The 69896-nt window shown below is 37.0% G+C and overlaps 6 protein-coding genes and 3 long non-coding RNA genes across 20 annotated transcripts in view; 1 reads left to right on the forward strand and 8 right to left on the reverse strand.

Moving 5' to 3' along the window:
* Window positions 1-4908: 4908 nt before the first annotated feature.
* Window positions 4909-7697, reverse strand: LOC130735500 (uncharacterized). The gene is made up of 3 exons (XR_009018479.1): window positions 6837-7697; window positions 6597-6666; window positions 4909-5195 (listed from the first exon to the last, which is right to left on the reverse strand). It is a non-coding gene; the product is annotated as an uncharacterized LOC130735500 (long non-coding RNA).
* A 2924-nt stretch (window positions 7698-10621) lies between these two features.
* On the reverse strand, window positions 10622-13515 carry LOC130735501 (uncharacterized). 2 transcript variants are annotated; one of them, XR_009018480.1, is made up of 3 exons: window positions 12552-13515; window positions 12312-12381; window positions 10622-10910 (listed from the first exon to the last, which is right to left on the reverse strand). It is a non-coding gene; the product is annotated as an uncharacterized LOC130735501 (long non-coding RNA). The 2 variants fall into 2 exon arrangements; XR_009018481.1 differs by lacking the exon at window positions 10622-10910 and adding an exon at window positions 11030-11278.
* Window positions 13516-20240: 6725 nt separating this feature from the next.
* On the reverse strand, window positions 20241-22212 carry LOC130738561 (F-box/FBD/LRR-repeat protein At4g00160-like). The gene is made up of 4 exons (XM_057590581.1): window positions 22035-22212; window positions 21028-21722; window positions 20786-20947; window positions 20241-20704 (listed from the first exon to the last, which is right to left on the reverse strand). The coding sequence occupies exons 1-4, from the start codon at window positions 22198-22200 to the stop codon at window positions 20411-20413; spliced, it is 1317 nt and encodes a 438-aa protein (XP_057446564.1). The 5' UTR covers window positions 22201-22212; the 3' UTR covers window positions 20241-20410.
* A 228-nt stretch (window positions 22213-22440) lies between these two features.
* Window positions 22441-30589, forward strand: LOC130738562 (uncharacterized). Of its 2 annotated transcripts, XR_009019457.1 has the most exons (5): window positions 22441-22820; window positions 22989-23058; window positions 23940-29043; window positions 29212-29281; window positions 30163-30589. It is a non-coding gene; the product is annotated as an uncharacterized LOC130738562 (long non-coding RNA). The 2 variants fall into 2 exon arrangements; XR_009019456.1 differs by having other exon boundaries at window positions 22444-22820; window positions 23940-29281.
* A 1901-nt stretch (window positions 30590-32490) lies between these two features.
* On the reverse strand, window positions 32491-35891 carry LOC130738563 (F-box/FBD/LRR-repeat protein At5g22660-like). 4 transcript variants are annotated; one of them, XM_057590584.1, is made up of 5 exons: window positions 35082-35891; window positions 34817-34990; window positions 33347-33362; window positions 33201-33254; window positions 32491-33119 (listed from the first exon to the last, which is right to left on the reverse strand). In XM_057590584.1, the coding sequence occupies exons 1-4, from the start codon at window positions 35847-35849 to the stop codon at window positions 33205-33207; spliced, it is 1008 nt and encodes a 335-aa protein (XP_057446567.1). In that variant the 5' UTR covers window positions 35850-35891; the 3' UTR covers window positions 32491-33119; window positions 33201-33204. The 4 variants fall into 4 exon arrangements, with proteins under 4 accessions (XP_057446567.1, XP_057446566.1, XP_057446565.1 ...); XM_057590583.1 differs by lacking the exon at window positions 33347-33362 and having other exon boundaries at window positions 35082-35889; XM_057590582.1 differs by having other exon boundaries at window positions 33201-33362; window positions 35082-35886.
* A 3052-nt stretch (window positions 35892-38943) lies between these two features.
* On the reverse strand, window positions 38944-40911 carry LOC130738564 (F-box/FBD/LRR-repeat protein At4g00160-like). Of its 3 annotated transcripts, none has more exons than XM_057590588.1 (4): window positions 40857-40911; window positions 39816-40567; window positions 39567-39728; window positions 38944-39474 (listed from the first exon to the last, which is right to left on the reverse strand). In XM_057590588.1, exons 2-4 carry the CDS (start codon window positions 40542-40544, stop codon window positions 39178-39180), a joined length of 1188 nt encoding a protein of 395 aa, XP_057446571.1. In that variant the 5' UTR covers window positions 40545-40567; window positions 40857-40911; the 3' UTR covers window positions 38944-39177. The 3 variants fall into 3 exon arrangements, with proteins under 3 accessions (XP_057446571.1, XP_057446569.1, XP_057446570.1); XM_057590586.1 differs by having other exon boundaries at window positions 40831-40891; XM_057590587.1 differs by having other exon boundaries at window positions 40835-40878.
* A 2687-nt stretch (window positions 40912-43598) lies between these two features.
* On the reverse strand, window positions 43599-44836 carry LOC130736740 (F-box/FBD/LRR-repeat protein At2g26030-like). The gene is made up of 3 exons (XM_057588530.1): window positions 44114-44836; window positions 43857-44030; window positions 43599-43772 (listed from the first exon to the last, which is right to left on the reverse strand). Exons 1-3 carry the CDS (start codon window positions 44834-44836, stop codon window positions 43599-43601), a joined length of 1071 nt encoding a protein of 356 aa, XP_057444513.1.
* On the reverse strand, window positions 43892-50254 carry LOC130738565 (pentatricopeptide repeat-containing protein At5g40410, mitochondrial). 4 transcript variants are annotated; one of them, XM_057590589.1, is made up of 8 exons: window positions 48086-50254; window positions 47345-47585; window positions 47094-47224; window positions 46299-46387; window positions 46086-46188; window positions 45876-45995; window positions 45673-45733; window positions 43892-44030 (listed from the first exon to the last, which is right to left on the reverse strand). In XM_057590589.1, the coding sequence occupies exon 1, from the start codon at window positions 50008-50010 to the stop codon at window positions 48148-48150; it is 1863 nt and encodes a 620-aa protein (XP_057446572.1). In that variant the 5' UTR covers window positions 50011-50254; the 3' UTR covers window positions 43892-44030; window positions 45673-45733; window positions 45876-45995; window positions 46086-46188; window positions 46299-46387; window positions 47094-47224; window positions 47345-47585; window positions 48086-48147. The 4 variants fall into 4 exon arrangements, with proteins under 4 accessions (XP_057446572.1, XP_057446573.1, XP_057446575.1 ...); XM_057590590.1 differs by having other exon boundaries at window positions 47088-47224; XM_057590592.1 differs by lacking the exon at window positions 43892-44030 and adding an exon at window positions 44149-44265.
* Window positions 50255-67171: 16917 nt separating this feature from the next.
* LOC130738566 (uncharacterized) overlaps window positions 67172-69896 on the reverse strand; it is a 9138-nt gene continuing 6413 nt past the window's right edge. For both annotated transcript variants that reach the window (XM_057590594.1, XM_057590593.1), the window contains exons 12-13: window positions 67783-67884; window positions 67172-67677 (exon numbers count right to left, since the gene is read on the reverse strand). In XM_057590594.1, the coding sequence (XP_057446577.1) occupies window positions 67527-67677; window positions 67783-67884 (253 nt within the window). In that variant the 3' untranslated portion in view covers window positions 67172-67526. The remainder of the gene's footprint in view (window positions 67678-67782; window positions 67885-69896) is intronic.

Here is a 69896-nt window from a genome sequence, read left to right on the forward strand (position 1 = left end):
CGCCGTTCTGTCACAATATCGGTCAAAGAAATATGAAAGATGGCTCTAAAGGAAGCGAGACAAATGGAATTTTTTTAAGAATTAGGGGTATTTGTGTCTTCACAATGAAATAATTCAACTGCACCACCGTGGTTCATTTTTTAATTGAACCACGGAAGACTTCGTCGATTGGGCAGAATGATTTTAGGAATATTTTTGCAACCAGGCACAATATTACTTCTTCATAACCGTTTTGATCATTTATTTCAATTGTCCACCCTTTTTCAACAAAAAAACTACCCACTCATGATTTCAAAACCACCCATTATCTCAAAAAAAAAAATCATGCATAAAACCCGCCGATGCCATGAAGCAGAGTTTTTCATTAGCCTTAACTGATCATGAGGCCACGTTCCCACCACTTTATCTCTCATCTAAAACCCTCTTCTACTCTCCGAAAAGAGAACCGTCTTCTACAAGTATCGTCCATATTCATCTTCTTAGAGGTGAGTTCTTAAACCAGGTTCTTGAGTATTAGAGATGGTTGACGTGAAGTTCTTAGTTTTTTAAAATAAGAACTAGTTCTTATATAAATAAATTTGTTTTATGAGTTCTCGGTATAAAAAAACATTTTTTTCTCTCATTCAAATTGCTTGATTACAATGGCGGAACATAGAAGGGACAGGGAGGGGCCATGGCCCTCCCAATTTTTTTGAATTTTTTTTGTTGTATACATTGAGTGGTGTTGACAGGGGTGAGCACATAGTGGCAAAGTCTAGAAAAACAGAGCAACCTATTACAACTACTTTGTTTACTCTCATTTTTTGTTGTTGTATTTAATGGGAAGGATAGAAAGGTACGGGGAAGGTGTTGAAGAATTGGAATGAGAAATTAGTGATTAGCCATGAGACTTAACACAAAACGTCCTCCAACTATACATGTCGTTGCACTTGCGAAAATCGTCCCTAAACTTCAAAATTAGCAAAAAACGTCCTCCAACTATACATGTCGTTGCACTTTAGGGATGGCAATACGGGCTGGCCCGCCCCAACCCGCCCCGCCCCGCCTGTAGCCCGCCACAAACGGGGCGGGTTGGGTTGGCCCGCCAAAAAAAGTGGGCTCTAAATCGTAGCCCACCCCGCTAAAAGGCAGGCTGGTGGGCTAGCGGGCCAGCCCATGGGCCACAATGGATGGAAATAAAAATTATATATTTTTGATAAAAAATTTGAAATGATTGTAGCATTATGTTTTTTCTAAAAAATAGGAGGCATGACCAATTTCAACATTGTTACATTTGTGTTAACACAAAATTTTCATGAGTCTTCTTTTGCAATTACGTAAATGCACACATAAAAATGTGACAAAGAATGCAAAATTGCAAGCAAATGAATAATAAAAATCAATTTTACAAGCCAATTGTTATTTATTGAGTATTATATATTTGAAAGTTTTCTCACTGTATGCATTTTTGGGTATTTTTTCGATTTTTTTGAAATTCAGTCTTAGAAAACTGATTCTAATAAAAGGATGAATGGTGTAAGTAATAAAAATAAGAGCACGTATAACTTGATCGTAAGCACATGTACAAGCATTTAGTTGTTGATTGATTCCGCTCTTATTATATAAGAATCTATTTTACTTGATAAAAAAAATTGGAGTTGTTCCAATGTTTCTTGGTCTAAAAAAAATGGTTGTGTGTGCATATATGAGAGGCATAAAAAAATAGTGGTTTTTTTTGTGCTAAGGAGTGTAGCTATTTTTTGTCCCAGCAAAACAAAAAATTAGTAGCCCAAACCCCCCCAAAAGCAAAAAAATAAAAAAAATAAATGGAACCCGCGGGCCAGCCCGCTAAATTGCGGGCCAAAACGGGGCGGGCTGAAAGAATTTATGGGTTACATTTTCCAGCCCAGTGCGCCCCAAAACGGTGGCGGGGCGGGCTGGCCCAACGGGCTGAGCCCATATTGCCATCCCTATTGCACTTTTGGTCTGCCGTTTGTCTTCCGTGAGAAAACTAACGTGAGAAGCTGATGTGGCTCCCTCACGCGTGTCTCACGTGACTTTTTTCAGAGAGCTTGATGACTGGATACGTCACATGCTTCTCACGTGACTCTAAAATGGGGTAATCAGGTCTAATTAGGGTTTGCAATTTCATAATCGTTGGAACCTTTTAGAGTCACGTGAGAAGCATGTGACTTGTCTAGTCAGTCTTCAAGCTCTCTGAAGAAAGTCACGTGAGACACGCGTGAGGGAGCCACATCAGCTTCTCACTTTAATTTTCTCACGGAAGGCAAACAGCAGACCAAAAGTGCAACTGCATGTATAGTTGGAGGACGTTTTTTGCTAATTTTAAAGTTTGGGGACGATTTTTGCAGAAAGAAAGCCTAAGCATTCTATCACTAGCTTGTTGATACGTATAATATATACCTACAAATTAAGCCATGTTACCAAGATTTAGTGTACTTTTGAAGTTCTAATAACTCTTTTGAAATAATCAGAAAAGAAATGGAACATGTTTGGATTCAAAGAGACTATCTATCCCTAAGTATTTTTTTCTTCTAAATTTCATTTAGTTTATGAAAATCTTATATTTGATTTTTTCTACTTTGGCCACCCCAATTATTTAAGTCTAGTTCCGCCACTGCTTGGTTACTTCCTGAGTTTTGTTTTATTACTTTATGAAAATGAAAAAAATAAATAATGTCGTGTAGTGATATCAAATGAATAGTGCTAAGAACTTATAGTTTGAGCGAAATATGCAAAAGTTGCTTAATAGTATCTTAAGCATATGTAGCAGTACGAGCCCACATAAATAGTGCTTAAGAACTAGTATTAGAGATGTTCTTAGTGTTTCAATGACAGTTAGTGGTAAAGAGGAGTGAAATTCTGGTAACCGTAGGACATATGTTCTACCAAATGTCTAAGACATCGTGTACAACATATCACAAACAAAAACGTGCAGTTCAGGAAATTAATCAGTAAAACAATAAAGATTAACACAAGAGATTAGTAAACTAGTTCAGTGCAATATCACCTACATCTTGAGGGTTTTCACCCGATAAAGCAAATCCACTATTAGTATATTGGTACAATGGTTTTACAAAAGTAAACCTTGCTTAATACCCACGTCACCTAATAATACCTAGTGTTTTGTACTTAGTCCTCATCTTAAGTATGAGAGCCCCTCTCACTTTCTCTCACAATCACTGCCCTAGTGATTGATCCCTTACAATAACAAAGTCAGATCTCACGATCAAACACGAACAACCAAACAAATCTCAGCCAAAGGGTAACCAATGGAACAGCCAAGAGAGTTACAAAAATACAGTGTGAACTCACAAATATAAAACCTTAATCTCTCAATAAAAAAGACACCTAACAACTAGGCTTAGGTCTTCTAATATAGCAGTTCTTCAGGCCTTGTATTCGATGAGCTTGAACGAACAAAGAGTCCATAGTAAATTAGGAAGTTAATCTTTTAAAACCAGCAACAAATCTTAACGTGTAAGATTTGAATAAAAGATAAAACTTCCACACATTAAACGCAATCAAATCATTTGTAGCCGATTTGATCACACTTGATATATTCTCTGATTAGCACACATAAGCTTCTTCAACAACCTTAGCTTGTTGACCACACAAAAAATCCAAATCTTCTAAAATAAATCAATTAACATACAACAGGCCGATAGGCACAAATGTTACATTCAAGATGCAAGAACATCTAGTCCTACATCATGTCACAAAAAACATACCTTAGTTAAAATGTAGACAATTATGACCAAAAGATAACAACAAGGAGAAAAGAGAAAGGAAAAGAAGTGATACATATGGAGAGAGAAAAACTTGATTTTAAAATTAAATAAAATTTGAGTAAGCAAAATTATTATAAACTCATAACTAAATATTTTTAAACAAAAGAAATATGGGACAATTTTGTGTAAATAATCAGTGTTGGATCGGATGGTTTTATCTAAAAAAGCGTTTTCTAAAAAAGTAGTGTGAGTATTTTTTTTTTAATCAGTGAGTATCCTTGCGAATCCCTTTATATATTGTACCTCTTTGTGTAATTGGGTATAAGTACTCAAGTGTGCTTGTTGAATACATTTCGGCTTGTAATTTGTAAATCCAAAATGAGTTTATTGAAACATTAAAGAGTGATTCTCAATTTTTTTTAAAGCAAAAGATATTATTGAAATAGAAAGCTATATGAGAACGAGAAGGGGAACACCAGTTCAATACATGCAAATCTCAAAATAAGCCAAACAAACTCCCTCTACAATGACTATACTTAAGAAATTACCTCATTAAAACCTTATTAAAAATAACTCATCAAAATAAAAACCTAATGGAGGAAAAAAATGCATAATTCTAAAGCAAGCCAAAAAACAACGCCACAAAATAAACCACCTATCCAGAAAACAAAAATTACATCCTCACAACCCAAAAACAACACTAGCTGAGGTACCATTTGACTTCAACATGCCAACCAATCCTTCATTACCCAAGCCAGTCACAAAATCCACCGCCAAACGCCACCAATTCAAAGAAGAATTACCTCAATCTTTCTAAAAAAAACTAAATAAAGAAAAATTTTAAGTGAATCAAGTTGAAGACGCACCCAAATAAATTACATCTGAAACCATAAATGTTTAATAAAACGAGTACTTAACAATGAAACATAGAATTAATCATGCATCTCAGGCCTTAGGCTCTGTAGTTTTTCTGGTTTTTCTTTCTTTGAAGCTTTTGTTACCAAAACAAAAAGAATCAAAGAATCAATAATTTTATAATTATTGGCTGCTGGAGAAGGGGTTCAAGGCATTAGTAGAGGAGTGGTGGGCATCCCCAATGGTGGAGGGATGGTCCGGCTATAGGCTCCAAATGAAATTGAAAGAATTGCGCGGAAAAATCAGGGAATGGAATGCGAAAAGGGGCGTGTGGGGTTCAGAGAAAATCAAAATTCTGGAAGGTGAACTTCATGAGGTTGTGACCAGAATGGAGAGGGATGGAGTCTCCGATGACTTGCGTAAGAATAGGCTTCAGATCCTTAATCATCTGTGGAAAGAATATAGATTGGAAGAAAGGATGTGGCTTCAAAAGGCGAGGGTGAATGGCTAAAAGATGGTGATCGAAACTCTCATTATTTTCTCAAGGTGTCACGACCCAAAATCCTAAGCCGTGACCGGCGCACAGACTATCACCTTAGCCTGGCAAGCCTGTTTAACCAAAACCCACTTTCCAAAATGATTTCCCAAAGTTATACATGTTTACCAGAATTTGTAAAAAAAAAATACAAAATAATATTTCCTGTAATATCAATATCTCCAAAATAATAAAACCTATCAATTGATATTTATCATAACTAGAATTCCAAGAATACATAAATTCCAAATTCAGCACTAAAGTGCAATTTCTTAAATTTAAAAATAAATAACAACTATATCCCCCAAGACTCCCCTATAGCTGCAGAATAACAAAGACCAACAAAGATACCAATATGACCACCTGCCAAATGAGGCCTATAAACGAAATGGGTTGAATGATCTGAACCTGACAACAATCTGCTACTCAGTTGCCTGAAAATCTGTGGAGGGAAAATAATGAATGGGGTAAGTCACAAAGACTTAGTGAGCAGTCAACAACCCCCATGAACAGGAAGGGGAAACAAACTAGGCACGAGTTTTTCGCTCTCAGCTCAGTATAAACAATTTATATCATCAATAATACCAGTTTAAATCATTTCAACAATGAACTTGACAAAAATCATAAAGTTCATAAATAACCATTTCAAATAAATACAGTTAAAATCATGTCCAGATATGAAAAACATAAAACCAAAAATATAATTAATAGGGTTACACATGTAGAACCATGAGGCGGCTCCATCTCGTTGATAGCCCTTTCCTCCTAAGGGATGGCCTCTCCGATAGGGGCGGCTCCATCTAACGGATAGCCCTTTCCTTTCTTAAGTCACATCGTGTCATCGGGGGAAGCTACATCTCGTTGATAGCCCTTTCCTCTTAAGGATTATCTTACCCAAGAGGCGGCTCCATCTAACGGATAGCCCTCTCCACCCGGAATCATGTCATATCTCATCAATCTCATCGGGGGAAGCTACATCTCGTTGATAGCCCTTTCCGTGCACTGGCGGCTCCATCTAACGGATAGCCCTCTCCTCCCGAAATTAAACTAGCTAGGTGCACCTAGGCTGTTACCTCCGCTAACGGCTACGGGGTTCTATCAAGGATCCCCAAAACCATTTTCTCAAATCATATCAAGTCTCATCAACAGTCTCAAAATCAGCTTTCCAATACTCATCAAAGCTTTTCAAAATAACATTCTCAACATCAACTTTTCAATGCTCATAAAAGCTTTTCAAGTTCACAATCTCAATTTCATATAATTTCAAAATTAAACCAATGTCATTCTCTTCTCATATCAACTCATAAAACATACTCAAAATCAGCTTCATAAAATCAGCTTTCAGAGTTCAAGAATGATAGTCAAACATATAAAAAACATGTTTCCCCAATTTAGATAAATAGGCAATATGATAAAGTAATTAAATCAGTTATAAGACTGTTAAAAATATGTCATAGCAGTTGAAAACCACTCACAGTTACGAAGAACCAACACGATTGCTCTCTACAACGGCGCGACAACCAAACGAACCACTAACCGGCAGATCTGAACACCAAAAATCAACTTCAAACCTTCAGCAACAATTATCTTATGTCGTACTACCCATGAGCAACTATGAAATCCCCAATTATGTACCCAAACCCCTAAAAAAAATCCTACTCAAGTCTAACATATACTATGATATCATTCTTTAAATCTATAAGTGATAGATATACCTCAATGAAATAGGAAGAACAATTCTGTAGGAGTGGATACTCTTCTCCTTCCTTAGAGCACAAACCCTAACCCTCAAAATTATCCCAAAAGCACTTCCACTTGGATGCCAAAATATTCCTTCATGGGTGTCTATTGGAATCGGAAATTTGGTGTGGAACTTGTAGTGAAAAAGAACAAAAGATGAACAAGAATTTGTGGGAGATAATCAATTGCTTGCTCTCTGACGCAGAGCAAAAACGAGAGAGAACATAAGGTTTAGATAGAAAAGTAGTGGGTAGATGGGGTAGTATTACGTGGTTTTGTTTTAAGAATTAGGGAATTGTTTTTTTTTTCATTAGGAATAGGGTGGGGTTACGGTGGGTTTTTTAAAGGTTAGATTTTTGTTTTTCTTGTTTTTTTTTTTCTAATCTTCTATTCTCTGTCTTTTTTTTTGTCCCCACTTTTATTTTAAAACGGATCATTTCAATCTTCCCCCCTTAAAGAAAATTCGTCCTCGAATTTTGAGCTAACACTGGGTTTCAAATAAGAGTGGATACTTCTCGTGCATAGTCTGGTTCCTAAGTCATCTCTTCACTAGATGGTCCTCGCTAAAGTACCTACATTAAAGAAATCTTGAACTTAACTTCCCTTCCTTACCAAACTATACACTCACTTCATTAGAGAAACGCGTAAGAACACATGATCGCAATCGACAAACTTGAAGGGTGTCGCCTCCTACCAACATCAGACTCTTGCCTACTCTAAATTGTAACCAAATGATTTGGAACCATCTTAATCTTTCTCTATTGTATCTTGTACAAGTTCTGAGAGTCTACAAACTTGTCTTCTTCAACATCAAACCAACCTATTGGTAATCTGCATCTCCTACCATACATGACCTCAAATTCTACAATCTTATTGCTGGACTGGTAGCTGCTATTATAAGCGAACTTCATCAAAGACAAATTATGCTCTCCAATTCCTTCGGAATTCTAAAACATACGCACGAAACATATTTTCCAAGATCTGAATAGGCCTTTTAAATTAACCATCAATTTAAAGATACAAAGTTGTACTCAAATTTTAATGTGGCCCAACAACAACTTTGAAAGTCTTCTAAAAACAATGCATTCCATTAATCTCCTTGATCTAAATTATAGACACGCTCACTCTATGCAAACAAACTATCTCATCTAGGCTAAATCTTAGGATACCATGTTGTAGTATAAGTACTATTTATAGGCAAAAGTGTACATACTCAGTCAATTGATCCATAATTACCGATACAAAATCATAACGTATTAATTTCCTAAGCAAACCTCTCACCAAGTTCATAACTACACCTTCTCACTTTCCCTATGGTATCTTAATGGATTGAAGCAACATTATTTGCTTTTATGCTCATCTGTCACCTGTCGACATGCTAAACCTTTAGAAACAATTTTTTTTTTGTCCTCCTTCATCCTTTCCCATAAATAAAATTTCTTCAAATCTTAATGCATTTTATTAGAACCTGGATGTATGATCTAAAAATAATGATAAACATCCTCTAATATTTTCCTCCACAAACTATTTGTATTAGGCACACACAGCCGACATTAAAGTCATAAATATCATCAGAGTCTACTGGAAAACGTGGAACCTTTTTACCTTAAAAATCCTCTACCAACTTCACCACCTATGAATCTTGACCTTGATCATGTTTCTCATCATTAACCCAATCACCAACCAAATTAAAATGAATCTGCATAAAAGTCGACAGTCCTTTGGGATGGACAATCCCAAACATAACTCTTCTATTAGCAAGCTTATAGTGTTCTTCTTTATCCTCAGAATGAATAAGAATACCTCCAATAAACACAATCACAAAGTGCTAAAAGAATGACTTAAAGATGCGGTTCATTGAATTCTTAAAACAGCATTGACATCACTAAGTCTAAATGCATGACTAACAACCCATTACAGTCATAACATGTTTTGTAAGTGGTCTTCAAAATTCTCTCTTTCTTAATATTCCATTTATGGTACCTAGATCACTAAGTCTTTTTTTTAAACCATCATATTCTCCATTTGCTTGTAGTCTACACATAACTACACAGTCTTGACTCTCTTCTTCACAATAAATCTGGTTTAGAAACTAACTATATGGAGAACTCTATCCCCTTATTGGAAGGTACACCAGAAAATTCTCTAGGAAATACATTCTGCAAAATACACACTACAAAAATCTCTTCTAGTTTCAATTTTGCTAACTGAGTATCTCTTACCAAGATCAATTGTCATCTACAACTCTTCCGTAGTAACTTGTTAACTTTCAATGCTGAAACTGGATTGTGAGGTGTCCAACTTCACTCTCCCGGAAATGAGAAAAACAACTCTCGCGGTACTTTAAATCTCACTACCCTATTTATGACAGTCCAAAGTATCATTGACAAAAGATTATCCAATCTATATCCAAAGATCACATTAAAATCAATTATGTCTTAAGCTGTAACGACTATCAACAACTCTCAATCGATCTCCAATGGATACCTTAAAAATAATGGTTCACAAAATCAACTATCAAATACTCTCCAAGAGGTTCAGCAATGACCAACATCTTATTCATGAAAGAAGATAATTCACTAAGCTGACAACAATGATAAAAGAGTATATATCTTTAGCGCTAAGGAAAACATAATCATCTCAATATCATATAGGGAGTATACTTATTGCCACTTCATTGGTTGCCTAAACATCTTGATGGGTCAAAATAAAGACTCGAGCTCAACTCTCCTTACATGTCGTTAACATCGACTACTGTTTCATTTACCATTATTTTTAGATACTGCACTACCTCGGCGAAAAGAACTCATAGCTTGTCTACAAGTGTTGTAGGGAGTCAAAGAAAATGCTAAAGACGCTTCTACTAACGCTTATCCACGACTAGAGGAAGTTGCACCACAACCCCAAGAAAATCCTCCATAATATGACTTGTTTGACTGCGCTAATGTCACACCCTACTATCTCCAAAGAAAGCTACATGATGATCTTTTGACAAACAAAACAAGGTGTAGATCTCATGCAAAAATGCATTTGAGGAAAAATGGATCGTAAGGGCCCTTTAAATCTAGTCTATGACTCTACATAAAGCTTTAAGATTATCTACTAGAATTACTCTAGAGAGTACTTGAGAAATTATTATCAATTTTCTTCAGCAGCTCAAACTTATATGCAAAGTCATCTCTAACAATTTAGAAAAAAAACGATTTATGAGTTTCTAGGAAAATTTATTCACGTTATCAAAGCCGATCCAATCGCTCACATACCATAAAGTCATTAGATCAATCATGTGTTACAATCCTCCAACTGAATGACGTTAACTTTGCCACCCTTATGCATGAGCATCCAAGTGCTCTCCATATACTCTCAAAAGCATCAATAAACCTCTATGATCCACCCTTGACTAGTACTAGAAAAGCATGATAATTAAGTTTAACGTGAACAATCAATGTGACATCAACCTCTCCAATGACACTCACTTGTTGTTGCTCCCTTTTTCTAACACTTGGTTGACGCTCCCAATAACAACTCCAACACATAGATTCACATCATGTTGTAATCCCTTCAAGCCAATTGCAAGCTCTATCATTAATAAATTTCATTGTCTCGATATAAGCACCTTAACATTTCCTACGTCAACAAACAACCAACGTCTATCGCCTTTGGCTTGCACTACACTATCGAACGCTACTGACCCCAAATGTCTTACGGAGGGTTCTAACAAGCTAATCGTCTTATAATAGAAATCCTAATTTAGGTGGCATCCTAACTGAACAAAGAATATTCATCAAACATAACACATGACTCGGAACTCAGTGAATGAGGAACAAACTCAAATCACACTTTGGAAACAACTTTAGGACTCTCATGAGGCGTTAATAGCATCTTTGAAGTAAGTTGTGCCGCGGTTCACAATTTACTAGCAAGATTCCATTACAACCTCATGTCTGCAGCTAATAGGACCTACAACCAAAGCTCTGATACCAACTTTGTCACGACCCAAAATCCTAAGCCGTGACCGGCGCACAGACTATCACCTTAGCCTGGCAAGCCTGTTTAACCAAAACCCACTTTCCAAAATGATTTCCCAAAGTTATACATGTTTACCAGAATTTGTAAAAAAAAAATACAAAATAATATTTCCTGTAATATCAATATCTCCAAAATAATAAAACCTATCAATTGATGTTTATCATAACTAGAATTCCAAGAATACATAAATTCCAAATTCAGCACTAAAGTGCAATTTCTTAAATTTAAAAATAAATAACAACTATATCCCCCAAGACTCCCCTATAGCTGCAGAATAACAAAGACCAACAAAGATACCAATATGACCACCTGCCAAATGAGGCCTATAAACGAAATGGGCCGAATGATCTGAACCTGACAACAATCTGCTACTCAGTTGCCTGAAAATCTGTGGAGGGAAAATAATGAATGGGGTAAGTCACAAAGACTTAGTGAGCAGTCAACAACCCCCATGAACAGGAAGGGGAAACAAACTAGGCACGAGTTTTTCGCTCTCAGCTCAGTATAAACAATTTATATCATCAATAATACCAGTTTAAATCATTTCAACAATGAACTTGACAAAAATCATAAAGTTCATAAATAACCATTTCAAATAAATACAGTTAAAATCATGTCCAGATATGAAAAACATAAAACCAAAAATATAATTAATAGGGTTACACATGTAGAACCATGAGGCGGCTCCATCTCGTTGATAGCCCTTTCCTCCTAAGGGATGGCCTCTCCGATAGGGGCGGCTCCATCTAACGGATAACCCTTTCCTTTCTTAAGTCACATCGTGTCATCGGGGGAAGCTACATCTCGTTGATAGCCCTTTCCTCTTAAGGATTATCTTACCCAAGAGGCGGCTCCATCTAACGGATAGCCCTCTCCACCCGGAATCATGTCATATCTCATCAATCTCATCGGGGGAAGCTACATCTCGTTGATAGCCCTTTCTGTGCACTGGCGGCTCCATCTAACGGATAGCCCTCTCCTCCCGAAATTAAACTAGCTAGGTGCACCTAGGTCGTTACCTCCGCTAACGGCTACGGGGTTCTATCAAGGATCCCCAAAACCATTTTCTCAAATCATATCAAGTCTCATCAACAGTCTCAAAATCAGCTTTCCAATACTCATCAAAGCTTTTCAAAATAACATTCTCAACATCAACTTTTCAATGCTCATAAAAGCTTTTCAAGTTCACAATCTCAATTTCATATAATTTCAAAATTAAACCAATGTCATTCTCTTCTCATATCAACTCATAAAACATACTCAAAATCAGCTTCATAAAATCAGCTTTCAGAGTTCAAGAATGATAGTCAAACATATAAAAAGCATGTTTCCCCAATTTAGATAAGTAGGCAATATGATAAAGTAATTAAATCAGTTATAAGACTGTTAAAAATATGTCATAGCAGTTGAAAACCACTCACAGTTACGAAGAACCAACACGATTGCTCTCTACAACGGCGCGACAACCAAACGAACCACTAACCGGCAGATCTGAACACCAAAAATCAACTTCAAACCTTCAGCAACAATTATCTTATGTCGTAATACCCATGAGCAACTATGAAATCCCCAATTATGTACCCAAACCCCTAAAAAAAATCCTACTCAAGTCTAACATATACTATGATATCATTCTTTAAATCTATAAGTGATAGATATACCTCAATGAAATAGGAAGAACAATTCTGTAGGAGTGGATACTCTTCTCCTTCCTTAGAGCACAAACCCTAACCCTCAAAATTATCCCAAAAGCACTTCCACTTGGATGCCAAAATATTCCTTCATGGGTGTCTATTGGAATCGGAAATTTGGTGTGGAACTTGTAGTGAAAAAGAACAAAAGATGAACAAGAATTTGTGGGAGATAATCAATTGCTTGCTCTCTGACGCAGAGCAAAAACGAGAGAGAACATAAGGTTTAGATAGAAAAGTAGTGGGTAGATGGGGTAGTATTACGTGGTTTTGTTTTAAGAATTAGGGAATTGTTTTTTTTTCATTAGGAATAGGGTGGGGTTACGGTGGGTTTTTTAAAGGTTAGATTTTTGTTTTTCTTGTTTTTTTTTTAATCTTCTATTCTCTGTCTTTTTTTTTGTCCCTACTTTTATTTTAAAACGGATCATTTCACAAGGTGTCTAAAGTAAGAGAGTCCCGGGGAAACTTGAGATGTCTGAATGCTGATGGCGAAGTCCTAACAGCTCCCAATGCTATTAAAATTGCTGTTTTTAACCATTTTCAAGCCTTTTTCAGAGGAGGGAGGAATGGGAAAGCCAAACTTCGATGTGGTAATATGGGGAGAGTTAGTTCAGTAGCAAAGATAAGGCTGGAAGAACCATTTACTGAGGCGGAAATCTGGGCTACCGTTCAAGCTTGCGATGGAAATAGAGCTCCGGGACCCGACGACTTTAATCTTTCCTTCTTCAAGGAATTTTGGGGGGTGATTAAAGATGATATTTTGAAGATCTTCAAATAATTTCATGACCATGGGAAACTTGTAAAAGGCCTAAATGCAGCTTTTATAGCGCTGATCCCCAAATCACCCAATCCATCTTCCATTTCAGATTACCGCCCTATTAGCCTAATCGGAAGCATATACAAATTTATCTCGAAGGTGCTGGCTTCTCGACTTCAAGGTGTCATGCCCTCCCTAATCTCAGATAATCAGTTTGCTTTCACTAAAGGTAGACAAATTGCGGATTGCATTCTAGTTGCAAATGAGGTGGTTGATGATATGAAAAAACACCGTGAGGGAGGGATATTACTAAAACTGGATTTCGCCAAAGCTTATGACAATATTGATTGGGTTTTCTTACTAGAGCTATTGGGGGAAATGGGATTTGGTAGAAGGTGGGTTCAATGGATGGAGGTATGTGTCTCCACAGCCTCTCTTGCTGTCCTAGTTAATGGGTCTCCAACCGACTTCTTCAAAATTGAAAAAGGGCTTCGGAAAGGGGATCCATTATCCCCCCTCCTCTTTGATATTTGTGTAAACGGTTTCTCTTGCATGTTGAATAAACTGCTATGTTTACCTAGTCCTTGCGGATATCAGATTGGGAATGACTTTCTCCTAAATCATCTGCAGTTTGCGGATGATACTCTAATCTTTTGTTGTAATGACCCTATGCACATTAAAAACATTGGAGCAATTTTGGAGATCTTTCTTGCTATCTCAGGACTCAAGGTTAATTATGAGAAATCATTATTGATCGGGTGTAATGTGGATGATATCTCAACGAACCGATTAGCTGATTTATTGGATGTTAGTGTTGGCACACTACCTATTGACTATTTAGGGGCAGCTTTGGGTGATAACCCAAGGAAGAAGAGCTTTTGGAGGCCTGTTATAGAAAAAATGAGGAGTAAACTGGGATTGTGGAGCTCTAAATGGCTATCTCTTAGCGGGAGACTAGTTATGCTAAAAGCAGTGATGAGCGCTGTTCCCATCTATCATATGGCAGTTTTCCTTGCCCCGGTTGGGGTGATTGGGGAGATGGAAAAGCTGATGCGATCATTTTTGTGGGGGAGAAAGGAGGGTGGCCGACGTATAGCATGGATAGCGTGGGCCCAGGTCTGTAAAGGTCTGCAATTGGGTGGGCTTGGACTCGGTTTCTTGGGTTGGAAGAATAAAGCAATGCTAATTAAATGGTTCTGGAGGCTTGGGACCGAAAGAAACGCTCTTTGGAGGCGGGTTCTGTGTGCAAAGTACAATTGTGATCCAAACCGGCTGCTCCTTCATGATATTTTAGTCCCTTCTTCTCATCTCTCTATTTATGCACAAGACATATTCAAGGTGCTAAAGGAGGATATTGTGATTGCTAAGGTTTTCAAGGAAGAATGTGTTTGTTGTTTGGGACATGGCCAAAACATCAGGTTCTGGTTAGACCCATGGCTCGAAATGGTACCCATCTACGCCAGGTATCCTCGATTGTTTGCTTTAGCGATTGATAAAAATGTGACAATAAATTCCATCGGGACATTCTCTAACGATTCTTGGACATGGTCTTTGAATCTGCGTCAGAGTTTATTTGATTGGGAACTAGACCTACAGAGGCAGCTTGTTGGTGCTCTAAATTCAGTAGTCCCGTGTGCTCAGGCCCTGATTCAATTATCTGGGTTGGTGACCCCTCGGGCCGCTTCTCGGTCAAACTTTTCTGTGATGCAGTGGAACTCAGAATTTTTGGTGAGCCTTCGTGGCTGGTTCCGAAACATATCCGCAAATTGGTACCTCCTAAGGTAGTGCTCTTCTTTTGGCAGCTATTGGATAATAAAATTGCAGTCAAGGAGAGTTTAATTCGCAGAGGGATCATAATTGAGAATGGGGGAATTTGTGAAATTTGTGGAGTAGAAGGGGAATCTGAAGCCCATTTGATGCTACGCTGCCAGGTTTCATGGAGACTTAATTTGATGTGCTATTCTTGTGAGGGAAGATACTTTCTGGTGTGCCCCTTCCTCTCTCAAGGATCTTATGTTAGAATGACCATCTTTACGGGTGAAAACAGATCCGGTTTTATGGGAGATCATCCCCTATGCTTTATGCTGGTCCATTTGGCGGAATGATGTGGTTTTTAACCAAAAGGAGCTCTTGCTCGAAGCGGTGTGGGACATTCACATCATGAGGGTGATGTGGTGGGTGAAAGCTTGGTGGAGGGAATGCCCTTTTTCTTCCCTTGACTTCACCCAACATTTTGAGAAGGTCCGGATCAAATCCATTGCTTCGAAGGTCAGGGTTGTTGATTGGTTCCCTCCTCCACATGGTGCTCTAAAATTCAATGTTGATGGATCTTCTCGAGGTAATCCGGGTGTTAGTGGAGCTGGTGGTGTGCTCCGAAACTCAACTGGTGCAACGCTTGGTTTTTTCTCTTTACCGCTTGGCATTACTTGAGCATATATTGCGGAGGTAAAGGCTATACTTAATGCTCTATTGTTCTGCAAGAATAACTCTGTGAGCCAGTTTGTAGTGGAAAGTGACTCTTCCCTCGCGGTTGGGTGGGTGGTGAACAAGGCTAATCGGCCTTGGAAGCTTCTATTTGATCTCAACCAGATTGATCTGCTAATGGTAGAGGTTGGCTGTGTAGAAATTTCTCATATTTTCAGGGAAGCAAATGTTGAAGCGGACAAGCTTGTTAAATCAGGGTGTGATCGATCTTCCCCTTTATCTGAATTCATACTTGGGGGTGGTAATTCTTGTTGACTATATTCCCCTCTCTGGCCTCCAATTTTTGCTGCTGAATTTGGGGTTTCTTGGCTGGCCTGTGTGACTGTTGGTGTGCTGTTTCAGATCACCTTCTTTGGCGTCTTTCTGTCATGCTCGGCGGCTGTTAGTATCTGGTTTTGATTTATCATGTGTTTATGTTCTGTTTCTATGTTCTTCTATTGGGGCCGCTATGTTGCCTCATACTCTTTGTTCTTCTGTTTTGTTTCCTGTTCTGTTTTTGTATCTGTTTCCTGTTCTGTTTTCCTCACTAATAAAATCTTTTGTTTTCCAAAAAAAAAACAATCATGAACAATTCAATGACATTGGATTTCCAACGAAAACAAAAAAAACTACAATACTAAATCAATCCCGTAGAGTTTGTAATTAACTAAAAAGGTTCCAATCTAAGAACAACACCCGGAAATATATCATCTGAATTTTGGATATGCGGGTTCAATGACAAAATAAACCGATCGCTACATCTTTCAGCAATGCTGTACAAAGTCTCGTGTTCTTCCACGACGTAGAATTCATGATCACAAGGTTTATTAATATTCTCTACATCCTCTTGATTAATAATTGGAGCAGAATCCTCCATGTAGGCTATAAGTAGCACCGCCAGCATCAACACTAAGCAACATGACTCTAGTTCCAGTCTAACAACCCTAGCTTTCATGGTTGATATTGCTGAGAAAAAAAGAAATCACAAAGTCAATACAAAAGCGATAACAATATTGTAAGGAGTAAGTATCAATGTTTGGTAATATCAAATACTTACCTTGAATCCTTGAATTGAAGTTTTAAGAGTTTGTAGTTTAATGGCGCCACACGAACTCAAATATAGGATTAATCTTTCCAGCACAAGATTCACCACCAGCAATCGCTTCTTATATAAAGAATTCTATCTCCTTAATTAATGTAACTCTCTTCTTTATGCACTTTAGACTGCGCTTTTATTTGTGAACATATAATTTTTTTTCGGTAAATTACATGATTTCTTATCTAATTTGAGAATGTAGTTTGTTTTGCCCTCCTACATATTTTTCGCTATTTAAGATTTTTGGATTATCTTTTCAAAATCTTTTTAAGATATTTGGATTAGATAATTTTTATCTACGTAGTTATTTATTTATTATACAGTTTTTTTAATGATGATTGGTGTACACCTACATAGTGCAGAACACTCTATCTTTTTCTTCAAATTATATCACAACATATGTCACATTTATTACTTATCTCTCATCTCTTCTTATTTCTCTCTAGTAGTCTATACCTCTTTAAGTGTTTACCAATCTTTACTCCAATTATTTAGTTAATACTCCCTCCGTCCCTAATTATAAGCTAAAGTTGTAAAAATCACATTTATTAAGAAAGCCTTAATTGATGCATTGGTTTTCAAAAAAAATGTACAACTTTCTATGTTTACCCCTATTTATGATAACACTTTTTCATCATTGTACTACTAATGGTGGTGCTCCACTACCAATAAATGCAAGGGTGAATATGGAAAGAAATATTAACTTTTGCAAGGTTAGCTTATATTTAGTGACACAAAAAAAGTCTCAATGTTAGCTTATAATTAGGGACGGAGGGAGTATAACGATTTTGGTAATCCCAAAAAAGATATCATATATGTAAAAAAAAAAAGATACTATCATAATTGTTTTTTCGATGTATCTATCGATCAAAAATTTGTTATCTTATTTTTTTAAAGGATTATCGTTATCAAGCATTTGTTTTATTTAAAAATTGAAAATAAATATTAAAATAATTAAGTTGAAAATTAAACTTCAATTTAGCATGAAGAGAAAGAGAGGTTTTTTTCTTGACCCAAAAATAAATTTATCATAAACACGTGAACCTGCTGGGTAAAAAACAGTTAAACACCATTTTCAATTTTTCTTTTTAATTTCCTAAACAGTGATTTGGGGGATCAATGTTAATCATCGCTAATGACGATTTTAGCTTGAAGACAGAAAGAGGGTTTTCTTTCTTCTTCTTTCCATCGTTAGTGTTTCAATGAAGTCGGTAGTAAAGAGAAGAAGAGAGAAAGGGAAAGAAGTGATAAATACTTGATTTTCAAAATTAAATAAAATTTGAGTCAGCAAAATTATTATAAACCCATAAGTCCATAACCAAACTATCTTTAAACAAAAGAAGCGAGGGACAATTTCGTATAAATAAACAGGTGTTGGGTGCTATTATACTCATTTTAAAAATGTAACAAAAAAATACCCCTTTTAAAAAAGAAGTGAGAGTATTCTAAAAATCCATTTATATAATTATATATCAAGGCAAATGCATCTTTGCAACTGCAAAAAGATTCTTTATCCTTCAAGTTCCAACACTAACTAACTTTTCATAAAATTCACTTCTCCTGCACTAAAAGAAAGGAACACTTATACCTCCCCATTCACAACGCTTCTCATCATTGTTTTGCCATAGCCAGGATGAGTGAAGTGTTATTACAAGGAAAACAAAACAAGTCATAATCCAAAAGGCTTCAGGGAAACAAAGTAGGCCCTCACATCTTTAAATGCAATACTGATGGAAGTCAAGTAATAACTAGCAAGTACATTTAAAATGAGTATTATGGAATCCTAGAACACTATAGTAAAAGCCTTAAGCCCTTAACCTGCTAATTTCCAGAGTCCATTAGCAAAAGCTCTTCCACATTAAAAATCAACAGAAACGGTGTATTTTGCATTGGTATGCATGTAAACATTTCACCTATGCATGACTGGCGCATGCACTGAGAGTAAGGAGCAATGCACCTAATGAATAATAATGAGATGCATACAAAATGAAATTCAAGGCAAAAAGTCTCAGCAACCATAGAAATGAGAAATTGGAGAAGAAAAGAAGACTCATTGAATTTTGTATTCAAATTTTGTTCTCAGCAATGCACATTGTCCACGAACATACTACAATGGCTAACAGAAATACTTGCTAACTAATTGACAGCTAAACACAATCAACTAGCTACTTATGAGTGACATGCTAAGCATGTGCCAATTTTAATTAACTTCTAACCAACACCTGCCATATATAGACTAGTGATCAAGCAGCTATGAAAATGTGCTTCAGTATTGCTTCCTTTGTAAGTTTGATAAAAGTGCGTATATGTGGCTTACTACTAACTGCAACAATATCCCCTAACTACTAAATCCTAGCAATATCACATTGCATAAATTCAAACAAAAGAGTACAGTCACATATATCTCATGTAATTGGCATGTAATAACAGAGAAATGAGCACTTGGACTCTGGCACAAGCTCAACAGTCAAGAATTTACAGAACTTACAAAACCTGCTTCAAATAATAGAAAAAAGATGAAATGCAAAAATTCATCATTTACAAAATCTTAATTAGTTATGCCAGTAAGAAAAATTACTCTGATATAAAAGCACCAAAATCATTGTCCAACTAATTTAAATATCAGATTTGCTTAACCAAATTTCACACTTTGTAAGAGTTGGACAAAGGTCAAACAGAACTTGGCAGAAAAATGGGAGGAGCGAGACATTTGCCTCTCCCACCAAAGCCTTCCAGCATTCTAAGTACTAAAATTAGGTGAAAAGAAACTTACCTAGCCTAAATCTTATGAACCAAGCAAGTTGATATCCTACTAAAACTCAAATAAATAATAGAAGGAAAAAACTGCTTCAAGACACACTAAGAGTTAAATAAGGACTTTTTTCCATACAATTCAAGTGAAGACTAAAACCATTTTTATTTCCCAAAAATCTGCAATAGCTGCACAACTAGTACTCCTTCACTCTGCACAATTGTTTGTTCATTGAATATAAGCTTATGATTGATAATCTAATAGGATTCAGCCGTGCTATAAAACTTCTTCATAATGCTAATCATAGATTCCAGTGATCCACATACGGGATAATATTAATACAATCTATAACCCATTCTTATATAAAAGATAAAATCATCTTAGGTGAAAATTTAATTCTGACAAAATTCTGCTAAGACATTGATACACAACATTAAAACAAAAACTCATACCTATCCAAAGACAAAAGAGAGTTCTCTTTTAACAAACAACTAAATGTTATATTTTTACGGGTGCTGCTCCGCTCCTGCTCATTTGAGAGAGTAATACACCTACCTACCATGGAGGTTTGCGTAAGATGAGAAGCTAACATACAATTGTCTCACACTTGAGCACTATATCTCAATTTTAAAATTAACCATCAGTAAAGAACAAGTTCCACTAATTTGAAAATTAAGACAAGATCCATATCCTTGTAGCTAGCTACTAGTTAAAAGGAAGGAATGAAAAAACTACTTGCAGCGAACATATCGAGTTTGTTATCAGTTAAAGGAAAGTTTACAAGTTGCAGAACTCCTCATGCAACAGGATAGTTTTTTTAACATCTCAACCTTTCCCCCTTGATTTATGAAAATCCCACTGGATATTGTCATCCTCTTCAAAAATCTTCCGTTCCTCATTATATACTTTGCAAATTGAAACTCACCTTTGGTTCCTCTAAAATTATTAAGGCAGCATTTTTTAAGGTGTAACAAAATGCATTTAGGAACAGATGGTGGGTACTGCCACTTTGCTGGTTTTTCAAGTAGATCAGGCTCATTGAAAGGTATACTTGGCTGTCAACAACAAAAACAAAATAAATAAATGAAATGAAGAAGTGACAAGAAATAGAAATCATTCTAAGTCTGTAACCAAACCTGGTTAATGATAAGAACTTGAAGCTTGGGGCAACACTTGAGCAATTCCACAACCTCAGACCAATCAGTATTATAAGTTCTATATTCAAGTTCAACATGGGTCAAATTGTGAAACATGGGGAAAACGTACGGGCCAGGGCCATTACCAAGTCTGCGCGCAATCTGCATGAGTTACAATTACAAGAAATCAAATATCTCATTTCAGTTAGGAATGAAAAATAATGATTCATAAATCAAATTACCCCATCTATGCGCAAAAACTTGACATTGTTAACCAATCCCAGCAACTTTGGTAATGTTTTAAACTCTGTATCAGCGACATCTTGATGAAAATATAAACGTTTTGCTTTAAAATCCTCAAGAATTGGACATCCAGAAAGAAGCTCGGCGAGACATGCACGTTTTGAGAACCTCAAATCTTTTAGATGGAGGAGTTTAAGGAAAGGTAAATCAACAGAGGAAATAGGTTCCAACTTGGTGCAATGCAACTTGAGAACTACGAGAGTTTTGCAAGTGAAGATGGAAGACAAGTTAGGGGGTTGTTGAACATAGAGGTAACGGAGGGGGAGCCAGAGATCAAGGTGTTGAACTCTGTGTTGCACAACAACATTAACCCATTCACTGACAGTGGCAGGATCACAAACATAGGAGGAACAATTGAGGCGAACTTTTTCGATAGGGAGGTGCATATCGCGGGAGACGATGAATGCATACACCGACTGAACAAAACGAGCATAAGCCTTTTTGCTTCCATTAAAGTCGGAATCATCGAAGTCGAGAGTAGAAACTGAACGCCATAGAGGCATCCATCGCTTGGAGAGAATGCTTGTGGCAACAACTTGCTTGGTTGGGAGAAAAGAGAGTATGTGGCATATGAGTTCCTCCGGTAAGGTGCTAACCAAATCGCCCATCCTTCCTAGATAATCCGAATTCCCGGCTGCAAGTTTATAAATAACTGAAGTGAATGTTACTAAAAACAAATCCGTGGAAACTCACCCACTTCTATCAAAAAGCAAATCGCATGAACTCAGTAAGATAAAGAAAAGATCATATAGCCAACGCATTAAGAAAGAAAGATGTAGAACCATATTAAAGGATTAAACAGAAAGCAATCAACGAAAGGAAACAAAAAGCACGTTAGATGAACCTTGGCGGAAGAAAAGACATTGATTAGAATACAAACTTGAAAGGGGAACAGGGCATTTAAGCTGTGGATGATGCATATGCTCAAAGTAAAGGAGGTGAATACCTTGGCCACGATGAAGCACAAAGCCGGAACCAGAGAAGAGAAGCGCTAGGTCACAGCAACGAGACTTAGGGACGATTGGCGAGTGCGATAGTGTGATACGATGAAAACAAAAACACAAAAAGAAAGGGCGGTGTAAATGCAAATTTTGGGTTAAATAATTCATCATCCAATCACATTTGAAATAAGTGAGTTGAAATTTTAATATTTTATTTATTAATTTAGTTTCAACTCACTTATCTCCAATTTGATTCGATAATGAGTTATTTAACTCAAACTTTCTCATTGGTCATTTAGACAACTCCAAAGATAAATATGTGTCCAAAAAGATAAAGGGTCGTGTAAATGACTGAAACATCCCGTTAATAAATAATAATAATAAAAAAAAAACAAAAAAAAAGAAAAGTATATATATATATATAATATGTATATATATATATATATAATAAGCCAAACAAAAAGAAACCGTAACCCACTACCAGTACCATTCCTAATTATACTATGGAACCCTATGTTATTCTCTCACTCTCTCGTCTTTTCCTTTCTCTGTCTCGTTCACTTTCTTTTCCCTTCGTCAGCGATTCTTTCTTCTTTTCTTTCTTCATCATTTTCTTCTCTAGTCACCAAATACCACCACAGGATTACACAATCATGAGAATACACAAGCATGAAGGGAAATTTCTGAATTTAAGTTGAAGGGTTCTTGGCATAATTTTGGATTTAGGATTTATGCTATGAGGAAGGAGAAGAGCACCAACTCTCACATAATTGCTTATTTGGTTTATTGAGGTATTCCTACAACTCATAAATTTAGAGAATGATATGGTAAGGTACATTAGGCTTAAGTAGTAATATTTTTAGGGTTTTGATTACATAATTGAGAATTTCGTAGTTGCTCATGGATAGTATGACATTAGATAATTATTGCTGAAGGTTGAAGTTGATTTTGGTGTTCAGATTTGACGGCTAGTGGTTCATTCAATCGACATGGAGTGGTTGAGAGCAGTTCGGTTGATTCGTCATAGTTGTGAGTGGTTTTCAATTACTGTGGCATAATTTAATTACTCTATATGCTAGTTTTATTTATTTAAATATGTTACCTATCCGTTTGAAAATTTGGGGAAACATGCTTTTACAGTTCTTGAATTATCTGAAATTGGTTTTATGAAGTCGATTTGAGTCTGCTTATGTACTGACGTGAGCAATAATTTATATTGCTTTGATTTTGGAAATTATGTGAAACTGAGATTGTGAACTTGGAAAGTTGATTTTGAGACTTTTGATGAGACTTGAGCTGGTTTGAGAAAACGGTTTTGGGGATCCTTGATAGAACCTCGTAGCCGTTAACGGAGGTAACGGCCTAGGTGCACCTAGCTAGATTGATTCCGGGAGGAGAGGGCTATCCGTTAGATGGAGCCGCCAGTGCACGGAGAGGGCTATCAACGAGATGTAGCTTCCCCCGATCATATGATACGATGTGACATGTGATATGAGAGAGGAAAGGGCTATCCGTTAGATGGAGCCGCCCCTATCGGATAGGCCATCCCTTAGGAGGAGAGGGCTATCAACGAGATGGAGCCGCCTCATGGTTCTACATGTGTGACCCTATGATATTAAATTTATGGTTTTATGTTTTCATAGGTGGACATGATTTTAACTGTATTCATTTAAAGCATTACTTATAAACTTTATGATTTTTGTCAAGTTCGTTGTTGGAATGATTTGAACTGATTTTATTCATGATACAAATTCTTTACTCTGAGTTGAGATTATTGATGATGTAAATTCTTTATGCTTAGTTGAGAGCGAAAAACTCGTGCCTATTATGTTTCTCCTTCCTGTTCATGGTGGTTGTTAAATCCTCACTAAATCTTTGTGACTTACCCCATTCCTTATTTTCATCCACAGATTTTCAGGCAACTGAGTAGCGGATTGTTGTCAGATTCAGATCTTTCAGTTTTCTTATTGGTAGGCCTCCTTTGGTTGGTGGCTCGATTGATGTCTTCATTTGATTGTAGTTATCTGCAGCTATAGGGAGTCTTAGGTGGATTGATTCTGAATTGTTATTTATTATTTTATTTAAGAAATTTTGGTTATGATGAAAACATTTGGCAGGTTTATTGTTTTGGAAATGTTGATAATATAAAGGAGGTTTGTTGAATTATTTTAAAATATAGAGCAACATGTATAATTTTTGGAAAACACTTTGGAAAATGATTTTGTGAGAAACAGGCTTGCCAGACTAGGGTGTTAGTCTGTGCGCCGGTCACGGCTTAGGATTTTGGGTCGTGACAAAGTTGGTATCAGAGCTTTGGCTGTAGGTCCTAATAGCTGCAGACATGAGGAAGAGATGGAATCTTTCTAGTAAATTGTGAACCGCGGCACAACTTACTTCAAAGATGCTATTAACGCCTCATGAGTGTTCTAAAGTTGTTTCTATATTGTGATTTGAGTTCGTTCCTCATTCACTGAATTCCGAGTCATGTGTTATGTTTGACGAATATTCTTTGTTCAGTGAGGATGTCACCTTAATTAGGATTTTCATTATAAGATGAGTTAACTTACTAGGATCCTCTTAAAGCAGGTCGTGGTCGGCATTGTGGTTTAGGCGAAGGACCATTTCCTGTAGCCGCTGGTTGTTTGCTGTTGTAGCCAATATTAACGTGCTTATATTGAGGTTATGGGGGGCTTGTCCTCTCCTTGTAACAAAAAAAAAATATTCAAGTTATGAAATTTAGGGATGTTAGAGCTTATAGTTGGTACGAAGGAATTATAAAATGATTTGAAATAACGTGTTGGAGTGGTTGGTGGACAGCAACAAGGGAACCCACATAAGAAAATTTATGAGAGTCAGTTAGAGGTTAGACAGAGGAAAGTAACAACAAGTAGGTGCCACTAGACAGATTGAGGTCACAGTGATTGGTTTTGTGTAGCTAATTAATTCTCCTACTTTACACATGCAAGTAAGGATCCACAAAGGAATATTGGTTCTTTAGAGAGATTGTGGACATAACTTTGATGCGCATACATTAATGCAGTAGAGTTAATATAGTTCTATCTTTTGATTGTGGTATATGATTAGATTGATGACTTTATGCGTATGAGAGCACTGAGATCACCTCTGATAGCATAAGATGAATTTTCCTAGAAATTCAAGAATCGTTTCGTAATAGAGAGAGCTAGAGAGCTTAGCAATTGATTTGAGCTGCTAGGGCAGACTGAGAACAGTGACTCTAGAGAGTGGTTCTAGTGGATACTTATCATGATTTGTTCAAATTCGTAGAGTAGATTTTAGGGGTCTTTACAATCCATTTTTATTCTTGGAAGCATTTTGCGCAAGATCTACACGTTGTCCTACTTGTGTGAAGTTTCATCCCGTAGCTTGCGTTGGAGATGATTAGGTGTGCTGTTAGTGCGATTGGACATGTCATATTACGAGGAATTTCCTTGTGGTTGTGGTGCAACCTTTCTCTAGTAAGGGATAAGTGTTATTAAGAGTATCTTTAGCATCTTGCCTGCCCCTACAACACTTGTTAGACAAGCTATGAGTTCTTTTGGGTGAAGCCGAGGTTTATCTAAAAATAATGGTAAATGAAAGGGTAGTCGAGGTCAATGACATGATAGGTGAGTCGAGCACAAGTATTTTCTTTGACTCATCACGATGCTTAGGCAACCAATGCAGTGACAGCAAATATACTCTTTATATGATATTGAGATGATTATGTTTTGCTTAAGGCTATAGGTATATACTTTTTATCATTGTCGTCAACTCAGTGAATTATCTTCTTTCCTGAATAAGACGTTGGTCGCTGCTGCACCTCTTGGGGAGCATTTGATAATTGAGTTTGTGCACCATTCTTTTTAAGGTATCCATTGGAGATTGAGAGTTGTGGTTAGTCATTATAGCATAAGACATGATTGATTTTAATGTGATCTTGGGAGATAGATTGGTTAATCTTTTGTCAATGATACTTTGGACTGTCATAGCAAGTAATGAGATTTACATTATTTGAAGAGTCATCTTACACATTTTTGGGAGAGTGAAGTCAAACATCATATATCATTTGGAGCTAGAAAATTCCTAAGAAAGGGTTGGAAATAATACTTGACCTTGGTAAATGATACTCTAACAGCTGAAATGAAATTAGAAGATATTCTTATAGTATGTGCATTTTGAAGGTATTTCGTGGAAGATTTCCTCATTAGCCCCTCGACAGGGGATAGAGCTTTCCCTAAACTTGGTCCCTAGCACCAGTTTGATTTGTTAAGATGAGAGGTGAAATTATGTAGTTATGTGTTGACTAGAGGCAGTTGGACAATATGATGGTATAAAAAACAACTTAGTAATGTAGGTACTATAAATGGAATATTAAGAAAGAAAGAATTTTGAAGACCACTTACAGAACATGTTATTTATGACTGTAATGGGTAGATAGTCATGCTTTTGGATTTAGGGATGCCACTACTATTTTTTATGAATTTAAAGGACTGCATCTTTAATCATCCAAGGATCATTTTGTGGTTGTTCTTGTTGATTTGGGATACTACTAAGACAAAGAAGAACACTATAAGGTTGTTGATTGTAGAGTTATGTATAGGCTGCCCATTCCAGCTCACTGTTGAATTTTTGCAATTCTTTCTATAGTGGACAATGTGGTTGATGACATTAAACATGATCAAGGTCAAGATTTGTATGTGGTGAGGATGGTAGAGGATTTTTTAAAGTGAAAGGTTCCACATTTTTCAATAGACTCTGATGATATTTTATGACTTGAATGGTGATGTGTGTGCCTGATGTAGATAGTTTGTGGGGAAAATATTAGAGGATGCTCATAATTATTCTTACATGATTCACCTAGGATACTTGAGAAAATTTTATTGGTGGGAAGAGATGAAGAAAAAAAAATGTTGTAGAATTTGTTCCTAAATGTTTAGTATGTTAGAGATGAAAGATAAGCACTAAAAGTCAGCAGAGTTACATCGATATATTGAGATACAAATGACAGTTGAAAGATATTGTTACGAACCTCTTGACAAGGCTACCTTGAACCTCCAAAGAGTATGATTCAATATGAGTTATTATATATAGGTTGACTAAGCATGCACACTTCTTGCCTATGAAGACTTATTACAGTAGAGTATGCTAAGCCTTACTTTGAGGAGATTATCTCTCTGCATAGTGTACCTGCCCCTATTATTTTAGAGTGAGGGGCTCATTTTACTGCACAGTTTTGGAAGTCTTTCCAGATTGTTTTAGAGACTCATCTGAATCGAAGTACAACTTTCTACTCTTAAATTGATGGCTAACTTAAGAGAATTATTCAGATCTTGGAGAATATGTTTCATGCTTATGTTTTAGGCTTTAGAGGGAGTTGAGAGCAGACTTTGTTTTTAATGAAGTTCGCTTATAATAGCAAGTTGTCGATCTAGATTTTAGATAGCACAATTTGAGGCTATGTATAGTAAGAGTCTAAGAGATGTAGATCACCAATAAGTTGATTTGAAGTTGAGAAGCTAAGTTGTAGACTCAAAACCTATCCAAGATGCAACAAAGAAAGTTGAACTAGTTTAAATCGTTGGTTACAGGTCAAGGTAAACAAAAGTTTTATGCTGATAGGAGGTGACACCTTTTAGAGTTTGTTGTTGGAGATCATGCATTCTCACACCTATATTCACTGAAATGAGTACCATGGTTTGGTAAGAAAGGGAAGTTAAGTTCAAGATTTGTTTAATGTAGGTACTTTGGAAGTCTTCCTTGAATTGCTTTGGGGACTCGCTTGAATTTAAATACTGTTTTTCAATCCTCAAACTAATCCATTATGAAAACATTGTTGAGACCTTGGAGGATATGTTGAGTTTGTGTGTTAGATCATGATGGGAGTTTTGTGAACAGTATCTTTCCTTGGTGGAATTCTCTTATATTAACAATTGTTAGCCTAGAAACCAAATGTTTACCATTGAGGCATTGTGTGGTAAGTGATGTGGATCGCTAATAGGTTGGTTTAAAGTCGGAGAAGCTAAACTTATAGTCTTAGACCTTATCCAAAATGCAATAGATAAAGTTAAGTTGGGTTGAGATTGTTTGGTTACAGCTCAAAGTAGGCAAAAATCTTATGTTGGTAGAAGATGACACCCCTTAGAGGTTGCAGTTGGTGACTATGTCCTCTTACGAGTTTTACCAATGAAACGAGTGTCACAGTTGGTTCAAAAGGGAAAACTAACACCAAAACTCATTGGATTGTTTGAGATTTTTGAGAGGGTTGGCGCTATAGCTTATCGTTCTGCAATTCATGCAGTTTTGCATGTTTTTATGCTTCTGAGACATTCATGATTCTCCTACATTATTTGTCATGAGGATATACAATTAGACGAGCATGTATCTTATATGGAGCAACCAGTAGCCTTGGTTGAAATAAGGGTGACAAATATGCGTTCTAAGAATATGGGTTTAGTGGAAGTTATTTGGCGATAACTATCGGGTGAAGAGAAGTCTTGGGAATATGTGAGAAGTATCTTCCGTTATTGGAAACAAAGGTTACCTAAAACTTTAAAATTCGAGGACGAATTTTTCTAGGGGGAAGATTGAAACATCCCGTTAATAAATAATAATAATAAAAAAAAAACAAAAAAAAAGAAAAGTATATATATATATAATATGTATATATATATAATAAGCCAAACAAAAAGAAACCGTAACCCACTACCAGTACAATTCCTAATTATACTATGGAACCCTATGTTATTCTCTCACTCTCGTCTTTTCCTTTCTCTGTCTCGTTCACTTTCTTTTCCCTTCGTCAGCGATTCTTTCTTCTTTTCTTTCTTCATCATTTTCTTCTCTAGTCACCAAATACCACCACAGGATTACACAATCATGAGAATACACAAGCATGAAGGGAAATTTCTGAATTTAAGTTGAAGGGTTCTTGGCATAATTTTGGATTTAGGATTTATGCTATGAGGAAGGAGAAGAGCACCAACTCTCACATAATTGCTTATTTGGTTTATTGAGGTATTCCTACAACTCATAAATTTAGAGAATGATATGGTAAGGTACATTAGGCTTAAGTAGTAATATTTTTAGGGTTTTGATTACATAATTGAGAATTTCGTAGTTGCTCACGGATAGTATGACATTAGATAATTATTGCTGAAGGTTGAAGTTGATTTTGGTGTTCAGATTTGACGGCTAGTGGTTCGTTCAATCGACATGGAGTGGTTGAGAGCAGTTCGGTTGATTCGTCATAGTTGTGAGTGGTTTTCAATTACTGTGGCATAATTTAATTACTCTATATGCTAGTTTTATTTATTTAAATATGTTACCTATCCGTTTGAAAATTTGGGGAAACATGCTTTTACAGTTCTTGAATTATCTGAAATTGGTTTTATGAAGTCGATTTGAGTCTGCTTATGTACTGACGTGAGCAATAATTTATATTGCTTTGATTTTGGAAATTATGTGAAACTGAGATTGTGAACTTGGAAAGTTGATTTTGAGACTTTTGATGAGACTTGAGCTGGTTTGAGAAAACGGTTTTGGGGATCCTTGATAGAACCCCGTAGCCGTTAACGGAGGTAACGGCCTAGGTGCACCTAGCTAGATTGATTCCGGGAGGAGAGGGCTATCCGTTAGATGGAGCCGCCAGTGCACGGAGAGGGCTATCAACGAGATGTAGCTTCCCCCGATCATATGATACGATGTGACATGTGATATGAGAGAGGAAAGGGCTATCCGTTAGATGGAGCCGCCCCTATCGGATAGGCCATCCCTTAGGAGGAGAGGGCTATCAACGAGATGGAGCCGCCTCATGGTTCTACATGTGTGACCCTATGATATTAAATTTATGGTTTTATGTTTTCATAGGTGGACATGATTTTAACTGTATTCATTTAAAGCATTACTTATAAACTTTATGATTTTTGTCAAGTTCGTTGTTGGAATGATTTGAACTGATTTTATTCATGATACAAATTCTTTACACTGAGTTGAGATTATTGATGATGTAAATTCTTTATACTTAGTTGAGAGCGAAAAACTCGTGCCTATTATGTTTCTCCTTCCTGTTCATGGTGGTTGTTAAATCCTCACTAAGTCTTTGTGACTTACCCCATTCCTTATTTTCATCCACAGATTTTCAGGCAACTGAGTAGCGGATTGTTGTCAGATTCAGATCTTTCAGTTTTCTTATTGGTAGGCCTCCTTTGGTTGGTGGCTCGATTGATGTCTTCATTTGATTGTAGTTATCTGCAGCTATAGGGAGTCTTAGGTGGATTGATTCTGAATTGTTATTTATTATTTTATTTAAGAAATTTTGGTTATGATGAAAACATTGGGCAGGTTTATTGTTTTGGAAATGTTGATAATATAAAGGAGGTTTGTTGAATTATTTTAAAATATAGAGCAACATGTATAATTTTTGGAAAACACTTTGGAAAATGATTTTGTGAGAAACAGGCTTGCCAGACTAGGGTGTTAGTCTGTGCGCCGGTCACGGCTTAGGATTTTGGGTCGTGAAAATTAACTGGTTTTGTTTTTTGATAGGCATTTTTAACTCAAATTTCAGTTTTTGATTTTTTCAGTTTCTAATTTTTTTAATTAGAAATTAAATATGTGGAAATTAAAATGACATGGATAAAGCCACGTCAGCTCTCGCCGGAGCTCTCCTCTCCGGCGAGGACTAATACCAAAATGCGTGCAACTGCAGGGAGGTATCGGCTAGTTTTTTCCGGGGAGGGACTAAAATCAAAAGTCACTACAAACACAAGGACCAATTTGACCATTAACCCATAAATATGTGTTCATTTAGACAACTGCATGCCACACGGCGTTTTAATCTTTTTGGTTTCCATTTTACATGAAGACATTGAAAATGCTCTTTTTTTATTTGCTTAAATATATTTTTAATCTTTATATTGAATAATGCGATTTTTTTTACCAACATGGAAAAAAATCATATACATATACCACAATGGGGTCAAAACACCTCATTGTGGTAAATATGGTTTTTCCCCTTTGGTATTTTTTCCACATTTTTTAAAAAAAGTGAATAATGCTTTTGTAAACGTGAGAATAGATATCAAATATTGAATGTCAATGTAAAAAAGTTTAGAATTAAGCTCATAAACCGTGTGTGTACATGTATATAAGGAGTTTAATAAATACGCATTTTCAGTATAAAATTTACACCAACATCCGATATGTTTTAGAATTTTATCCATACCATCAAATTATTTATAAATCATTGGCTTAATTACATTTTTTGTCCTCGTCTATCTATGACCCTTGTGTGGTTTTTCTCCAATGCTTAAAATGAGCAATTCTGGTCTTAATTTTTAGTTTATGACAATTGGGTCCTTCTGTCAAGTTGCCATCCAATTCACCTTTGTACCGCCAAGATGCTACATCCAGTTCTCGAAGTGGAATGGGTATTGTACTATTGTCCGCTAAATTCAAGAATCAATTACAGACACACAAGAGATCCCTTTTGAATAAATCAGAAGTAAGCACATCACTTACTTTCACAATCACTCATCATACCCTATAATGAATCTAAGAAGTAAACCCGCTCAAGAATGGATTCTAACTCCTGAACCATAAATTTAGAATCCTAGGATAAACGCACAAGAGAACTCAATATGTAGTCATTATATCAACATTGCCATCCTTCACAACCAGTTGAAACTCATTGCAGGTAAGAATCGGAATTATATATAGTTGAACATGAATCATATTTGTGCTAGGAAGTGGTTGCGTGATAACTCAGTCATATTTGTGATGCTGACTAAACCACCCAAATCTAATTAAAGCCTTGTCCAAAAAGACACTTCATCCTTCACCCTCCAACACTAACTAGCAATTCATCAAATTCACTTCTACTGCAGCCAAAGAGTTGTAACAAGGAAAGTAGGTCTGTGCATCCTCATTAAAGTAATAACTAGCAAGCACATTTGAAATGAGTATTATAGAAGCGTAGAATGCTATGTAAAAGCTTTAACCTGCTTATTTCCAGAGTCCTCCGGTAAAAACTCTGCCACATTACAAATCAACAGAATAAGTGCATTACCAGTACTGACAAAATATGGAGAATGAATTCTTCCCAAGGGTTTTCCCATCCCAAGGGATTTCTCTTAATTTCAAACTATCAATGATATAGAATGATCCCCAATAATCACCCCATCCCTTATTTATAAGCCCGCTTACTACTAACTAACAGTAACAAGCTAACAATATCCCCTAACTAATATAAAAGCCCCTAATTAATTTTCCCTTCAATTAAAATCCTAGCAAAATCACATAGCATAAATTTAAACAAGAGTACAGTCACACATATCTCATGTAGTTGACATGCAATAACAGAGAAATGTAACATGGTTGCATGCACCAGAACTGCTGCACAAGCTCAAGAGTCAAGAATACCCAAAAATAAAATCCATTTGAAGAAGAAGAAAAATCCAAAGATGACAAGAAAGAGAAACATCCTTCATCAAACTATTTCATTGATCTTCAGCTTGTTCTGTTACTCACTTCTGAATTCCCTTCATAAAGGTACCAAATAATCTAAACGATTTCACTACACCTAATACTCGTCTTAAATCAGAAGAAACTATAACTGCACAACCATAACTCTTTCCCTCTGGAATTGACTGTTCAATACCGAAGCACCATAAGAGCTGGTTGCACAAGTGTCGTGCTTCATAAGCTATTAATATTCTGCCTTGCTGTGAAACTTCTGCTTCATAATGCTAATTATAGATTCCAGTGATCCACATACTGCCTAGTGCCTAATGGCACAAATCATTTAAAGGAAAGTTTACAAGTGTTCGAGCGCCTCGTGCATGAGGATAATTTTGTTAAGATCTCAACCTTTTGTGGTTGCTTTATGCGAATGCCACAGCATATTGTCATACTCTTTAGAAATCTTCCATTCCGCATAATATATCTTGCAAATCGAACCTCACCTTTTGTGCCTCTAAAATCATTTAGATAGCAACTTTTAAGGTGTGATAGAATGCATTTAGGAACAGATGGTGGATACTGCCAATCTGCTGTTTCTTCAGATAGATCAAACTCTTCATCAAAAAACTTCGCTGTTAAAAATGAACACAAAATAAATAAATGAAATGAAGAATTGAGAAAAAATAGAAATCACTTTAAGCCTCGAATGAAACCTGGTTAATGACAAGAACTTGAAGCATGGGGCAATGCTGGAGCAATTCCACCACCTGAGACCAATTAACATTATAACTTATATAGACAAGCTCAAGATGGGTTAAATTGTGAAACATGGGGAAAACGTAGGGTCTTGTGCCGTTACCAAGACTATAACGAATCTGCATGAGTTACAATAACAAGATATCAATATCTCATTTCAGTTAGGAATGAAAAATAATGATTCATAAATCAAATTACCCCATCTATGCGCAAAAACTTGACATTGTTAACCACTCCCAGCAAAAAATTGTCAGTTCTCGCAGAAATATCTGCTCTGAGTAACTTTGGTAAGGTTTTAAACTCTCTATCAGCGACATCTTGATGAAAAGATAAATTTGTTGCTTTAAAGTCCTCAAGAATTGGACATCCAGAAAGAAGCACGACGAGACATGCACGTTTGAGAACCTCAAATCTTGTAGATGGAGGTGTTTAAGGAAAGGTAAATCAACAGAGGAAATAGGTTCCAACTCGGTGCCCCGCAAGTTGAGAACCACGAGAGTTGTGCAAGTGAAGATGGAAGACAAGTTGGTGAGTGATTCGCGAAGCAAGTGTATGCCGAGGCAGATATCGAGGTGGTGAACTCTGCGTTTGACAGCAGAGTTAACCCATATGCTGACATTGATAGGATCATAAAAATGAGTAGAGATACATCTGAGGCGGAATTTTTTGATGGATTGGTGGATTTCTCGTGAAAACATAACTCTGTACACTGACTCAACAAAGGGGGCATAAACCTCTTTCTCTTTGCGTACGGTAAGATATTTGGCATCGTCGAAGTGGAGAGTGGTGACTGAACGCCACAGTGGTTTCCACTTCTTCGAGAGAACGCTTGTTGCAACGGATTGCTTTGTCGGGAGAAAAGAGAGGATGTGGCAGAGAAGTTCCTCCGGTAAAATGCTAATCCTATCGTCTTCCATCGGAGATGAATGCAGAAGCTTACTGTTCCTGCTTTCCATTGAAATGCAACTTCAGCTTCTTCAACCGTGAAACTCGCTCGTATTTTCCTTAGCTATTCAAGTGAAAGACAGGCTAACACCATTTTTATTTCCTAAACAAATACAATAGCTACACAACCATTACTTCTTCCCTCTATACACTAGGTTGTTCAGTGACCAAGCAGGATAAAAGTTTGTTGAACAGCTGTCAACTATGTGTTTGATAAGCAGTTATGATTAAGCCTTGCTATAAAACTTCTGCTTCATAATGCAAATTATCGATTTCAGTGATTTACCTACAGCATAATCATAGTGACAGCATTTCATTGTCGGATAGCAGCTCTGCTGCCAACCCCAAAAATACTTATAGTGCATATCGGGATGACTGCTATACTGAACTTTTTACACAATTTAAACAAAGTGTAGATGTTTTACACAAAACATACAAAATAGAACCAACAAAACAAAGAAAAAGAGGAATAACAAGAACTAGAAGAGAATAGTTATTGTGTCTAGCTAGTAACTAGTTAAAAGGAAGAAATGAAGAAACTACTTGCAGCTACCAAGTCTAGTTTGTTTACATTCAAAGGAAAGTTTACAAGTTTCAGACTTCCTTGTGCATAAATACTTGAGCAAACCTGGTTTATGACGAGAACTTGAAGCTGGGGGCAATTCTTGAGCAACTCCAGTGCCTGAAGCCAATCCTTACACATTGTACAGGAGAAGGAGAGTTCAATATGGGTTAAATTGTGAAGTAAGGGGAAAACTGATAAGTTTGTGCCTTTGAAATTATGCAGGTTTCTATCATCAATCTGCATGAGTTACAATAGCATTAACCTGATATCAAACATTCAATTTTCCTTAAGAATGAAATGAAAAACAATGATGGATAAATCACACTACCCCATTAATGTGCAGAAATTGCACATTTTTAACAGCTTTAAGCAAAAAAGCATATTGCCCAGAAACATTGGCTCTGACCAACTTGGGTAATGTAAAATACTCTCTCTCGGTCAAATCATTATCGACCTCTCCATCCATAACTATACAATCTTCTTTGAAATCCTCAAGAACTGGGCATCCAGAAAGGACTTTTGTGAGACATTGACGATTGTCAAAAAGCAAATCTTGCAGATGCAGGGTTTTAAGGAAGGGAAAATCAACAGAGGTAAAATGCTTGAATCTTATCGCCTCCAGCTTGAGAACCACAAGATTTGTGAAAGTGAATATAAGAGGCGACATAATGTGTTTTGTTGGTTGTATCCAGGGAAAGGGGAGGGCGATATCAATGTGCTCAATTTGGAGGTGCTGAAGTAGGAGTTGCAAGGAAGATTTCATACAGGCATTGACATTGGTGAAGTCATCATAGGGGTTAGAGAATCTGAGGCGGAATTTCTGAAGAGGTTGGTGGTGGTCACAGGAGCTGATATATGCATTGAAAGACTCAACGAAGCGAGCATGGTTGTCTTCGCTTATATTGTCGTCATCAATGTCCAAAGTGGGGAGTGAACGCCACAGTGATTTCCACTTCTTCGCGAGAACGCTGGTGGCGACGGCGTTCTTTGTTGGGAGAAAAGAGAGTATGCGGCAGAGAAGTTCCTCTGGTAAACTGCTAATCCTATCGTCGTCCATAGTAGATGAATGCAGAAGCTTACAGTCCCTGCTTTCCATTGAAATACTTCGGATTTTTAAGTTCCAAAATATTTTGGAAATTAAATTTCTGAAATTGTTTTAAGTGTGATGACATTTCTAATGAATGGGGTGTCAAATCGAATCCATGTTCATTCTTACACGATAATAATATGAATTAGGGGTGACAATATGAGTTGGGGTGGGGGATAATGAACTCATTAGCTCGTATAACCTGCACCGTTTTAACTCGTGAGTTGACGGGTTGCCGGTGGATTGGGTTGTGTTGGCCCATCGAGTTGCTTAATTTTATTTTAGAGTAAAGTACACTCACCTCCCTTAAGGTTTGTTAGAATTACACTCCACCCCATTCTTATCTAAAATCTACATCCCACCCCATTTTATATAGAGACAAATTTAGTGACGAAAAATAGTCTTCATTAATAATTAGTTATTATTTAAATTGTTAATCAATAATTTCAAAAAAAAATTCAATATAATCCAATAAATTTAAAAATAAAAACATCACAATCCTCCTCATTCTTTCAATCGCGTTTTTCATCCGTAAATTCACAATGCAAATTATGCAATAGCACATCTGCCCGATTTACAAACCATATCTCAAACACATGCTTGTGTTTTCATATTTGGTAATAATTCAATTTTAATCAAAATAATATCTTTATACCTCCAATTTTCAAAATTGGGTTGTAGGCCAAAAAAGTAACACAAATGGGTGAAGAAAATAGAGAAACAAAATTATGAAAATATGAAGTGGATCTGAGGTTATTAGAGCCCAACGAGGCGGTGGAGCATCGTTTTTAACAAAATCCAACAATATCTTAGACCAACAGAGCGTTCGCTCACAACTTAAAGGGGTGAAATTCACAAGAAGTAGTTGAACAAGTGGCTTTAGGGATGTGTGATTCACGTTCTGGGGTTCAGGTCGCAACAAAACTTTGAGGCATGGTGGTGCCATGGGGTTTCACATTGTGGGACAGTGGAGCCGTGTTAAAGGGAGTAAAGGCTTGGTGGTGGCCGTTTGTGGTGAGAAATATGATTTGGAGATCGATGAGACGTGGACTTAACAGATAGAGTGGATGGTTTTTTTAAATTTAATTCAGTAAAATTATTTTCATAAATTAATGTATGATAGTGTATATGCATTAAATTTATTTAAATTTTTACTAATTAGTAATTAGTTTTTAGTAGTGACGAATTTGTTTTCGTCACTAAATTTTGCCTTTATAAAAAATGGGGTGGAGTGTATATTTTTAAAAAGAATGGGGTGGAGTGTCATTCTTGCAAATCTTGAGGGGGGTGAGTGTATTTTACTCTTTATTTTAAAGAAAACCTACGTAGGTCGGATGCAAGGTGAGTATTGAGTTGGAATTTTTTTCCATTTGTGTTGATCTAGGCATGATAAAGATATCTTTTCTTTCTGGTGGAGGTGAGACCGGTCCACATGCCCGCAAGACGCCGAGGGTGAATGTAGAGCGACTCTTAACCACCGCGTCGGAATTTAAAAACAAAAAAGGAAGATTGAATCAAGCGGCGAACGGTTCAATCTTCCGGTAAAGCGAACAAGAGGCGTACTCTTTTTCGTTCCTTAGCGGAAGTTTTTAATGAAACATCCGATTTTGGTAACTTGTTCCGCTTATGCAAGAGTTAATATATATATATATATATATATATATATATATATATATATATATATATATATATATATATATATATATATATATATATATATATGCAACTTTTATTTGCAGCTACTCAAATGCATCAATATATTTATGCTAATGTGATTAACTACGATTACATGATGTGATTATCTGCAATCTTATGACTTAATTGCATCAAAATTTCTGCAATATAAATAGCAATGCTTTGCTCATCAAGAACAGGTCCATTTCTCTTTAGCATTTTATCTTCCTTTCTTCATATAGGGGTTCCAATTTCCATAGCAGGTATACAATTCTTATAGATGATGTAACTCATTAATATTGCAATAATATCAAAGACAAATGACAATCACACGGGTGGTTAACTAAACACCTTTTTCTCAATTTCTTATCTTATATGGATCAGCTATACAACAATTGCTCAGGTTGTTGCATTCACTTCTCATCAGAATCTTATCCTACGCATGCTCTAAATAGGTCAAATGCTCACAACTTCGTTTTATATAATTATAGACAGTGTTATTACAACTGCTATGACTGATCTTTTGACGAGTGATTTTAGAAAAAGTTCCATCTATCAAACACCAGTAATGTTTTTATAATGAAAGAGATCTCTTCTTAATCTTGAAATGACTATCAAGGAAGAAAATAGGCATGTTCATTTTACAAAATGCACAGGTCAGTACTTAACATGACACATCAACCCTCTGATTTACAAAATGCTTCATGTTAAGAGTCAATTATATAGTGTACCCTAGAAATTCCAACACTGCAGTGTTTCTGAATACAAACCTAGAAAGCAAAAAAGTGAGGAAAATCCGTTTTTATCCATGACAGAATCACAAGTTCAATAAGAGTCAAAGAAAGGTCAATGCGACAATAAGATGTGCATTAAGTATGCTGTTGAAGGAGAAAGCTTGATACCTAACCCAATGCTGCAAATACAGAGAATTACCACTCCAGATAATCATCTTCATGTTTTCTTTCGTTCTCTTACTTATTACTAATTGACCAAAGATGAGGGTAAAATATCTTCCTTAAACCAACTCAGTAAAAGAACAACATTCAAACATATTAATGATCAATAAAATATCAAAATTGCTATAAGATCTCAAAGACCATCACTGACTTGGCCTTAATCCCATTACTTCCATTTTGAATTTTTAACTCAAACCACACGAATGAATCATGAAAAAGCTCCATTTTTTTAACATCATGTGGCATTGGCGAATTGAATTAATTGTTCCCCTTTGAGCCCTTAGTCATTGTTTAAAAGATGATACTAACTGAGACAGAGCACTGCAAGTCATTATGTTATAAAGTTTTGCAGGAACATTCAACAAAATGTAGTCCACCAAAGTCTAAACCCTTAGGCCTTAGCACAAATTCCTGATCCACCACAAATTTCATATATCTGATTGCAAATTAGAGGATAATATCAACTACTGATAGAAGTAAAAAAAATGTAACAGGCTTTATAAACATGATACATTCATAGAAATATATTGTGAGAGATTAGAAGAGTAAATCTTGACCATTTATCAAACCATTAATGGTGAAGATTAAAATATAAAGTCACATGATCTAACCATTGGACAAGATCCATATCCTTGTAGCTAGCTACTAATTAAAAATTTAAGTGAAAAAATGAAAAACTACTTGCAGCTAACATATCTAGTTTGTTATCAGCTAAAGGTAAATTTACAAGTTGCAGAGCCCCTCGTGCATAAGTAGAATTTTTTTAACAGCTCAAGCTTTCCCCATTGATTTTTGTCCATGCCAGTGGATATTGTCATCCTCTGTAAAAATCTTGCCTTCTGCATTATATACCTTGCAAACTCAAACTCGCCTTTGGTGCCTATAAAACCATTTAGACAACATCTTTTAAGGTGTAGTAGAATGCATTCAGGAACACATGGTGGGTATTGCCAAACACCTACTTCTTCTTTGAATTCATCTATCCCACTAAAATGAACATCTGGCTGTTAACAAAAAAAACACAAAATAAATAAATGAAAACATGTGAAGTGACAAAATAAAAAAATAGAAATCACCCTAAAGCCTCTAATCAAACCTGGTCAATGACAAGAACTTGAAGCTTGGGGCAATACTTGAGCAATTCCACAACTTCAGCCCAATTATTATTATAATTGCTGTAGACAAGTTTAATATGGGTCAAATTGTGGAACATGGGGAAAACGTACGGGCTTGTGCCATCACCAAGACTACAATGAATCTGCAAGAGTTACAATAAGTCAATAACAAGAAATCAAATATCTCATTTCACTTAGGAATAAAAAGAATGATTTATAAATTACATTACATCATCTATCTGCAAAAACTCCACATTGTTAACCACTCCCAGCAAAAAAAAATCACTTTCCGCAGCAATATGTGCTCTGAGCAACTTGGGTAAGGTTTTAAACTCTGTGTCAATGGAACCTTCATTAAAATATAAACGATTTGTTTTAAAATCCTCAAGAATTGGACACCCAGAAAGAAGCTCAGCGAAACTTGCGCGTCCTGGGAAACCCAAATCTTGTAGATGCAGGACTTTAAGAACCGGAAGATCGACTGAGGAAAACGGATTAGTAAACTGGATACCCTGCAACGTGAGAACCATGAGAGTTTTGCAACTGAAGAAGGAAGACAAGTTGGCGGGTGGTTTAAGTGGAACAAGGGAGGGTAAGTTGAAGGAGAGATGGATGTGCTGAACTTTGAGTTGCACAGCAGCATTAACCCATATGTTGACAGCGGTAATAACCGGAAGCTCATAAAAATGAGGACAGCTATATCTGAAGTTGAATTTTTGGATGGGTTGGTTGAAATCTCTGGCAAGGATAACTGCAGACACAGACTGAACAAAACGATAATAAGTCTTATTGCTTATCAGATAATAGTCGAAATCATTGAAGTCCAGAGTGGGTACTGAACGCCATAGAGGCATCCACCGCTTCGAGAGAACGCTTGTAGCAACGGCTTGCTTGGTTGAGAGAAAAGAGAGTATGTGACATATGAGTGCCTCCGGTAAGCTGCTAATCAAATCCTCCATTCTTCCTAGATAATGCAAATTTCCTAACAAAGGAAAAATAACATGGTCCTGCTCTCAATTCACTGAAAAAGCATAACAGCAACACTGCAAATCCATACTAACCTAGGAAAACAAAAATAAACACCTAATCAAATAACCCCTCTGCACTATAACATATTTCTACCACAAAAGAAATCATATCCTAGAAAAATCACTCCTTGGAAACTCATACATGTCAATCAAAAAATCCAAAAATTAAATTCAGACATTGATTGGAATAAAAACTTAAATGAAAACATGAACTAACCAACCAGAGAAGGAGAAGGTGAAAACCTTGGCCGCGATGAAGCACGAAGCAAGTGGATCAGTCCACCAAAGGATTAGTAAAATGTAATTCCTTATAGACTCAGTTTTTAGTCAATTAGGTAATTCATTATTTTTAATAAATGTAATTTAAAAATATTTATGATTATTAAATGTTGATATTTGATTTAGTTATAAAAGGAATAATAATCAATTACTCAAAAAAATATTCATGAAATTAGTTTCCTATTGTACCCAAAACTTAACTTTTGAAATTTCATGAATATTTTTTTGGGTACAAAAGAAAACTAATTTCATGAATATTAAAGTTAATAATTTAAATAATTTTGATTAAATGGGCATTTACAATTTACAATTTTTTCCTTTTTTTAATTGTATTAATTTGTACATTATCTTAGGAAATTATATTTGAAATTCTATATTAATTATGAGAGAGCATGATCTTTTGAAATTCAAATTAGTTGTGAGAATAAATATTTTTCTAAAATTTTAAAATATCTCAAAAAATAATATATGTAAACTTTCAAATTTCATTGATAATTTTCTGAAATTATAAAATATAATTAAATAATATATTTTAATTTTCAAATTTCATTCACAATAATGTTAATAATTAAAATGACCAGATTTTGAGGAAAAATTTATTGACTTTCTATAATAGTAAAGATTTAGATCAATTAATAATAAATATTGTGAAATTCAAATTAATTATAAGATTTTTTTTCGAAATTCCAAAATAATATATGACATTATCAACTTACTAAGAATAGTATGAAAAAGGAAAAAAGTCAAGAAAGGCAAAGGCTGGGAGGGTGCCACCTATAGAAGTTGTTATTTTTTTGTTTTAGAAATAGTTTATAGTATAAGATAAGATAAGATGTGGAAAAATAAATATTTTCTGAAATTTATCAACACAACTACACAAGTATTTTATTTTCTTCTGATTTAAGTGAAAATGAAAATATGAAACACACAAATCAAACGTACTCTAAATTTTCATAAATGTTATCACAACTAAGATTTAATATTTATGTATTGTCGGTGTAATTTTTTTACATAGATTTTATGATTGCTCGTGACATTAACTCCTTTTAAATACGTGGTGTTAAATGATTTTCTAAGGACTTTTTTGATTGAGTGACATGTATTTTGAAATTTTACTATAAAAGAAAGATATGAGGATTATATAACACCCAAATTTCTCAATCGGAATCACATTAGTAACTCAATAAAGTTTATGAATCAACTCGAATTTTCTTTCAAAAACCTTAGGGATTTTCGGAAAACACCCATCATCACAAGCAAGTGCATTCAAGAATTTTCTAGGAAAGCAAAGTGTGTCACCATGGACATGTAAGTACCAAAGATTTTTTAGGCAGAGAACAACTAGAGAATTCCTTACCCTAGATCAACAAGTTCTATCATTGCCTTGCTTGATAAAATAATTTCAATTTTAAATTTCAAAAACACATCTTAAACTTATTAACGAATATATATACATATATAACCCAAGAGATAATATAATTGCAAATTCAAAAATAATATATCCGTTAACAACCAAATATTAAAAAAAAAAGGATAACGAGAAGATAAAACTGGAGTTGCTTGTAGCCTTTACGTCAAAGAATAGTCATAGATCTCCGTCTTCACCGCCTCAAGGTCCTCGTCAATCCTACGATTAATCACCACCAAAACTTGCGCGTCTTGGGAAACTCAAATCTTGTAGATGCAAGACTTTAAGAACTTGTTAGCTAAACATTCTTATAATTTAGAAATTAACTCAAAAATTTTATTCTATGTTTTCGTAAATATATCTGGAAGATTAAAATGGTTTTGGTATATTGATTCAAAGCATAACTAATTAGAAAAAAATGTAATTAGAATGTAACTAGGACTAGAAAAAAAAAGTGATATACGTATTTAAAAAAGAAAAACGAGGGAGGAAATATGAAAATGTCTTATGTATTCGATAAAGTACTCTTATTACATCCGTACATGACGCGGGATCAATACTAGTAACAGTAACTAAGTGTTAAGGGAAATCTCTTTTTCATGTTGGCATGTACCTTCAAAAACTTGCATTTACTCATGACTAATTGTATGTGACGCTTTCATGAGTTACAAACAGAAAATGGTTTTAGATTCTTGCTATTGATGATAAAGAAAATGCATTTTCAACAATAACGAATGTAATTTATAAAGATGTTTTATTACCAATAAATTTGCTAACATATATTTGTGTTCAATTTAGAATTTTATTTACTTATTTGTGCTTCATATTCCAATCGGATTTGACACAAGTTCCATGTACTAATTAAAGCCGTGTTCAATGACTCAGGGAAATTATTAGCTCCTATCTATCACAATAATTCCTTGATTTGGCCTGAGACCTTCTAATTGAACCAGCAACTTCCTATAAGTCAACCTCATGCATGTCTGGTCAAGGTAAATGTTTGTTTTCAGTTGCAAAAAGATTCTTCATCCTTCCAGCTCCAACTCTGACTAACATTTCAGATATTTCATTTCCACAAATAAAAGAAAGGAACCCAACCTCTCCATCCCTAACTCCTTCCATCGTCTTTTTTCCATTGCCAGGACAAGTATAGTGTTGTGACAAATAAAACAAAACAAATCATCCTAAAGATGTTAGGGAAACAAAGTCGGCCTGTGCAGTTTTTTTTGGTATATTACCTACCAATGGAGGTTTACATAAGATCAGACGCGAACGTACAATTGCCTCACACTTGAACACTATATCAAGTTCACAACTAACCATAAGTAAATAACAAGTTCGATTAATTTAAAATTCAATACAAGATTCTTTTCCTTTGAAGTACATTTAAGGCATAATTGAATGCTTTCAGGAACAGATGGAGGGTATTCCCAGTCTTCTACTACTTCTCCGAAGTCATCAGGCAAACATGACTGTTAACAATAAGCATAGAATAGATAAATGAAAACATGTGAAGTGCAAAAAAAATAGAAACCATCAGAAGCCTCCAAGCAAACCTGGTTAATGACTAGAACTTGAAGTTTGGGGCAATGCTTGAGCAATTCTACTACCGTTAACCAATCACTAATGCGGCAGTTATACTCAAGTTCAATATGGGTCAAATTGTGAAATTTGGGAAAACCGTAGGGGCCTGCGCCTTCACCATCATCATGTCGGCGTAAACGCTGCATCTGCATGAGTTACAACAGCAAGAAATCAAACATGACATTTTCCTGAAGAATAACCAAGAACAATGGACAAGCCACAATAATACCTCATAAATTCGCAAAAACTCCACATTTTTAACCGCTTCCATGAGCGAAAAACGTGTTGAAATATCTGCTTTAACTAACTTGGGTAAGGTTTTCAATTCCCTGTTGCTGCCAGTGGTGTCGTTATAGAAAATTGGACACCTTGCTATAAATTCTTCAAGAACAGGACATCCAGAAAGAAGCTGGGTGAGACATTGGAGTTCTGAGAAAGCCACTAAATCTAGATGCAGAACTTTAAGCAAGGGGAGATTAATAGAGGAAAAAGGTTTCAACTCTGTCAACTCTAACCACTCCAACTTGAGAACCACAAGTGTACTGCAAGTGAAGATGGCAGACAAGTTGGTGGAGGGACGTTGTTCAAGGTACTGGAGAAAGCATATGGAAAGATCAATGTGCTGAACTCCGCGTTGAACAACACTATTGACCCAAGCGTTGATATTAGTAGACTCATCATCATATGAGGTAAATCTGAGGCGGAATTTTTTTATGGGTTGATGGAGATCTAGTGTTTGGATAACAGCAACAACGGTCTGAATAAAGTGGTCATAACCCTCTTTGGTATAATTGCTGGGGCCATAGTTCAAATCCAGGGTGGGGACTGAACGCCACAGTGATTTCCACTTACATGAAAGAATGCTTGTTGCAACGGATTGCTTTGTTCGGAGAAAAGAGAGTATGTGGCAGAGAAGGTCATCCGGTAAGTTGCTAATCCTATCGTCTTCCATCGCAGATTTTGAATGCAAATTCAAAAATCACATAATTGAATCTAATCTTACAGGTTCGTACTGCTTTCCGTTCACCAAGAATTTCAGCTTCTTAAAGTAATAATTCACTCATCAACTAATTATACCTTTGAAAGTCAGGGTCTCCACTTCCCTTCGTTGGGGAATTTTGAGGGAGGACTTACGTTTATATATGTTTGCACTGTAGTAAGTTACGTTGAAACTTGAAGCGCTTGCTGCTATGCCTATAGTTGACACTTGAGAATATGAAAACCCTAAACGGGGTTGTAAATAGGTGGTAATATATATAAGCACCAAAAAAAGGTGGAAATATATAGGTTAGGGTTTTCTTTTTTGCTTCTTCGGAAATCATAGGTTAGGGTTTTCTGTGAAGAAGTTTGACCTTTTTTTTTTTAACTGTTCAAATATGTTTGACCAATTTAAAGAAAAATAAATTACGACAGAAGTCTGGTTCGTTATATTATAAAAGCTATTTTAAGGCCTAATCTAATTTTCTTAAAAAGAGTAAATGTTTTTTTTTGTGTTGGAAGGAATAATGGTTTGATTTCTTATTTAAATGTCTGCTAATTTTTTAGCACGGGAAGGTAGATTTTAAAATAATTAAAATATAATTTTGAAATAATTATTTTACAAAATATTGCTATTATTAGTTTTGGCTATATGAGCTATAACTGAAAATTTTCGGAGTTAATATATTTATTTTATATTTTAAAAGAGTTCATAAATTTTTTTTGGTACATAAAAGAGTTCATAAATAATAATTAACTGTTAAATTGTAACTAAGAAAATTAACTAATAAATTGATTCAAGAGACATACCTGAAATGAGGGCGGTGATGATATTGGAAAGACAAAGGTACACATCATTCGAGCGATTACCCTTTGAAATGAATGAAAGAGAATAATTTAGATGAGGAGATTGAAAAATAGCTGCGTTTTGGGTGTACATTTCACAGATGAGTATGAAATAGAGAGAATAAATATTATTCTGGAGACTCAATGAACAAGCACAGATAACAAACATTATTCTGGAGACCAGGAAAACAGAATGCGTGCTGCAAGAGGTTCTCCAACAGGAAGAAATCTTTTGGAGCCAACACTCACGAGCTACATGGCTGACCCACGAAGATAAGAACTCACGACTGATTAACAGAACAAAGGGACACAGTTTAATATCTAGAAAGGGTGAGCCTACACAATTGCACAACGAAATCAATAAATAATGAAATTACCGTGTAATAATTGACAAATGATCCCCCTTTCTGTATAAACCTTGCCACTAAAAATGCCAAGTCTTCAGCAGGTCAAGGAACTGGACCTCCAAACTCAGTATACCTGCAAAGCATTAAAGATGAATAGAGGCAATGAATTGTCACATGTTATCTATTGCTTGTATGTTTAAAGGAAAAAGGAAGCAAAAAGAAGAAGAAAGAAAGCCTCAATACCAGCCAGTCCAAGTTTCTGTTTACATCTTTGGTTTGTAAGGCTTAGTTGGAGAGAAATGATCACAATAGAAGCCATTGCAGGTGTTAATCTGTAAAATGGCTTGTGAAATTAGAAGCTGAAATCTTTGAAAGCATGAAGGACTGTGTCATGAACAAATTTATTAACCTGTGATTATTGGTCAGACTTGACCTAGTTGTCAGTCACTTTACAGATGCAAGAAGTTTACTGATTTTAAACCAAAAATGGTATGCATTCATGAATTGAAGAACATAACTAGACAACAATATTTGGATTTGAGAACCAGAGCAAGAAACTAACAAAATGCATAAAAGAGCATGCTAATCGAAATGTAAATCTAGCCAAAACACAAACAACCCTAACAAATTAATCTAAAGCACAACAATGAGCTCCATGAAGGACCTGACTTGAAGAGAGAGAGAGTAAGCTTTAATTAACCTGAGATTCATTGATGATAAAACAGAGAAGAATCAAGGATCAAGCAGCGAAGAGAGCAACAATTTTCAGAACGAACGGTAAAGAAAAGAGAGGTGAGAAAAGATAAAGAAAAGAGAGGTAGAGGTCGAATGGGAGAGAGAGAGCACTTGGAAAAATAAAAATAAAAATGTAAAACATGGCAATCTGGTATCTGGTACTCTTAACTAAATGCCACAATAATTTACTCAAATACTGGAAGCTTTAAATACAACACTGATGAAAGCAATAACTAGAAAGCACATTTGAAATGAGTATTACAGAAGTCTAGAATGCTATAAGGCTTTAGTGAAAACCTTAACCTGCTTATTTCCAGAGTCATCCAGCAAAACTCTGCCACATTATATATCCATTGTAAAAAACTCAACAGAAAGGGTGCATTTAGCATTACTGTGCATGTAAACATTCCACACTGAGCTAAGGAGCAAGGCACCTGATGAATAATAATAAGATGAATATAAAATGAAATCCAAGGAAAAGCGTGTATATGTGATAGATACCTAAAATAAATTTCTAGTAACAAATCTCAGAAGTAATAATGACAGGGAAATACCGTTCAAAAATCCTTTTCCTTTTCCCTCCATGTGTGCTCCTTCACCAGAAACCAAGACAAAGATCACTGAAAAGGACCTAATTGCCTTCCAGCATATTTCTTAGTTTCCCACTTTCTGAAGTAACTATATGAATAAGAGCTCATGCAATTCCAAGAAGTCCACCTTCTGTAGTAATCTGTTTATTTGTAAGACCATAAAAGTCATTCTTATCTTTATCCTGCTTCACGGAATTAGAATTACCTGAAAGTTCATGTGTCTGTTTGTAACTTCTAGTATATGTCATATTAAAATGTACTAAAGTAATAAATGTCAAAATAGCTGATGAAGTAATAAAAAGAAAAACACTTGTATACAAGCACATAATTGAAATGCCAACTTTTTAAGTGTACAAAATGAATCAATCAACCTAGAAATGTTGATTAAATTAACCTTAATTACGGTCTTATCGTCATTTTGTTATTTCGTTTGAGTGATGCAGTCATAAGAAAACATAGTTGTTCAAGTACAACATAGAAAGACAAAACAAGCATCATGTTTCCGGTGTAGCATTACATAGTGGAGTGAAGCATGATTGAGCTTCATAATCCAAGAAAAATATGTATTAGGACTTAGGAGTATAATATACAAAAATAGAGCACGATGGGTTTGAACAAAGAATTTAGAATTGCATGTAAATATGCAGATATAATTATGCTCATATAACATAGAGTAATCCAGTTTATTATCGCATGGGATCTTACGATTTATGATCAATGACATCGTGTAGCTTGTGCAGTGCCAAACTTCTTTAGAGAACAGATCACTACCAGTAATCGCCACAAGAACATAACCCATCTGAAAAGTGGTGAAATCGCTTTGCATCTCGGATAATGATGGTACGCTTCTCTATTAGGGAGACAAATTTTGCAGTTTTGTGGCAATCACGACATATTCTGAGATTTTTTATTATAACTAATGGCATATCAGCAGCACTAACCAAAAGTCCATATGCAAGAGCTATCTTCTCACTATGCTTGTTGACCATATTTGTTTTAATCTCCTCAGCAACATCATGGAGAATGGATTCAGTTTCAGACACAAAGCCAAATTCTTGAATTTTACTCATAACCTCTTCCAGCTTTTTGTGTATTTTGTCTGAATCAGGGTGAGAATAATCATCTACCACAAATCGGTGGATTTTATTCCCATGCTCAATAAAACTGCATCCGGGATTTCTAGCAAGAACTTTAGTCTTCATTAAAGCCCTCACTTTTGCTGCATCACTCCACAGGCCTGAAGCAGAATATATGTTGGACAGCATGATATAGTTTCGAGGGTCTGACGGGTCTAATGCGATCAAATTCTCTGCAGCTTCCTTCCCGATACTGATGTTATGATAAACCCTAGAAGCACCTAGAAGGGCCCCCCAGACTCCGGAATTTGGCTCAAATGGCATGTTCTTAATCAGCTCTTTAGCATCATTGAGCAGACCACAACGACCTAGAAGATCAACCATACACGAATAATGGTCCAATCGGGGTTGAACTCCATAAACATCAGACATTACTTGGAAGTAATGCTTTCCTTCATCTACAAGCCCTGAATGGCTACAAGCACTTAACAAGTGAGTAAAAGTAACATGATCAGGCTCCATACCTTCCCTTATAGTCCTTTCAAAGAACTGTATAGCTTCTGTACCACACCCATGCATGGCATAGCCTGAAAGCATTGCGGTGCATGCCACTTTATCAGGCTTACTTATCTCTGCAAAAACCTTGCAAGAAGCATTCAATCTCCCTATCTTTGAATACAAGTTCAAAAGGGTGGTTACAATTGTTATATTTTCATCAAGACCACAGGTGAAGATTACACCATGTACTGCCTCAACCAATCTTCTCAAATGCAATGTTTCACAGGCTTGAAGCAAGCTCACCATTGTGGCTTCATCAGGAAAAAGTCCATTCAACCTCATCATACTAAAATAATTAATTGCTTCATTAGGCCTTCCATTTTGGGTACAAACAGCCACCATTGAATTCCATGACACCATATTCTGCTCTGTCATCGCCCAAAACAGCTTGAAAGCAGAGTCAACAAACCCAAACTTTCCATACATATTAATAAGAGTGTTAACGACCTTCACCTGCAACTCCATGCCCAATTTCACTGCACAACAGTGAACATACTGACCTTCTTCCCGTGCTTTCGCCAAAGCACAAGCTGATATAACAGATATAAAAGTAAGTTCATTCAATTCCAAATCCAAGTCAGACTTCATCACAGAAAACACACTCATACAATTGCCAAGGTCTCCCCTTTTCGAAAACCCAGAAACTAAAGAATTCCAAGAGACAAAATCCTTGTTAGGCATTTCATCAAACAGCAACTGTGCATCTGGGGTGGCACCCATGTTGAGATAACACGATACCAGCTGATCACCAATGAACCCATCTCGGTAATCCAGAGATTTGATGACTCGGGCATGAATGACCCTGCAGCAGTAGAGAGAAGAGGAAGATTTCAGAGCAACGAGTAGAGTTGACACAAGAGGGTCACGAGGGTACGTAGAAATGGAATGGAATCGAACAGAGGTTTCAGAGAGAAGTGTACAACACGTGGGGAGACAATGCAGGATACGAGGGGACAGTGTTAGAGTCATAAATTTCGCATGAATCAACCTAATCATCCTATGGCGCTCTAAATCATCATTTCAAACACTTGAAATTTGATATTTCTTACTACACCGGAATTTATATGTTGAGACAGGATTGTAGCAATTGAATAAGGTGAAAATAATGTGGTCTGCATTTCAAGTTTGCAAGAGCAACAGAAATTTGACTTCATTCATCCAGTAAATTAAATAGTCGAAATTCAAAAAAAAAAAAATTAAATAGTCACTATAGTCTAGACAAATTCTGGTGGGTAATATTGGTCCTCTCTCCCCTCTCCTATCAAGGGTATTATTGACATTGCACAAAAAATTAGAGAATCATAAATCATTTTGAGCCAAGGAGTAGTGACTACAGTATCGAGTTGATTTTGGCAAGCAAGGAGCTCCCCTTAATGCCCTCAGTTACATTATTTACTTAGTTTTATTTTTTAAAGTGATTCATTCAATTAAGAAGAAATAGGCGGCAAGAGAGGCCAGTATATCAGATTGGACTAACCCAAAAAGTTCATGAGGAATCTTCTCAATTCAAACAACTTCATGAAAAGTAAAAGAAAGTTTAGCTAAAGCATCAGTCACGCAGTTCCCACAGTACGACGAATAAAAAGCAAATTAAAAACATCAAAGCAAGAAAGCAAATTACCACAATCCAAAAGCAAGAAATCCAAAATAGAACAACCACCCCCGCGCTTCCAAGCCTCAAACTAAGACAATCCGTCTCTAGCACAATTCGGCGAAACCCAAGGTCTCTAGCCAATCCGAGAGCCCATCGCATGGAGAGGGCCTCCACCACTAAAGGACAGAGAATTGGACTGTGACAGCCACACGCAACAACCAAGACTTCACCATGATAATTCCGAGCAATGAGGCCGAAGCCAGCGTCTCCCGGTGATGCCACCGCCACGTCGAAATTGATCTTGAAAGATCCTTGAGGGGGACGGGTCCAAGTGGTGTTTCGAGGAGGTTGAGAGGCCATGGAAACCTCCATACTGAGTTGAGCATTTAAAGCAATGATATATGGCTCTAAATATTGGACTCACGAATTTAAAGAATGGGTGCTCCAACCAATTATTGTCTAATTAACTTTATGAATGAGATAAGATTTGTAATTAATACAAACAGAATAAAACTTAGAGTAAAGTACACTCACCCCCCTCAAGGTTTATTAGAATTACACTCCACCCCATTCTTATCTAAAATCTACACCCCACCCCATTTTATATAGAGGCAAATTTAGTGACGAAAAATATTCTTCATTAATAATTAGTTATTATTTAAATTGTTAATCAATAATTTCAAAAAATATTTTCATTATAATCCAATAAATTTAAAAATGTAAACATTACAGTCCCCCTCACTCTCTCAATCATGTTCTTCTTCCGCAAATTCACAATGCAAATTTTTGCAATAGCACACCTGACCGGTTGACAAACCATATCTCAAACACAGTGAAACATGCTTGTGTTTTCATATTTGGTAATAATTCAATTTGAATTAAAATAATCTCTTTATACCTCTAATTTTCAAAATTGGATTGTAGACCCTAAAAGCAACACAAATGGGTGAAGAAAATTGAGAAACAAAATTAAGAAATATGAAGTGGATCAGAGGTTATTAGAACCCTCAACGGTGCGGTGGAGCACCGTTTTTAACAAAATCCAACAACATCTTAAACCAGCAGAGCGTTCACTCACAACTTAAAGGGGTGAATTTCACAAGAAGTAGTTGAACAAGTGGCTTTGGGGATGTGCGATTCACGTTCTGGGGTTCAGGTCGCAACAAAACTTTGAGGCATGGTGGTGCCATGGGGTTTCACATTCTGGGACGGTGGCCACCGTGTTAAAGGGAGCAAAGGCTTGGTGGTGAGCGTTTGTGGTGAGAAATATGATTTGGAGATAGATGAGACGTGGACTCAACAGACAGAGTTGATGGTTTTTTTAAATTTAATTCAGTAAAATTATTTTCATAAATTAATGTATGATAGTGTATATGCATTAAATTTATTTAAATTTTAACTAATTAGTAATTATTTTTTATTAGTGACGAATTTGTTTTCATCACTAAATTTTGCCTTTATAAAAAATAGGGTGGAGTGTAGATTTTAAAAAAGAATGGGGTGGAGTGTCATTTTTGCAAACCTTGAGGGGGGTGAGTGTATTTTACTCTAAAACTTAATAACGAACTTTGTCTCATGCCATGGAGTACTTCTGTTAAACTACTCCCTCCGTTCCTGATCTTTTGTTGTTTAAGGCTATGCACATTGTTTAAGAGTGCAATTATTGATATATTTGCTGACATAAACACCCCTATTTAATATTGAGTTAGAGTGAAGAGAGAGAATGATAGTTATTGGTTAAAAATTTTGTTATGGTTTTGATTGGTGAAAATAAGTGGTGGTAGGTGAGAGAGATAATATTAAATGAGGGTAAACATGGAATAAATTGAGAAAAAATGCATTGGATTTGTAAAACAACAAAAGTTTTGGAATTTAGGCCAAAAGTTAGAACAACAAAAGATTAGGAACGGAGGGAGTATGTTCTAGGAACTAATATTTTTGACAAACTAAAAGAAGTTTTGGGGTTGTATAAAGTTGGTAGTACAATTCTCATTGTGCGCGTCTCGAGTTTAATAATTCTCGGAAACAAAACCAAATAATTTTGGGAGTTTCAAATTTAATATTATTCTTAACAAAACTTGGGATTGTTTCTAACAATCACAATTATCAAACTCAAGTTGTAACTCGAAAAAATCGGTCGAGTGTAAGAGTTTAGGTTATGGAAAACGACATTGAACTCGTTTTGGAGTATACTCAAGTGAACCCGGTTAAACTCTATAAACTCACGAGTTTACAACAAAGTTCACCTAATTTAGTGCTTAAGTGTATTGCTCTAATTTTGAGAAAAACCACGTCATTTTGGAAGTGGGTGTTAGGTTTTGTGAAATCTGAAACTTTTCCTTCACACAACAAGCAAGACCATGAAAGGAAAAAAAAAAAAGGAAAACGAAAATGTTACGGCTTTCTCGACTGGACATTCTCCCTTACCCGACTTTGTTTTGCGATTCTGAAACTTCATCTTCGACTGTGAAACCTCTCATCTCCTCTGCGATTGCAAATGATATGAGACTTAATCCACATATAACGCATACAAAAAATCAAGGTAATGAAGTCCTTCTTCATCTTCCACCTCCTTCTCTCTTTCATCATCATCAAACAACAACCCTTCATCACCCTCATCCTCCTCCAACAACACCCCACAAATCCAACAGTGCCACACCGAAATCCACAAAACTCAGATAACCGCAGAACAATCGAGAAAAAGAAAAAGTCATATCCAACAAAACCTAGAAAATTCTAGATCCAACATCAATCCCTGCCAGAAGGAGAGAAGGATCTAGCAACGCCCCTCTCCCATCCCTTAAATATTAACACTCGACGTAAACCTAACAAAACTCGCACTTTCACTCTCCCATTAGAAGCGAGCACCACCACCAAATTCACGAGGGTTTAACGATTTAGAGTTAACCAGGTGGTCGGTTTGCGGTAGAAATGTTTTTTGGGGCTAGAAGGCACATGGAGGAAGCTTGTTGTTTTCATGGGATGGTGGGTTCAACAATGGCGTGGAGCCTTCTAGCAAGAACATGAAGACTGGTGAATTTCTAGGTTTGTTGCTGGTTTGGGAAGAACATGAAGAGTGATACGATGGGTTGATCTAACCATGAATATAAATGCAAAAACTAGGACTTATGTCCCCAAGATACCATGCAGCGTAGTGGTAATTTGTGAGTGTTTTATGTGTCTAGGGTTCGAATCTTCTATGGAACAAGTTTTGTGATTTTTAACATTTCCTCTACGTGCTTATGTGGCAATGTTGATAATATGGCCTAATGATGTGGATTGCCATGACACCCTCCGTTAGAAGACTAACAACTTTTGTGACATCAGAGGCTAAAACCACGCTATTATTTTTCCTTTAAGGATTTCCAAAATAAAAACTTACATAAAGGGCCAAAAGCAAATACGCCCATATTTTTTTTTTCCGAAAGCAAAATGATATATAAGCTAATAAAGTCAAGAATACACAAGCCAACAACAAAAAGGGGGACATAATAGTTAAATAAAGCCACAGTAGCAAAAGTGCCCAAACAAGCCCCAAGACCAAACTATACAACTAGCCCTAAAAAGAAAAACGACCCGACGCCTTACCCCAATGCAAACCTACCAAAAGACCAATGAGGGAAGGGTCAGCGCAACTAACAAGAGAGCCTTCAAAGAAACAACTCGAAAACCCCCCACACACTCGACCAAAAAGAGACCAACCAACCACCATCTCTAAGTAGGTTTGCTCGCTTGAATCATAGCCGCAATCTAGTTCATAGCAGACACATATGTGCAATCAAACATCATGCCCAAGCCTTTTCCCATCAAAAGGGCACTCCTCGCTCTGGTTATAACACCATGAGGCTCTGAGAACTCCGCTGGCAAGAGCATCAACTGATTCCCATTGTGCGCCTCCAGAGAAGCAGACTCTTCCGATACACTACCACCACTAGAGACCTCATGCTGACCCTTCTTCTTTCCACTCTTCTCATCTAATCTAGGCCTACCCCTAGGCCTAGAGACTTTTGTAAGATCAAGTTTTGATCTAGTAGTACAACTCTATGTTTTGATGATTACAAGTTAACCTTTTGATATGAACAATTGTGGTACTCTAACGTGTTTTTCTGAGTGTGCTATTTACAGGCTCTGACCTCAACTCAATCTCACACAAATCAGAAGCACTGTGTATAAAGAGTGACCCAAGCAACGCTTTCGCATTCACCATGTTCAGTATGAACAGTGGAAAAGCTTCAGAAGTTCTGAAGCTATACAAACTCTGATGTGGACTCAGTCGCTAGAAGCTCTGAAGATCCAGAAGTTCTGATAACCAAGAAACACTGAAGGTTCAGATGTTCTGATGGTGTAGAAGACTCTGAAGATCCAGAAGCTGAATAGTGGAAACTCTGAAGTCCAGAAGCAAGAAACTCTGAAGGCCATGTTCTTCCCTCTGAGTTCAGAATCAGAAGATACAATGGTCAGAGGATCTGTGCTTTCCCTCTGACTCTGATCAACCGGCTTCACAAGTTCCAATATGAAGTATTCCTCTGATCAGAAGTCTCCTAGGTTAAAAGGTCAAGTCGCTATCCAAGTACAAAAGCAAGTGTACCTTCCTGACGACCTACCTAACGTTCTCAGCCACAGCAGAAGCTGGATTTTCCAGAACTGCCCTCCAACGGTAGCATTTCCCATGCAACGCTCAACCCTAATCCTTGGAGTATATATAGAGGCTGAAGATTGAAAGAAGCGGCTAAGAAACTAAGTTGAAGCAATACACGCGCAAGACATATTCAAAATATTCTAAGCCTTCTTTCATCTGAAATTCATTGTGTTTACTATTAGATTTTTAGAAGCAATTTCTTTGTAAACAAGAACTTCATATACAGTTGTATAGTTTGCCTTTAGGAGATCAAGGTTGATCGGATCCTAGAGAAGACTAAGAGAGTGAATCTTAGTGGTGATTCCTTTAGGAGATCAAGGTTGATCGGATCCTAGAGAAGACTAAGAGAGTGAATCTTAGTGAGAGCTAAGTCAATGTATTGTTAGTCACTTGTAGGTTTCAAGTGCAGTTGTAACGATTATCTGATTAGTGGATTGCCTTCATTCTAAGAAGGAAGAAATCACCTTAACGGGTGGACTGGATTAGCTTGAGGGATTTATCAAGTGAACCAGGATAAAATACTTGTGTGCTTTTCTATCTCTTATCTTTAGCACTTAAGTTCTCGAAAGATTTGTCAAAATCTTTAAGGTGGAAGTCTTGTTCTGAAAACGTTATTCAAACCCCCCCTTTCTACCGTTTTTCATACCTTCAATTGGTATCAGAGCGCAAGTTCTGATTACCACACCTAACAGTGTTCAGTGATCCGGGCCGGTGTGAAAAACAATGGCTGCCACCACCAGTGAAACTCAAAGAGATGGTTACAACGCAAAGCCTCCTATGTTCGATGGTCAAAGGTTCGAATATTGGAAAGATAGACTGGAAAGTTTCTTTCTGGGTTTCGATGCAGATCTCTGGGATATTATTGTGGATGACTATGAGCGTCCAGTTGATACAGATGGCAAGAAGATCCCAAGATCAGAGATGACTGCAGATCAAAAGAAGCTGTACTCACAACATCACAAAGCAAGAGCAATTCTTCTAAGTGTTATTTCCTATGAGGAGTACCAGAAGATTACAGATCGTGAGTTTGCTAAAGGCATTTTTGATTCTCTGAAGATGTCTCATGAAGGAAACAAGAAAGTCAAAGAATCAAAGGCATTGTCCTTGATCCAAAAGTATGAATCCTTCATCATGGAGCCAAATGAGTCCATTGAAGAAATGTTCTCCAGATTTCAATTGCTTGTAGCTGGCATACGACCTCTCAACAAGAGCTACACAACAAAAGATCATGTCATAAGGATCATCAGGTGTCTTCCTGAAAGTTGGATGCCTTTGGTGACTTCAATAGAGCTCACGAGAGACGTTGAGAATATGAGTTTAGAAGAACTCATCAGCATTTTGAAGTGCCATGAGCTGAAGCGCTCAGAGATGCAAGATCTGAAGAAAAAGTCCATAGCCTTGAAATCCAAATCTGAAAAGGCTAAGGTTGAGAAGTCAAAGGCTCTTCAAGCTGAAGAAGAAGAATCTGAAGAAGCATCAGAAGATTCTGATGAAGATGAGCTGACTCTGATCTCCAAGAGACTCAACCGCATCTGGAAGCACAGGCATAGCAAGTTCAAAGGCTCTGGAAGGGCAAAAGGAAAGTATGAGTCCTCAGGCCAGAAGAAGTCTTCAATCAAGGAAGTCACATGTTTTGAATGCAAAGAATCTGGGCATTACAAAAGTGATTGTCCAAAGTTGAAGAAAGACAAGAAGCCAAAGAAGCACTTCAAGACCAAGAAGAGTCTGATGGTGACATTCGATGAATCAGAGTCAGAGGATGTTGACTCTGATGGTGAAGTCCAAGGACTCATGGCAATTGTCAAAGACAAGGAAGCAGAGTCAAAGGAAGCTGTTGACTCTGACTCAGAATCAGAAGGAGATCCTGACTCAGACGATGAAAATGAGGTATTTGCTTCTTTCTCTACCTCTGAACTGAAACATGCTTTGTCTGATATCATGGATAAGTATAACTCTTTATTGTCTAAGCATAAAAAGTTGAAAAAGAACTTATCTGCTGTCTCCAAGACTCCTTCTGAACATGAGAAAATTATTTCTGATTTGAAAAATGAAAATCATGCCTTGGTAAATTCTAACTCTGTGCTTAAGAACCAGATTGCTAAGTTAGAAGAAATTGTTGCATGTGATGCCTCTGATTGTAGAAATGAATCTAAGTATGAAAAGTCTTTTCAAAGATTCCTAGCTAAAAGCGTGGATAGAAGCTTAATGGCTTCAATGATCTATGGCGTAAGCAGAAATGGAATGCATGGCATTGGCTATTCTAAACCAATTAGAAATGAGCCTTCTGTGTCTAAAGCTAAATCCTTGTATGAATGCTTTGTTCCCTCTGGTACCATATTGCCTGATCCTGTACCTGCTAAAGTTGCTAAACATCCTCTTAAAAAGGGATCTTTCTCTATGACTAAATATCATGCAAATATTCCTTTAAAATATTATGTTGAGACACCCAAGGTGATCAGAACCTCTGGGGTAACTAACAAAAGAGGACCCAGAAAGTGGGTACCTAAGGACAAAATTATCTATGTTGCAGATATCCTTGATAGCTCCACTGAAACACCAATCATGGTATCTGGACAGTGGATGCTCGCGTCACATGACGGGAGAAAAGCGTATGTTCCGAGAGCTGAAACTTAAGCCTGGAGGGGAAGTTGGCTTCGGAGGAAATGAAAAGGGTAAAATTGTTGGTACTGGCACTATTTGTGTAGATAGTAGTCCATGCATTGATAATGTTTTATTGGTAGACGACTTAACACATAACTTATTGTCTATAAGTCAATTAGCTGACAAGGGTTATGATGTTATATTCAATCAAAAGTCCTGCCGGGCTGTAAGTCAGATCGATGGCTCTGTTCTATTTAACAGCAAGAGGAAGAACAACATCTATAAGATCAGATTATCTGAGTTGGAGGCTCAGAATGTGAAGTGCCTTCTGTCTGTTAATGAAGAGCAGTGGGTATGGCATAGACGGTTAGGGCATGCCAGTATGAGAAAGATTTCTCAGCTGAGCAAGCTAAACCTTGTCAGGGGCTTACCCAATCTGAAGTTCGCTTCAGACGCTCTTTGTGAAGCATGTCAGAAAGGCAAATTCACAAAAGTCCCTTTCAAGGCAAAGAATGTTGTCTCAACCTCAAGGCCGTTGGAACTTCTGCATATCGACCTTTTTGGACCAGTGAAAACTGAGTCTATAGGTGGCAAGAGATATGGGATGGTTATCGTTGATGACTATAGCCGCTGGACATGGGTAAAGTTTCTAATCCGCAAGGATGAGTCTCATGCTGTGTTCTCTACCTTCATTGCTCAAGTGCAAAACGAGAAGGCTTGTAGGATTGTGCGTGTCAGAAGTGACCATGGTGGAGAGTTTGAGAATGACAAGTTTGAGAGTCTGTTTGATTCCTATGGAATTGCACATGATTTCTCTTGTCCCAGAACTCCTCAACAAAATGGTGTTGTTGAGAGGAAGAACAGAACTCTTCAGGAGATGGCTAGAACCATGCTCCAAGAAACTGGCATGGCTAAGCACTTTTGGGCAGAGGCAGTAAATACAGCATGTTACATTCAGAACAGAATCTCTGTGAGACCAATTCTGAATAAGACTCCTTATGAATTGTGGAAGAACATAAAACCCAACATTTCTTATTTTCATCCTTTTGGCTGTGTTTGTTATGTTCTCAATACTAAGGATAGATTGCATAAATTTGATGCTAAGTCTTCTAAGTGTCTATTACTTGGTTATTCTGATAGATCTAAAGGTTTTAGATTTTATAATACTGATGCTAAGACTATTGAAGAATCTATTCATGTTAGATTTGATGATAAGCTTGACTCTGACCAGTCAAAGCTAGTTGAAAAGTTTGCAGATTTAAGCATTAATGTTTCTGACAAAGGCAAAGCTCCAGAGGAAGTTGAGCCAGAGGAAGATGAACCAGAGGAAGAAGCTGGTCCCTCTAACTCACAAACTCTGAAGAAGAGCAGAATCACTGCAGCTCACCCTAAGGAATTGATTCTGGGCAACAAAGATGAACCAGTCAGAACCAGATCTGCCTTCAGACCCTCTGAAGAGACCTTGCTGAGTCTGAAAGGATTGGTGTCCTTAATTGAACCCAAGTCCATAGATGAAGCTCTTCAGGACAAGGATTGGATTCTGGCCATGGAAGAAGAACTGAATCAATTCTCCAAGAACGATGTTTGGAGCTTAGTGAAGAAGCCTGAGAGTGTCCATGTTATTGGAACGAAATGGGTATTCAGAAACAAGCTAAATGAGAAAGGAGAAGTAGTCAGAAACAAGGCAAGGCTAGTTGCTCAAGGCTACAGCCAGCAGGAAGGAATAGACTACACTGAAACATTTGCTCCGGTAGCAAGACTGGAGGCCATTAGACTGTTGATCTCCTTCTCAGTAAATCACAACATAGTTCTACATCAGATGGACGTAAAGAGTGCCTTCCTAAATGGTTATATCTCAGAGGAAGTCTATGTTCATCAACCCCCAGGTTTTGAAGATGAAAAGAAACCAGACCATGTGTTCAAATTGAAGAAATCACTCTACGGTCTGAAACAAGCTCCCAGAGCATGGTATGAGAGACTTAGCTCATTCCTTCTGGAGAATGAATTTGTAAGGGGTAAAGTAGATACAACTCTTTTTTGCAAAACTTATAAAGATGATATCTTAATTGTGCAAATTTATGTTGATGATATTATATTTGGTTCTGCTAATCAATCTCTATGCAAAGAATTTTCTGAGATGATGCAGGCTGAATTTGAGATGAGTATGATGGGAGAATTAAAGTACTTTCTGGGAATACAAGTTGATCAAACACCAGAATGAACATATATCCATCAGAGCAAGTACACTAAAGAACTTCTGAAGAAGTTCAATATGCTGGAATCTACAGTGGCCAAGACTCCAATGCATCCTACATGCATTTTGGAGAAAGAAGATAAAAGTGGTAAAGTATGTCAGAAGCTCTATCGTGGAATGATAGGTTCACTTCTATACTTAACTGCATCTAGGCCAGACATATTATTTAGTGTTCACTTATGTGCTCGTTTCCAATCAGATCCAAGGGAAACCCACTTAACTGCTGTTAAGAGGATCCTAAGGTATCTGAAAGGCACCACTAACCTTGGCTTGATGTATAAGAAAACATCAGAGTATAAGCTTTCAGGTTATTGTGATGCTGATTATGCTGGAGATAGAACAGAAAGAAAAAGTACTTCTGGAAATTGTCAATTTCTGGGAAGCAATCTAGTCTCATGGGCAAGCAAGAGGCAATCAACCATTGCACTATCAACTGCAGAGGCAGAATATATCTCAGCAGCAATATGTAGCACTCAGATGCTCTGGATGAAACATCAGCTGGAGGATTATCAGATCCTTGAGAGCAATATCCCAATTTATTGTGATAACACTGCTGCAATCTCGTTGAGCAAGAATCCTATCTTGCATTCAAGGGCAAAGCACATTGAGGTAAAGTATCACTTCATTAGAGATTATGTACAGAAGGGCGTACTTCTTCTGAAGTTTGTTGATACTGACCATCAATGGGCAGATATCTTTACAAAGCCCTTAGCAGAGGATAGATTTAATTTTATTCTGAAAAATCTAAACATGGACTTTTGTCCAGAGTGAAGATGGATCAGAACCTCTGACTATGATACTTCTTGATCAGAAGATGTCTAGTCCAGAAGGTAACTCAATCAGAGTGTGTGTGCCCACTGGTACTGACTCTGAAGCTGAAACAACAACACGTGTGTCAGAATTTCTGATGCATAATTCCTTGTGCCCGTGTGACAGTCTGTTATGATTGCGTGTAGATATGCTTATCTCCTGTGTGTGGTTGTGTATTTTACTGTTACTATCTATCTTTAATTTTCAACCGTTGATCTTAAAGTGCTTTTTGAATCAACAACGGTAAAACCCACTATACACACACGTTCTCGTTCACTTCCGGTTTTCACTCTCGCACTCTCTGCTTTTCAAAACCGCTCTTCTCGATTTCTCTCTCGATCTCTCTTCATCTTTCAAACTTCATCTTCTACCTCAAACCTTCAACCTCTTCAAAATGGTGAGACAAACCAGAAGATCTACTGTAGATGCACCTCAGTTCCCTCACATGGAAGTTGGTTTGGCAACGGGACAAAGGGGCTCTGAGAACCCGGCACAAGAACAAGTTCAAGTTCAAGAGCAGATTGTTCCTATTGCAGAACGGGGCTGTGCCGTTCACTGCGTATTTGCTCCTGAGGAACTCCAAGTCCTGGCAGAATGGAGATTCAACCTCGACAACCTGGCTGCAAATGGGTTTGATCTTCGTCCTGAAGTCCAAGCTCAAGGTTGGGGAAACTATTTCAATCGACTTCGAGGACCGGTGTATGAGAAATTGGTAAAGGAATTCTGGAAGCACGCAGACTGCGATGACACTCAGGTGGTCTCTCACATTCTTGGCAGAAAGATCATCATCACGGAGAAGTCATTCGTGAATCTGCTAGGAGCAGAAACTGCTTATGGGTATCGGTTCCAACTGACGGAATCGAAGCTGAAACCCAGCACCAAGGACATAGTCAACAAGGCCCTGTACACCACCTTCAAACCGGGCAAGACGAGTTACAAGGTGATGGATCTTCACCCCAAACTCAGAATCTGACACAAGATCCTGCTCAACTGCATCAATCAGAGACCGAAGGGCAGTTCCCCAGATTACATCAACTTCAACCAGAAGGCGATGCTGTTCTTCATCCAAGACAAGGAGAAGATCTGCCTTCCCTACTTCCTGTTCTCCTACTTGAAGGAATGCATCCGGAAGTCTCGCACCACCGCCTCCATCAAGTCTGCAATCAAATACATCCCTTTTGGGAGGCTGCTCTCAAACTTTCTCATTGAAAGCAACTTGGTGCAAGATTTGATCGATGCTGGTTGCACAGAGGATTTGAGCACAATTGTCAGTGATGTCTTCACTGTAAACTCCTTGAAGAAGATGGGCTTAATCCAGAAGAAGATTGCTCCTGCTCATGAAGACACATCTTCTGAGATCAGAGGAAGAAGATTGCCTCTGAATGACTACCCTCTGTGGACTCAAGAAGACCATCCTGAAGCCATCAGATGCTATGTTGAAGACCTCAGGGCTCAAGGTTTCGAAATTGACCTTGATGATTTCATCAGCAAACTACCACCAGCTCCAGAGTTTCCTTCTCCTCCCAAGAAGAAAACCAAGAGGAAGATGGTTCTGGAAGAATCCTCAGAAGAATATGATGTTCCTCTGGTCAAGAAGACAAAGAGCAAGCCTGATGATGATGATGGTGATGATAGTGAGGATGGTCCTCCAAAGAAGAAGCAGAAGAAGGTCAGAATTGTGGTGAAGCCTACTCGGGTGGAACCAGCTGCTGCAACGGTCAGAAGGACTGAACCTCCTGCCAGAGTGACTCGATCATCAGCACATTCAAGTAAGCCTGCACTTGCTTCTGATGATGATTTGAATTTATTTGATGCACTTCCTATTTCTGCCTTGCTCCAACACTCTTCAAATCCCCTCACTCCTATTCCTGAATCCCAGCCAGCCGCACAAACCACCTCTCCACCACATTCCCCAAGATCCTCCTTCTTTCAACCTTCTCCTACTGAAGCACCCCTCTGGAATTTGCTTCAGAATCCAACCTCTAGGTCACAAGATCCAACCTCTCTCCTTACCATTCCATACGACCTATTATCTTCTGAACCAATCGTCCAAGACCAACCTGAGCCCAACCAAACAGAACCACAACCCAGAACGTCTGATCACTCTGCTCCCAGAGCATCAGCACGTCCTGCTGCCAGAACCACGGATACAGACTCTTCAACCTTCACCCCTGTATCCTTCCCAATCAATGTCATTGACTCTCCTCCCTCCAATACCTCTGAATCAATTAGAAAATTCATGGAGGTTAGAAAAGAAAAGGTATCTGCCTTGGAAGAGTATTACCTTACCTGTCCAAGCCCTAGGAGATATCCTGGCCCTAGACCTGAACGTCTAGTTGACCCAGATGAACCTATCTTGTCCAATCCTATCCAAGAGGCAGATCCCTTAGTTCAACAAGCTCACCCTGTCCCTGACCAACAAGAGCCCATTCAACCAGACCCTGAACCTGAACAATCAGTGTCTAACCAATCCTCGGTTAGATCACCTCACCCTCTGGTTGACCCTTCAGACCCTCACCTTGGAACCTCTGAACCCAATGCTCCCATGATTAACATTGGTTCTCCACAAGGTGCCTCTGAAGCCCATAGCAGCAATCACCCAGCCTCTCCTGAACCCAACCTCTCCATAATTCCCTACACTCACCTTCAACCCACATCTCTCTCTGAGTGCATCAATATCTTCTATCATGAAGCCTCTTTGAGGCTCCGCAATGTGCACGGTCAGACTGATCTCAGTGAGAATGCTGAAAATGTGGCTGATGAGTGGAACCATCTGAGCACTTGGCTAGTGGCTCAAGTTCCAATTATGATGCAGCACCTGCATGCAGAGGGCAGTCAGAGCATTGAGGCTGCAAAGCAAAGGCTTGCTAGGAGAGTGGCTCTTCACGAACTAGAACAGAGAAATAAGCTTCTTGAAGCTATTGAAGAAGCCAAGAGACAGAAAGAACAGGCAGAAGAAGCTGCACGTCAAGCAGCAGCTCAAGCTGAACAAGCCAGACTTGAGGCAGAGCGTCTTGAAGCTGAGGCTGAGGCAGAGCAACTTGCGCCCGTTGTATTTACTCCTGCTGCTTCTGCTTCCATTCCAGATCCTCAAGCTGCACGGAATGTTCCTTCCAGTTCTTCTCAGCCAAGCTCTTCCAGACTCGACATCATGGAACAACGTCTTGACACTCATGAATCCATGCTGATTGAGATGAAGCAAATGATGATGGAACTTCTGCGACGCACTGACAAACCTTAGTTTAGGATCTCTTCTTTTTCCTTCTTTTTATTTAACGTTATTTTATTCAAACTCTGTTTCTTTTTATTTGCTTATTCTATTCTATTCGTTTGTGATTATATATGCATATCCTTATATATATTTGTGTCACATATGTTTGCAAAAATCTCGTTTTCCTCATAATTGTTCTATGTTTACATCATATTTCTTTACATCATATAATCTAGAATGGAGGATCCCTCCTCATTCTTCTGCACTCCTGGCGCTGCTCTGACCTATCCTTCTCCAGACGCTCCAGTTCATGCTGAATGTTGCTGAGCCTGATCTTTAGCTCATCCCTCTCCAGAATCTCTTCTGAAGTCTTGAGCTTCTCTTCCAAACTCTCTTTCTCTTCCAGCAGCTTGAGTTCAAGCCGGCTGAGTTCCTGCACTTCCTCCACGAAGGCAAGAAATTCCTTAAGGTCTCTCTCCAACTCTGGACGCAGGTCCTCTTCCAGAAGTGTTCGTGTCAGCTCCTCGATGGTAGTTGCACCCTCTGGATGCCTGATGTTTAGGAACAAGTCCTCTTCAAAGGCCTTCTTCCTCAGCTCTTCTAGTGCTACGTTGTATGATGCCATATTTTTTTACTAAAAATTATTCGAGGTGTGAAGCTTACCTTTCTCTCCAACGCTTTTTATAGGCTTCACTTTCTCTCTGAAAGTTAATGCTCTTACAGTTTCTCGAGGTTAAGTTCTTGGTAACTGACCCTTCTATTTACTCACTTGACCGGTGGTAAACGTTCATCCCTTGCATTAACTCTTCTATTTATTTTCGCCTGACTCTGATTCTTACATCATTTTCATTTTCTTTAAACTTAGACCTTCTCTAAGGGGGAGTACCTTGTACTTCAAGCTAAGTTTTTCACACCCCAGGCTTTTTGCTTATGACAAAAAGGGGGAGTAAACCCAGTTTTTGATGTGTAAGATGTGTTTAGTGTGATTTATTTTTCTTTTGGAGATTTTAAGAATTCCACCTTCATGACCATAGATGTGTCACTGGGCAAATACAAGGAATACATTTCACTTCTTCTGAAGTAATTATAAGTTGGCTCTGATACCCAAGACTCTGATACCTTGTCCATGACTCTGATCACTTATGCGCTCTGATTATTCGTTTTTCATCTATGTCATAAGTTTTTCACTCTTAACTCTTACATCATTTAGCTCAGAATCTAGACTTTACTAACGTTTTCATCAAGTATTAGATTCAGGGGGAGCTAAGCTCAGAATCAAGCAGTGACTTGAATTCAGAATGAGCAAGAAAAACTATTCACATCAGGATAAGTATTATTCTATATCTCTAAACTCTGAGTGAATTCAGTTTAATGTTTAAGAATTGTTCATCAAAAATCTTAGTTTTGTCATCATCAAAAAGGGGGAGATTGTAAGATCAAGTTTTGATCTAGTAGTACAACTCTATGTTTTGATGATTACAAGTTAACCTTTTGATATGAACAATTGTGGTACTCTAACGTGTTTTTCTGAGTGTGCTATTTACAGGCTCTGACCTCAACTCAATCTCACACAAATCAGAAGCACTGTGTATAAAGAGTGACCCAAGCAACGCTTTCGCATTCACCATGTTCAGTATGAACAGTGGAAAAGCTTCAGAAGTTCTGAAGCTATACAAACTCTGATGTGGACTCAGTCGCTAGAAGCTCTGAAGATCCAGAAGTTCTGATAACCAAGAAACACTGAAGGTTCAGATGTTCTGATGGTGTAGAAGACTCTGAAGATCCAGAAGCTGAATAGTGGAAACTCTGAAGTCCAGAAGCAAGAAACTCTGAAGGCCATGTTCTTCCCTCTGAGTTCAGAATCAGAAGATACAATGGTCAGAGGATCTGTGCTTTCCCTCTGACTCTGATCAACCGGCTTCACAAGTTCCAATATGAAGTATTCCTCTGATCAGAAGTCTCCTAGGTTAAAAGGTCAAGTCGCTATCCAAGTACAAAAGCAAGTGTACCTTCCTGACGACCTACCTAACGTTCTCAGCCACAGCAGAAGCTGGATTTTCCAGAACTGCCCTCCAACGGTAGCATTTCCCATGCAACGCTCAACCCTAATCCTTGGAGTATATATAGAGGCTGAAGATTGAAAGAAGCGGCTAAGAAACTAAGTTGAAGCAATACACGCGCAAGACATATTCAAAATATTCTAAGCCTTCTTTCATCTGAAATTCATTGTGTTTACTATTAGCTTTTTAGAAGCAATTTCTTTGTAAACAAGAACTTCATATACAGTTGTATAGTTTGCCTTTAGGAGATCAAGGTTGATCGGATCCTAGAGAAGACTAAGAGAGTGAATCTTAGTGGTGATTCCTTTAGGAGATCAAGGTTGATCGGATCCTAGAGAAGACTAAGAGAGTGAATCTTAGTGAGAGCTAAGTCAGTGTATTGTTAGTCACTTGTAGGTTTCAAGTGCAGTTGTAACGATTATCTGATTAGTGGATTGCCTTCATTCTAAGAAGGAAGAAATCACCTTAACGGGTGGACTGGATTAGCTTGAGGGATTTATCAAGTGAACCAGGATAAAATACTTGTGTGCTTTTCTATCTCTTATCTTTAGCACTTAAGTTCTCGAAAGATTTGTCAAAATCTTTAAGGTGGAAGTCTTGTTCTGAAAACGTTATTCAAACCCCCCCTTTCTACCGTTTTTCATACCTTCAACTTTTACTTCATGCCCACAAGGTAAAGAAAGCACCTCATGAGGCGAAGCAAAGGTCTCCTCCCTCACCCAAGCAACATCGAGAAAAACATCCAAAGCATCCTCCAAAGCTCACCTCCCCGAAGGCGAGGAACAAACCAACCCTGCGCTAACAGAATGCTCACAATTACAAGGACTAAAAGCATATTTAAACCTTACAAAAAAAAATGAAAAAGTAAATTAAATGTGTTATTAGTCATTTTTAGTGGTCAAAACTGAAGCAAATTTTCAGTACTACTGTAGTACTGACTCAGCACATCTCTCTAACAAGAACATATGGTTATAGCAAGAGAAGGAAGTTGGATAACTTTTAAAGGAGATAATACTTCTTTCTCTTTAATGCACAAGTCAATTTTACACAAGATCACTTATAAAAATTTAGTTTAACAAATTGATATGTGACTGCCTTTAATATAGGGTATCTGCAGGAAGACCCTTTGTTTCCCTTCTGTGGCCAACTTACATTTGCAGGCATCTTTCAAATACTATGGGGTAGAGAAGAAATTAACATGTGAAGTAAAAGAAGGTAGGGAATAAACACAAATAAACTAATTATTGTTTCTATTGACAAGAAATGGAAAAACACCATTCTTTGACTGGCATCTTTCAGGCAGGCCAACATTTCTTTGATGTCTGATGATTAATTTTGTTTGATCATTTGTCACCCTTGAGATGGTTATTAGGATGAGTTTCTTCGCCTTTTATGTTCTCCGTTCTCCAACAGGAATCCACTGGAGGAAGTTGATACTCATCTGGCTTCAAGGCCAAGGAAAAATCAGGCAATGTGGGTGCTGTTTCCATGATCCTGTAATGAAAAATGACAAGTTATGTTCTTATAGTCCTCTTGCTGACTGTTTATTAACCATAAATAGTTATGCAACAATTTCCTCATGTACTCTGGAAAGCTTACCTTTCATACGAATACAGATCACGGTTTATTCGCACCTTGCTTGAAGTATCCTTGGGGATTTTTTCAGACAGATATTTCATGGTCCCCCACAGTGGTGGATTTCTGCACCAAGACTTCCAGTTAGATGGGTTATAATAATACAGCACTAAACTCAGCAATAGTACTCTTCACTAAAAAAATGATAAGTACATCAAAACCACAGCCAATGAAATTTCTCAAGGAACCATAAAATGAAATAAAATCAACTTATCACTCAATCTCTCTTAATAAAGTATGTTAGAATAAAATATAAAACCATTCATGTGTCTTCATCCAATAGTATAAGCTTTTTGGATAATTAGTTGTTGACTAAGCGGAGAGTTCGATCTTTGTTGCCGTCATTATTCAAATAAAAAAAGTTGAATTTCAGCAAATGGTAGGTGAGAATGTGCATTGTCCACACTTCAAGGCCAATGGGCTCTCGCGTGAGGGGGCGTGTTAGAATAAAATATAAAATCATTCATGTGTTGATAGGTACTCACCTATTAGGTAGTTAGTTAGAAGGTAGTAATAAGGCATGTTGCCTATAAATAAGGGATTAGTGAACATTAGGGGTATCTTTGTATTCTCTTAGGAATTGGGTTTAGAGAGAGAAGTGGTTCTCTTTCTAGGGTTAGAGAGGGTGTTTGGCATCTCTCTCATGTATCTTTCCCCTAATCCCCAATTGGGAATTAGGGTTCTATCAATAAACTACTGCTAAATTTCTGAGTTCTATCATGTGTCTTCACCCAATAGCTTAAGTTTTTGGGATAATTGGTAGTTGACATAAAAAATCATCTGTCTTCACTTAGCATCTTGAGCTTTTGAGATAACCTGTTCATGTATCAGAAAAGCTATATCCAATTGTTTTAGAGTCACATCCTTGTCACCTCCATTCTTTCAATAAAAACAAAAGGTTGAATTTCAGCAAGAAATTAGGTAAGTCATTGTTCACGCTTCAAACCCAAGGAATCTTGTGATGGGGAGTATTACAAATATAAATAATTCATGCGTTTTCACTTAACAGTTTAACTTTTAAAGGTAATTAGTTCATGACAGAGGAAAAGGACGAAAATGGGAGTGCATTAAGAAATGATAGGTCATAATTTCAATTTTCATATTATCCAACCACAGCTCATGTCAGTATATGCTAAAACAATTTTACTTTATGAGGAGTGCCATTACATTTGACCGAAAGGAAGAATGATTTCTTTGATGATGTAAAAAAAATTTCCAGCAGTTGATTAGTTAATATAGTAAATAATGATGCCATACGATATTGCTAAAATATTGCAAGCCTTAAACACACACATACATTGACACAAACATTCTCACAGTGATCCTTCATAGCCAATGGGAGATTAGATAATCATTACCAAGTACCAACTTTAACCCAAATTATACTGAGTATGGTGAGGGAAAAATCATTTTTCTCACAGAGGTGAAATTAGGGAAAATAGTTTCAAAGGTAAGATACTAAAAGAAACTAAACATGACGGGGATGCCAAATACAAGGTGTTTCACAATTTCAATCAAATCAAGGGCAGAGAAACTTCTGTGGAACATAGTTTATTGTTCTTGGCAACAAAGAATGAATTTGAAAAATGCTCGATTTACAGATAGAATAGTTAATAATGTATAGATATTTAACCCAGAAAACCTATATCATTAACTAAGGAATTCTGGCAGAATGCATCATTTGCAAAAGGCAAAAGAGCATCACATGCCCAAAGAGTGTATGCTTTATATATGGACTCCAAGTCTCTTATTAAAAAAAAAAATCAACACTGGCATAAAATATGAAGCTATTAAAATGACTTCAAAATTCACTAGCTAGACTGCAATTTTTTCCATAAATCGCCTTTCTTAAATAGAAACTGAACCCACCGTTATCTGAAGTATTATATTATAATGAGAAGACATAAAACATTAAAATGACAAATGGTATTACAGTATTTTTTGCATACACAATCACATAGGTATGTGCATTCAAGGTTTTTAAGTATTTCCCTGCTTGTGCCAATCAGCAGAAATTGTCACATCTACAAGGTTAATGGAAATTAACACATATATACTGAGTAGTCACTAGCCACTAC

Source organism: Lotus japonicus, chromosome 2, assembly GCF_012489685.1.
Source record: "Lotus japonicus ecotype B-129 chromosome 2, LjGifu_v1.2".
In the NCBI taxonomy this organism is placed as follows: Eukaryota; Viridiplantae; Streptophyta; class Magnoliopsida; order Fabales; family Fabaceae; genus Lotus; species Lotus japonicus.

Bases quoted from the DNA above. Each gene is read 5' to 3' on its own strand.
- LOC130738561 (XM_057590581.1), bottom strand. From the start codon at position 22,200: ATGATGAATTATTTAACCCAAAATTTGCATTTACACCGCCCTTTCTTT. The intron at 21,723-22,034 runs GTATTCACCTCC...ATAAACTTGCAG, and splicing joins TGTGCTTCATCGTGGCCAAG to CCGGGAATTCGGATTATCTA. The intron at 20,948-21,027 runs GTAATTTGATTT...TAACTCATGCAG, and splicing joins AGTTTTTGCGCATAGATGGG to ATTGCGCGCAGACTTGGTAA.
- LOC130738563 (XM_057590582.1), bottom strand. From the start codon at position 35,849: ATGGAAAGCAGGGACTGTAAGCTTCTGCATTCATCTACTATGGACGAC. The intron at 33,363-34,816 runs GTTTGCTCAAGT...TAACTCATGCAG, and splicing joins AAGTTCTCGTCATAAACCAG to ATTCGTTATAGTCTTGGTAA. The intron at 33,120-33,200 runs GTTTCATTCGAG...CATTTTTAACAG, and splicing joins AAGTTCTTGTCATTAACCAG to CGAAGTTTTTTGATGAAGAG.
- LOC130738564 (XM_057590588.1), bottom strand. From the start codon at position 40,544: ATGGAGGATTTGATTAGCAGCTTACCGGAGGCACTCATATGTCACATA. The intron at 39,729-39,815 runs GTAATGTAATTT...TAACTCTTGCAG, and splicing joins AGTTTTTGCAGATAGATGAT to ATTCATTGTAGTCTTGGTGA. The intron at 39,475-39,566 runs GTTTGATTAGAG...TTTTGTTAACAG, and splicing joins AAGTTCTTGTCATTGACCAG to CCAGATGTTCATTTTAGTGG.
- LOC130736740 (XM_057588530.1), bottom strand. From the start codon at position 44,836: ATGGAAGACGATAGGATTAGCAACTTACCGGATGACCTTCTCTGCCAC. The intron at 44,031-44,113 runs GTATTATTGTGG...TAACTCATGCAG, and splicing joins AGTTTTTGCGAATTTATGAG to ATGCAGCGTTTACGCCGACA. The intron at 43,773-43,856 runs GTTTGCTTGGAG...TATTGTTAACAG, and splicing joins AAGTTCTAGTCATTAACCAG to TCATGTTTGCCTGATGACTT.
- LOC130738565 (XM_057590589.1), bottom strand. From the start codon at position 50,010: ATGATTAGGTTGATTCATGCGAAATTTATGACTCTAACACTGTCCCCT.